This window comes from Kogia breviceps, chromosome 2 (assembly GCF_026419965.1).
Source record: "Kogia breviceps isolate mKogBre1 chromosome 2, mKogBre1 haplotype 1, whole genome shotgun sequence".
NCBI lineage: Eukaryota > Metazoa > Chordata > Mammalia > Artiodactyla > Physeteridae > Kogia > Kogia breviceps.
In genome coordinates this window covers 116,902,759-116,974,847 of record NC_081311.1, presented here as the reverse complement: position 1 = coordinate 116,974,847, position 72,089 = coordinate 116,902,759, and the positions used below count along the sequence as shown (strand labels likewise).

Sequence of the window (72,089 nt, the reverse complement as noted above, 5' to 3'; positions counted from 1 at the left end):
ATTTATCTTTGGCTGTGTTGGGTCTTTGTTGCCGCGTGGGCTTTCTGTAGTTGCTGTGAGCAGGGGCTACTCTTCGTTGCGGTGCATAGGCTTCTCATTGTGGTGGCTTCTCTTATTGCGGAGCACGGGCTCTAGGCATGTGGGCTTCAGTAGTTGTGGCACACGGGCTCAGTAGTTGTGGCACATGGGCTCAGTAGTTGTGCTGCCCGGCACATGGGATCTTCCCGGACCAGGGCACGAACCTGGGCCCCCTGCACTGGCAGGCAGATTCTTAACCCATGCACAACCAGGGAAGTCTGGGCCATGCACACTTGATTAGTTTTTATCCCTAGGTATAATTATATACTATGTTAACTAATATTAATTGGTTTCTTTTTTTAATTTGAAATACAGGACGACTATTTTTGGAAATAAATTTTTTAATATGTCACATACAAAACTCTCATTTTTAGATATTATTGTTTAATGCTTGATTTACCTAGATTTTCTAGTGACACTATAAGTGTAATTTTCAAGGGATTTATAATTAGACATGCCAAAAATATAACTCTTAAGATCCCATGCAACTTCAATAAAGAGTATTTAACCTAATTAGTTTCTGATAAATTCAAACATGTCAGTGCTTTCTCTTCATCGAGGCTTAAACTCACCCAACTCATGTTTTGCCCCTTCCTTCACTATACTGTTGAGAGAGTCCCATATGACATCAAGTAAAGGGGCAGCCCCTGTTCTAAGACATCTGAAGAGGGGCAGCCCCTATCCTGAGACATCTGTTCTCTGCTGACACCTTTTGAAACACCCATTCCCCATTCATTGGTGTTCTGGTTATTGCTTAAATGTTCCATGTTCCCTTTGTCCTTAATCATATGGTGCATGCTGCAAATCTGTGTGTACATTCCAACATGATAAATTTGGGATGCCTTTGGTCTCTCTGTCTCTCTCTCTAGTTCTTTCCCTCCCCCTGCACTTAACCTCACCCCACCCTTCCCTCAATTTCTGTACCTGCACAGGGACATGGAAAAGGATGTGCTATTCTCTGTGGCTGACCGTCATCAGACACTTTTATCTCCGGTACCCCACCCAGCCATCCACACTGATACCCTGAAACTTTTGTCTCATGGGGCAAATCTGTAAGGCCAGTGCCATCATGTACAATTGAGCAAGTTTTATTTCATAATCAATGTCTATAAATTTGTATTTAGGGAGCATTAATTTAATTGCATGAAATGATTTATGATCATGAAAATGACTATAAAATAATTTTTCAAATAAAATGTGATTTTTAAAAAAGTTTCTTATTATGAAGAACTAGCTTTTAAAGGACTATGTTCTGAAAGACTGGTAGTTAATTTTTGTTCAAATACTCAAAAATGTGATTACTGATATTTTATTTAGACTCACTAACAACATATAAACATTTATTTTACTTTTGGCTGTAAAGACAAGATCTTATAGATCAGAAGGGTATTAACATCCCCCTGCCAACCTTTTTTTGTAAAAGTGAATAATCTTTTCATTTGTAAATCACCATGTTAGGTGCTAATCAATTACTATGAGTATTAATAATCATGAGAACACTGTTAATAAATTGTAATAGTAAAAATAGCTGACCCCCTGTTCTTGAGCACTTAGATGGATATACACTGCTACATGCTTTCTATAGTTTACTTAATATTTGTTGCAAATTTATGGATTTGCTTGTATTATATGCAGCGAACAAACTCTGACATAGAAAAGTTAAGGAGTTTGCCAAAGGCACACACTTTGAGAAAGGCAGAACATGGATTTATCATCATAATAAGTCATTGTCTCTGCCCTGAGATTTTTCAGCTAATCAAGCACAGCCTCTGGAATAAGACTGGTTAGGTTCAAATCCCAACTCTGCTACTTCCTAATTGTGTGATCTCTAAGAAGTTACTTAACCTCTCCCTGCCTCAGTTTTACCTTCTTTAAAATGCAAGTAATAGTTTCAACTCCCAGGTTTGATTGAGGATTAAATTAGTTAACACATATGAAGTACTTACTGGTGCATAGTTAGCATTCAGTAAATGTTAGCTATTGAAAATCCAATTATATAACTGAACGTATAACTATATAATAATTACACAAATTACTATTATTAGCATATAATTACATTTATTGATATTGCTGCTAGTTCAACAATTTCATTATACCAGTTTCAGTCGTTTTCCCCATGTGATGAAATATTTACTGATACTTTCTCTTACAATTCATTTTAATTCTGTAAGATAGATGTTAATCATGGCACACATAGAAGTCACAACAGGGTCCAGCTGTATGCTAGGAACGTGAAGAATTTTTAAATAGAGCTTTACAGTTTACGATGCACTTTCACATCATTGCAGCCATTTACCTATATATTCCCACAAGAAAATGTTGCAGTAAAATGCTTCATGAATGTGTTCATTTAAAGCGAAAATATGCTTGAGACTTTGTGGCTTGAGAATTGCCTTTTATTTATTGGTCCAATAAAAAATATCATATTATCTACTTCATCTACTTTTTCTGCAAGGTACAATATTATTATGAATATATTCTGCATACATTTATGGATTTTATCTTTATCAAATTCAATTTAAATAGTAATTTAATCCAAGAAATCTGGTTCAAATGGGAAAAAATAACGTGATCTTTTTATATTTCTAAAAATCTGCTTTATTTTATTTAGAAATGGTATTGTGGCAATTTTTAAATCTATGCTATTTCTTTGAGACAATTCTGTCTAGGTTTTGGTACAGGTACTTTAAAGAATTTATTTTACTAAGATGTTTTCTTTGTTTACATCTCACTATTTCTAATAACTTCTTACTTCTTATGTCTAAATGATCCTTTTTTCTTACTGTCAAGTGCTGGTCCAGTTTCAACTTTGATGTTGTTTTAGTCGATGCAAATAGTCTTAACATTAAATAATCTGGATTAAGCTTCTCATTTCTGCTTAAGGAATAACTTAATATGATTAAAATACTAAGTCACTCTTTTGGTGGGGTGCTAATTACAATTGATACGTAAAATTTTGTTCTTATCTCTGCAGCTGCACTGAGCCCTCATTATATGATAGGAGTTTTAACGTGACAACATGAGATTCAGTCAAGTTTTGTCAAGGGTGGTCAGGACCTCATTAAGGGCGGAATTTCCGATTCAGATGCCAACAGGTGCTAGTCAGCAAACTTAAATTTGAGTGAAGTCTGTTTGTTACAAGACCAATAGGGGGTGAGGAAGATCTCAGGGATCAGGAGAATGAATACTAAATTGGAAGGACAGCTGCTATGAAGCCCACCTACTTGCTGCCAAGTAACAATGTGTGTTCACTGTTACCAGCTCTTAAGAATTTTTTTTCCTAGAAATTTAGATTTTTTTAAAACGTGAAATCTCTCAATTTTTAAATGTTTGTAATCAATTCAATATTTTTTGAGTTACTGTGGTTTACAAATGTGCCATTGTTGTGCCCATATCTGGCACAGAGGCATCTAGTAAGTAAATTTTGTTTGGAGGCAATCTCATTTATAAGGTAGAGTTACAGCATAGGGTCTAGCAAAACTTCCACGTGTTTGTAATTGGAAACCTCCTCTGCTTACAGGTTCTCCTCCCCTTACATCAAATAACACCAAATTATCTGAAGATTTCATACAGGAAAATAAATGTATTTCTAAAACTGTGTGTGTTTATGATTTCAAACTTATTTTCTTTTATGACTCCCTCTAAACACAATTTCCTAATGAGAACCAACATCCTTAAAGATTTTTCTTGCTATGTGTGTGTGTCTTCTTATCCATATTAAACATTTTATTTAGTTCAGAAAATAAGGCATCGATCCTTTTTACCGGCTTTTACCTCTTAACTATTTTCAGATGTATACCCAGATCAAAGATAAATTAAAAGACTTTAGGTTGAAAATGCAACATGCCAGACACATAATCAAGAACTTCACTCAGTCCTATGTCAGCCATAGTGAGAAGTCCTCAAACAACTAGACCACACGTTCAAAACTAGAGTTGTTCACAGCTCTTTCAACTAGTACACAAAAGTTTAGCTTGCAATTACCATACATAACATCCTAAGGATGGGTCCAATGACAAAGCCACAGGGCAGCCTGGGTGACTTTCAGATTACTATATTTTCTTTTAGACCTTACAGGCCCAGAGTCCTAAGTGAATTTGCTTGGGCAGTTTAGCTCATTTGTCTCCTACTCTTTTCCTATCAATTCTCCAGCTTTTGAAAACATCCTTTCACCCTTTCTGCACCTCCCTTTCCTGGCTTTCTTTCTGGTCTGGGTTTTGCTTAGGTTATTTCATCTCTACGTAGTAACAGAATTTTTTTCAAAGCCTAAACTCTCCCTTGTTTGAGAAAAGCTTTCAATATGTTGTTAGCTCACTGTTTTGTATACCATAAAAAAATGACTGATACTGTGGGAACATTCCAATCATTATTCCTGTTACCAGATTTTCCATAGTTATTCAATATCTTAAGCTTGAAATTATTCATTTTCCCTCGGCATACATTTTTTGGACTGAAGTAAAAAGATTTTACATAAATATTTACTTTGTCCATTAAATTAGCAGTCATTTATAAAGGAAATAAAGCCAATGAAAGCCTAGCTTTCCATTTCTCACAACACAACTAATATTTCAGATTTTCTTTCTCATTTTAGACAATTAATAGACTTGGATTCATCTAGCTGTTTCAAAGATATTCCTCACCATGACCTTACTTATATTCCCCAACTATTGTAGGCAGAACAAGAAACATCACCACCACTCTTCTGAAAGGAAACTGAGGAACGATGGATGAGAGGCACTGCATTAGAAGAAACCATGAATGTTGCCAGGTGAACGGGCAACCAGCCACATACATGCTCAAGGTATCTGAATGCTAAAACAACCTGGGAAAAATTGACAAATCCCACTGAATGGGGTGGCAGTAGCAACTTAATGGTGGTAATAGCTTCATGATGCTGAATTTGTTGTTAGTTACTAGGCCACAGAGATGATTCTCTACTAACTTCTCAGGTCTGTTTCATTATCTTTTAGAATTAGCATGCTCCCCCCTTTCCCTCTTAGATACTGTGGTTCACTCTTTCCAAAATGGAACAGCCATACTTTTACCTTACATTTCTTATTTTCTTTTTTGGATTAAGAGCTATGTCTATCATATTCAATTCAAAGTCCTCCATTTTCTACCAGATATGTAAAGACATTTGGCACCACCATATGTTCCCATTTCAGTTTGTTTGTTTGCTCATGTAACCGTTCATAAAAATTCCTGTAGACAATTATAAGACAGGAATGATTTGAGTCACAGGAATAAAAAATATGAGTAATACCCATTCCATAACTTTAAAAGTTACCAGTTCTAGGGATTCAGGCATGTCAGTAGTTGATTACAATACAAAGTTAGCCAATACTTGATTGCAATACAAAGTCAGCATCCTAAAAATATTAACCAGGTGCAATGGGAATAAAGGAAGGAGAATTATCTGTGCCTTGAAAAAAAAAATGACAAAGGTTTTACAAAGCAATGAATTCCCTTAGTATTTTCTAGGATGGGGGCTAGAAGCCTGAGAGAAAGACCTTTCTGACAAAGAGAACCACATGGCAAAAGAATATGTTTGAAAGAACATTCCCTACTTGGGTAATGATGAGAATGGACTAGGACATAAGGAAGTGAGGTGCAAGCTAAGGCTGGAATTTAATGTCATGCTAAGACATTTACACTTCCTCCTAAGGACAATGGGTAGCCTTTGGAGGCTACTAAAAGAGAGGAATGAACAATTTTGTGCTATGGAGTATAGGTAACTTGTGACAGCACAAAGGATAAAAGGAGAAAGCAACCAAAGATGTCACTTAGGAAGATGTTGTAAGTGGTCATAACAGTTCTTCACAGCTTGAATTACAAGGTCAATCAGTGTAATCATTCCCTTGCTTACAATCCCAACTCCTTGGCCTTTCTTGCTGTTTTATTGTACTCTCTGACAAATCATAACAATAGGTCAATACAACTCTCTCCCTGCTCTATGCCTGCCCATGGCTGGAGGAAAACACAAACCTGCAACTTATTCTTGCCTTAAATTCTAAACAAGATCCTTAATGTTGTCAGACACACATGCTATGCTTTTCTCATCTCACTCTCCTAATTTATTGCATCCTTCTCTCTACCCCAAACTCCAGCACTTCCCCCAAATCCTATGTCCAGGGGATTACCAGACTTCCCACTCCATTGAGAAAGTTGAAGCAGTGAGAAGAGAATTCTCACAAACTCCAAATAACACATCTACCCACCTACCAGCAACTGAAACCATCTAGCTCTGTTACTAATAATTTATGTGTGTGATATAGATTCATATGTAGAAAGATAGAGCAATCTGGGTATGGCAGGATCTAGACGGAGCTCATAGTTATAGATATAACTGGTGTTCCTAACTAAAGTCAACTCTTCCATCTGTATACTAGATCCAGTTCTTTCCCACTCCAACATATACCATCAGTTTTTTCCTACAAACATCATTTTATACCTCTCTACATAGTTCCATTATCCTATAAACATGCTGTTATTTTTTTTCCATCTTAATCTCTCTAAACCGTATTTCCCTTTTCTGTTATTAATCTAAACCTGTGCTCCTCTTTATAGGAAATTTCCTATAAGTGTTCAAACTTTCTCTCACCAGTTTCTCTATGCCCATCCTCTCTGAAGCCCATTAGAAACACCATAAACACTGCTTTGTCAAGGTCATGAATTATCTCCACATTGCCATTTGCATTGCCTAGCTCTCAGTTTCTAGCATGCTTGATCTGAAAGCACTTTCCCCACTCACCTTCCAGACACCCACTCCCTTGATTTTCCTCCAACTTCACTATTTCCTTCTTCCCAGAGTCTCCTACTAGTTTTTCTTCCTCTCTTCACCTTAATAATGCTTGGTGCCAAAGGACTTGCTCATAGAATTGATTCTCTTTTTGGCCTATACTCACTGCCTTGAAGACCTCATTCAGGCTCATGGCTTTAAATATCACCTGTAAGTGGATGTTCCTTCTAAAACAGTCCTTCTAAAATTGAGATTCTACACTTCAGAGATTTAATTCCAGTCTTCTGCACCTACAGACATTTATATAAATAAAAGTTGGAAGCAGTTTGACATGAATATAAACTCAAATGCCTATTAATGATCCAAATACGTACTAAGTAGCCCTTTTTAAACCAGATTTTCACATCAAAGCTGTTATCCTATGTTTTTCTCTCCTCCAGATTCTAGTCAAAAGGAGAGAGAGGTAGGAAAGATAAAGGGTTAACTTCCATGAAGAGAAAACAATTCCTTTCATATGATCTACTTTTTCTCCCTTCCCAAAAGACTTCTATAGGAAATGGAGTCAGAGTTCTACAGAAACTTAGAAAAAACCTTAGAAAAAAAACAACCATTCTCACAAGATACTCATCTGCTGACAATCAGGAAAAAAAAATAGAATTAATTGATTGGTTGAGAATTCTTTGGTGAAACATTTATAAAGCATGAGAAATTTGCATAGTTGCTATTTAAACAGGCTAGATAATAACACTTTCTAAGAAAATAAATGGGGAAGAAAAAGCCTTTTTAACCGTACGGCTGCATATATTTATATAATCTCCAAACTGCAAATCAACTATGAATTACTCATTATTTCAGTATCTATATATTCCAACAGATATTTGCTATTGCCAAGATGTCTTTTTCATACAGTTGAAGTTCAACTGTATTTGTATTTCATGAAGTTTTGCTGTCCACATTGATACCCATTGAAAAGTGATGACTATTTAGAAATTTTAAAGAATTTTTTTTCTAATTTGGCTGACCAAGTTAACAGATGTCTCATATAAGACTTTTTATACTAATTCTTCCTGATGTTAGCAACATTTCAAGATAAAGACAAAATTACCCTCTGCCACCTCTCAGCTTGACAGAGCTGCTAATCCCTTTTTACTCACTTTCTACATTTGAGGATTTTTAGATCTTCATAACCCACTCTGTTTCCTTGTTGGGAAATGCCTGATCTGTTGTCAATTTTAAGTAACTAAGTCATAAATTTTTAACTTGATCCACACTTTAATGGAGAAGAGTCAAACAGTTTGAAACTTAAGCTGCTGACCTTGATATTAAGTGTAATTTCCAATAAATTAACTCTGGGCATGTGTATGAAGAGAGAGAGGCTTCTCAATGATTTAGGTGTCGTACTCCCAGTCTGTAGATGGTAAGACATAATAAGGTCTTTTTGCCCCCTTTTTATTCCCATTTATTCCCACTTTCTGCTCGCCTTGTATTAATTTCACTAATACAACTAATCAAAACATTTATATAACAAAGTTACCATTTCCTTGGGGATATTTACCAACAGCTGACATCAAGGCCTCACAATAGGAAAGAGGTGAAAATTGTTTGCTAAAATGAAATATTAGGGCTATAAAACATTTTAATTATACACACTTAAGAATTCCTACTCAGAATTATCTGAAGGCTCCTGCCTCTCTTGAATCCAGGTCTGCTCAGCATTCATAGGATTCCTTCATTCCCTTAAGGTCATGTTTCAACAATAACAAACTAAAAGATAAGCTTTTAAATACTTGAACAACGAAGTTTTAATTTGGACATAGTGCCAAGTTACTAATTTCTCACCCTTATCCCCATTTAATTGACTGACAGAGCCTAAATGGACTAGTGGATCCAATCTCAATTAAACATTACTTGGGGTAGGAAAGTAATGCCCATGTTTTCAATACAGCAAGCCAATAATGTAGGAAATTATTCTGGCCTAATCCTGCAGTTTTCAACCATGGAACTCAAAGAGGACCCAGGCTTCCATACTAGAGAAATAATTAGCTTCTTGGAGGGTTGTCTATGATTGTTTCAGAAGTTTTGAACAAAACCAAACAAGATAAAACAAAATACAAACAAACACTAGATGATTAATAAATACAAGCAAACCCGTGAAGCAATGTCCCCAGAGTTAGGAAGGAAAGGTGTAAGCAAATCCTAGAAGAGGTGTTCCAGTGGATCTGGCCATGTCAAGGCGCTCTGTTAAGACATTCTCAGTACAGGTTCCTGTGAGATTCCACCCTGACCAGTGTGGGATTTTGCCCAGACTTAAACTTTGACTTCAATCATTTTGATAGAAACTTCTGGAGGGGGGAATTAAATTTACTAAGATTAGGAAAGATGAAGAAGCTGACCTGAAATTAAAGGGAGTGGAGCATAGTTGACAGCAGAGCCTCTGGAGTTGGACTGCTGGGTTAAGACTTCCAATTTTTCTGAAGATTAAATGAGATCTCGTGTATAAAGCATATATCACAGTGCTTGGCATGTACTACACCATCAATAAATATTATTAATATCATTATTATTGAGCCAAGACTAAACGAGTATTTGAGCTTTAATTCTATAACAATCAAATCTATCCTTTAACCATGAGCATAGAAATGTTAAATAAGACAGTTTTGACCTCAAAAAAAGACAAGAGTAAACACACAATTATTATGCAACAAGTTAATTGCTATGCTAGAGGTTAGCACAGAATCTTCTGGGAGCATAATGGTATAGGGGATTTTTTCCTGGAAAAAATAATTATGCCCCAAATACAGTATTACATTCTGTGAATAGACATAAAAAATGTGGCTCTGCCCCTTAAGGATATGGTAGAGTTTAGGTCAACTGAAGTCTCAACTCAGGCTTTGTAGTTTCAAGGTCACTGGTGTTTGCATAAAATGTGACTAAATCACATTCACCCCCTTTAGTTCTTCCAGTCTTCCTCCAATCATTGATTTCGTTGTTTCCCTTTAAATCCTACCAGTCTTAAAACAGTGTCCTATGGAGAAAAAAATTTTAAGAATCAGTAATTTAAATAAAAGTAGTTATATGAACTCCACATTTCTCAAAAGAATCTCCTTCATATACACATGAATTATAGTTAAAATGTGGCCCCAGTAGCATCTGGAAGGAAATTCCAGTGTGGCATATAATTTACTCTCAGGCTCTAAGATTATTTTCTCTATATTTCTGATATCTTTAATATATTAATGAAATTAAATTCTTATGAATGTGGAGTAGGTAAAAACACCTTGGTGTCTCTCAAAACTGCATATGATGAATAATGTGAAAAATACATCCCCTCAACACCTGCTGAGTTCCAACTATAAAGTAAAACTGGTAGTAGCAATTTTAGATTAGCATTCAACAATTACCTTACATTTATTAGTTCTTTTAAATGTTTTATTAGAATTGAAACAACCAATATTTGCTCATGTTTCATTAAATCCCATTTTCAATGTTCAGCTCAAACCTAGTGATAAAGGAGGGTCCTTTGAGCTTAGTGGTAATATCATCTAAGCCTGAAAATAACAGAAAAGACTTCAGAGTCAACATCTCTTTGGTCTAAGGTAACAAGAATACCTGAATAATTACTCAAAATTATAATACTAATAAAACATGAATAAAGAACCACTTATAGTTCATCTGGTATGAATTATTTTAAGCATGTCTAATAAAAGAAAGCTTTAAAAGAGCATTAGCAGAATTTATTTAATTGCAATGTGTGCAGGGCAGTGTTATATTATGTACCTGTGGCTTTTCAGAATCACACACAGTCTTGTGTTTAATGTGTATAATCAAACAAGAAAATAATAAAACTGGAAACTATTCTTCAATGGTAAATTTTTGCCCACTGAGCTGTCAATTGTGGATGGATTCATGATTGACCAGAATAATACACAATGGCACAGTGTAATTCTTTAGTGTGATGTTGTAAAATGGAGTATTGCTTCTGTTATTTTATCCAGTTTGCTTTTATATGACAGGGTTTATTGTGCGTTATGTTGTAGCTCATTCCTCTGTTCACAATGCCTACTGATGTGTAATTATGACTTGTCTGAACTGTAAGAAGGAGCAGAAAGTGAAAGGAAATCTGCAAGCACACTTGATTTATGAGTCCTGATACTATATTACAGTCCTAATCTGCCTGCTTAACTTAGCTTCGGGCTAACTTACTGTATAACACGCTTATGATTAGCACTGTAGCAAGTTGTGGAAGATTTACTCTGAAGGAGCTACTAGGCTTTTTTTTTTTAATGATTTAACCATTATTTCAGTTACAGGTAAGGCAATAAATTATTTCTTTTATAAAGACCTCATGTCAAGGAATAACCATTATGAAGGCATTTTTATGTGGTAACAAAGAGCAGTGTGGGGAATGTTTTTTCTGCGTTAAATATCTTAAAAGTTATTGGTTATGTTTTATGATAAAACCAGGCATATTCCTTTTCTTCTTGTTTTTTCATATACAGTAGCTTTTGCCTGGTGCTGTAATTGCACTATGAGAATATCTATTTTGATCCAGGGCATCTGATTATTTTTGCAAGAGTAGCCAAAAATAGAAATACTATGGATGAGCAAATGAAAGCAAACCCATAAAGTAACGACCTCAGTGTCAGCAAGGAAAGATGTAAGCAAATTTGCCTTTTTTAATCACCATTCGCAAAGACAGATACAGCTGGAGTTAAGCATCACAGTACCATTATTGAATCCTAGCATATTCAATTCACATGCTTTTAGTAAATTAAAGTTATAAATTACCCTTTGTTTCCTCAGCCAATCTAAATCACCAATAAGAAAAATACTCTTCTCCAAAGCTTATCTGTGAACAGGTTTTGTTAAATATCTAGCAGAAAAAAAAACTTGAAAAATCATCTGTAGCTCATACTTTGGTATGAAATAAACAGCTTTGATTGAGCATAAGGACATGCAAGCATCTCTGAGTCATTACAGAAATATCTTTAAACAATATCCATGAGATGGATATTCCAGAATTAAAAAAAAATCCTGCCATTTATATCATCTTATTTTTAATTGTCTTTTGTTCAGCTTGGATTCTATTTTCTTATTTTCTATTCCTCCTGAATATTGCTTCTATAATCAGCAGAACATGGGTTTTAAGATCCAATGAGCTGAAATATAAATTATTAACTGATTACTTCATGGTAAAAAACAAAGTTCCAAAAGAGTAGCATAGAATTGAACTCGTGGTGGACAACAGAAGGGCTGTGATTGTGAACACAAGTATCCTTAAGCTTATACAACTTTGGAAAAGTTAGTCAGAACAATGATCTTTTGTAATGAACAATACACCCTATTAAATTCTGGATTTTCAAGAAATGCTTTGCAATATTTTTGGTCATTCCATGCTGAATAATTAGTTCATTTTCTATTTTTTGGCACAAAATGTCAGCCTTATTTTGGACTTCTTGAGGTGAATTCATACTAAGAACCCTTCAAGTGCCATAATATCATTTAGTAAATTTGTGACTGAAGAGGGGGATTTTTCTCATTTGGGCGTCATTGCAGATAGCGTCTGCCAGAATGTGCAGATGATATTTACTGAACTAAAGGTCTAACTAGTGGGAGATAGCCCTAAATATGTACTTCCTCTACCAATTATCAAATTAAACTTGATTCTTAGCCATTTGAATGAATCATAGCTGGAAACCAAAACGGTTTAGATGCACTTTGAATTCAAGTCGACTTCTTTTAATTTGGTACTTGTGAACTGTTTCTTTAATGGTTTAACTATCAGTGGAAAATGAGAGATGGAGCTGCATTCGATTAGAATGAGCCCATAAACCATGTACTGTTCTCGCTACACCAAATATTTCAAGACTCGAATAGCTCACCCTCAGAATAGACAACAAATCTCCTCTATGCAACCATCCTAATCAGTAACAACATCATTCTCTTGAATGGATGGGTCTAAAAGAGTAGTTATCAATTATCTGATGATAAAAATCATGAACTAAAAATAAAAGTAAAATTACCCTGGGTAGGAACTGTTGGTTAGCATATTTTCAATGACAATCTCTCCTCTATTACATCCAAAGAAACTACACACAGTCTCCAGTGACCATATATTTAACTACAACTCAAAGCATACCTTATTAATTCACCTGAAATGGTGATATATTTATTTAAAACTCTGAAACATATATTTTACCACCTTTCACGAGCTAAGGTCTCTTACCAATTATAGTCTCTGTACTCAAGAGCTTGGGTCGATTCTTCAGTCTTCACTCAGGCAAACTTCCCATGGCCATCAGTGCTTAGCACGATCAGGTTGTCATAACACTGCTTAGGAGGCTGTCCTTGGTGAAAACTCATACAATGTGCACATTTGCAATAGTCCTTATACCAGTAGGCAAAAACAACTTCATGAAGTGAAAAATTTGATAGTTTACCCATTTTTCTTCCAGAGAATAATTAAAGTAACCTTAGTTTTCTTCTAGTCAGATTTCTCAACAGACAAATTTGAATTAACAAGAAGATAGCAAGGCATCTTTGGCTGATAATCACATTATACAGTAATAAATGAATCACCAACCTTAGAAAAGTCATCTTGCCCAGCTGCTTCATTAGCAAGCATTGCTATTTTCTCTCCAAAAGAGCCTTGGACCAGATCTCAGAAAATCTGGATTCAGTTCCTTTCTCCATTACATATTTCTGAATCTTTGACATGTCATTTCACATTTATTTATATTTTAATATGTATCAATAATTGCCTTAAACACAGGATTTAGTGAAAATTAAAAGCAAAAAAGTAGAAGAATTTTATAAACTGAGATCCATATATATATATATAAACATATCCATATATATTATATATGTAAATAAGTTATATATGTGTGTATTATCACCATCATCACCATGATCATCTTATTATCATCTCGTTGGACTTTCCATCTCAAATTGCTTCTCTTAAATGATGTTACTATCACAGCAGCCACTCAGTTTCCCAGACCCTAACCTAATCATCTCTGGTCACACCATGTACACAGTAATCTTACTTATAGGCTTCAGGACCTCTCACTAAACCCCTGAAGTGCAATTCCTCTCCAACATACCTAATTTTCTCTTACTCCTGTATGGAAACAAGCTATCATATCTGGAAGAGTTTCTTCTCCAACATTCTTACTCAACTCCTTTGGAGGGAAATTTAAAATCTATATCCTTTGAGAAATCTTTCACAATTAATAGAGATTTGTTATGCCATTTGCATCATCCCGTGCCACCTAATCAAGTCTAAGCCCTGTGTATAAACAACGATAGCAGTGCAGCTTGTGAATCCAATATTATTTTTGTTCCTTCCTACTGAATTTGTTATTTGATGAGCATTATAGTCATGCCTGCATTTTTGTTAACTCTCAAAGACTAAATAAAGAACTAAGACTAGCCATGCTCAGGGAGCATGTCATATTACAGTGGAACTGTGCCTTCCCAGTAGATGCTGGCTTTCCTTTTCCTGATAATCGCTCAATGGAAAACCACATTTACTAGAAATATTTAGATAATTTGTATTGACCATTTACTTGGGTTAACTTCTGCAAATTAAAAAAAAATTAATGAGTTCTTGACATCAGAAGCCTATAATTTAAGCAATAACTTGTACAGGTGAAAATCTTTATAAAACTATATTCAGTAGACTTTGAAATTTTATTTTTCAATGAACAATGAAAAGTAACATATTACAAACTGAAGGCTTAAATTTTAGCAACACAAAGTAAAACTCAGGCTATTTCAGGAAGATGAATAAAATAAAATAAGTTTAGTCATACAACATGAGCACTTACTGTACATAATGGAATACATATATTATTGTTTTATACAGAAGTAAAAGAATCATGGCCCTAAACTCGGGAAGAATATAACATTTATAGTGAAGCCTGTCTTTGTCATATGGTTTTTATTAAGGATGGTGATCATTACCATCAGTGTCTTTCTGAAAGTGATACTGTGCTAAGCACCTACCTTAGTGGCTTGCAACAAAATAGACATTCATATACCTGTCATTCTGTGGCTATTTCTATGCATCCAAGCATCTTACCTGTCTCCTGGACTCCGCTTGCTGTCAAAAAAAAAAAAAAAAAGGATATGCAATTACAATCTGAAAAGGAAAGAAAAAATACTTTTTAGCAGTGTTGTTGTTTTGTTTTAAACTGTTTATTCCCAAATAATTGTGTCTTCATGCTGGTTACCATCTTATGCCTGAACTGGAAGAAAAATCTTTGCTAGATGGGTGTGTGTGTTTTGTGTGTGTGTGTGTGTGTGTGTGTGATAAAAATTCTTTGAAGATAGGAGTTGGGTCCTATTCAGTTATAAATCAACGAGGCCAAACAAAGGCAGTGTACATAGTAGGCACATAAAATATTTTTATTGAATAAATGAAGTAATTTAATTAATCTTAAATTTTCTTTCTATTCTATATAATGCTGACTCTGTTCCACACTAACAGCATGAGAAATCAATGGCTGATAAAACTTTTTATCAGTTCCATATTAATGGTGCTAAATGCTTCATGGTTCCTCTATATATAGGACATGCTTCAAAGATAAAAATTACAAATGAATGTCTTATATATGCCCATTTTTATTTCTTTAAAGAAATTTGTGAATCAAAAACTCTTCAGAAAGGATTTAAAGTAAACTAGAAATCCATATACTTTAAAAAATAATATGCATACCCACTTATATTTATGGATAAAGGTGTGATGGCTATGTGAAAGCCCTAATTTAATTACACATCTTTTATCATATGTCTCAACATTATCTTTAACCAAAAAGGGCATGTTTCTCAATAGCATTTCTTTGGTTGATTGGTTTCAATAATAAGCATGCTGAAAGAATCTTTATCTGTTATGCCATCCAAAATCTTCCCAAAGTCTCCCTTGATCAAAATATAATGGTGCTTAAATATGTTAGGCAACATGTACTCTACCTATCTGCATTATGTCAAATGAACTGGATCATTCCAATATGGTGTTGCATGTGCATGGAAGCCTGTAGCATTTTATAACAGGTGTTGAGGAAATGTACTTGACAGAGATATTGACAGTAAGGTCATATGTAAGCATAAACACTGAAAATATCAAGAAAAGTATATAGCCATTAGTGGCACAAGAAAGAAGAAAAACAGTGTATAGGAGGAATCAGCAGTGGTCTCCCCCAGAACAAATACAACAACAACACACACACACACACACACACACATTTTTTAAAGACATTTATTTTACCTCACAATACTCATTCTCTCTTTCTCTCTCTCTTATTCATTCTCAAATACGGAGAAAGAGAGGGAGGTCTGAGACAGAGGGAGGTCATTACATGGCAAAAAATAAAACCTACAAAGACAAAGGATATATATGAAGCAACACAAAATAACAGTTCTCTTAATGTTGTCAGCATGCATTTAACCTCCATCAGAGTATTTAAAACATCTGATTGGTATTTTGGTTATTGGTATGTAAGTCTCCCTCACTAGATAATATATGTCCTCTAATTTATTTCTGAATTCTTTGTAACACCTAAAATAATGCTATTAAACGTATGTGTTCAATAAATATGTTTTCCACCTGAATCTACTAATTTAAGAATTTAATACTTAAATTTTAATTTAAGTATTAAATCTTAAATACTAAGATTTAATACTAATCTTAGTATTAAAATGTAATACTAAGTTTAGTCAGTCTACTGAAAAAAACCCCAATTGTCTAATGGTTTATTGATGATTTAGTAAGGAAAAGTTCAGAAGAAAGATCTTAAATGTGACATAATTTTTGTTGACAGGTAGCCTAGAATATAAATATGACAATTATATTAGTATAGAACTAGTTGTAAATTCTAGCATTTATGTCCTAAAACTTTTGTCTTTATGTAATATTTTAAATATATAGTCATAAAATGCAAATAAAAAGTTTGGAATTTTAAAAAAGTATATTAGATCTGTTAAGTGCAAATGAATTTTTAAATGTACTTACAAGGTATAACAACACAATGTCCCAAAATCATGATATCTATGTATACATAAAAGTCTTTTCAGTCATTTTAAATAAACTTCAGGAATGTTTTCCAATTCTCAGCGAGGCAAGCATTCCAATTTTCTGCAGTATTAGCAGGGGTAACTAATGATGCCTAATTTTTGCCTGTAGTATTTCCTTCAATCTGCTTGTGCACTTTCAGTTTCTCTGGCAGCAGAAGCATTTGTAAATTTTCTGGTCACTAAGCACTCAAGTACAATTGTAAGTGATCAGTTTGCAATTGGCCAGCAAGGAGAAAATATAGAAAAAAGAATGATTGCACATATTTATAAATAAATGTCCATAAAAATCTTGAAAGCTCTATGTGCACAAAATGTTTGTTCTGTCTACTACCTTATTTTATCTAAAAAAGCTAGATGTTTATTGGAGAAAATATATTTCTTTAGTTTAGAAAAATAAAATCACATATTTTGAAGGAGCTTTATTATATTCTATGTTTGAGAAACATCTTACTCTCAATGATTGCCCCATTTCCCATTTATATTTATTTATTTTTGATAAAAAGTGCTATTTAAATTACAGTAAAATACAAAATGGTATCTTCTCATTGCCTACCTTACAAGTCAAATATTTCAAATTATACACATTATAGATTAAAATGATCTTTCCAAACCTTGATATTTTTGTAATATATTTATCAACACAGCAGAGATGATATGAAAGTGCAGTTTTAATGAGAATACGTCCAACATTTAGAACTTCAAGAAATTAAATGTTTACAGAGAGAATATTTAGTAGAAGTAAAACTGTGCCATATTTTAAACTCAAGAAAAGCTGATACGGATTCATTTTAAACATCATAGTCACACCAAATTAAATCATTGCCCAGAACCTTCACAGTACCTTTTGGTTAGGCTGCACAGGGAAAGGTTCAATTCCACCGAGACAGCCTTGTCACAGGACAACTTTAGAGACATCATTCGTAGAAACAAGCTTCCCAGAGAGTGGCTGTCATCATTCCCTGCACTGCAGACCCAGTGCAGAAAAAAGTAGTAAAACATGCAGACTCAGGAACCTCAAAATGATGAAGGATCCCCTAAGATAGTCAAAGAGCTCGTGCTGTGAATGAATGAATGAGTGAATGAGAGATGTTGTTTCTGGATAATTCACAGATCAGCTTTTATCCAGACTCCTTAACACTTCAAAGATGACATTCCATGTGCATGCTTAGCTCATGTGTGTGTTTGTCACTTGCATTTGAATCTTGTTCAACTGATAAATCGTGAGGGTGCATTATTCAGCTGAGAGGATCTCTAAACACATAGGGCTTTGGTGAAACTGAGGTGCCAAATTAGCTTTAAAAATATCTTACATTATGGCTTAATTTTATGTTTTCATTGAAGCCCAGTCATGCTGGCTGCCATTCAATAGGCTACTTCAATAGAAATCTGATAGATGATGAATACAGGGATATTACAGATGAATGAAAACATGCCAACTAAAAGGAAACACGATGGTTATTTTTACCTAAGCAGAGTACAAATGTCCTTTTTAGCTTCCTATTACTAAAAGTCACACACCCTGATTCACAAACTCTTCTTTCCTATTTTCAGGATATTTTACATGATAATCTTAATGTGACAGAGACAAAACAGAGCCTCAGAGAGCAAACATCTTTGCCACTGCCTGCCAATTTCTGCCTTCTAGTAATAATCTTTGTGGTGCCTAGTTGTGAGCCCTGAAAGAAAATTGGAAAGGTTAATTTGATTAACATTAGAAAGACAAGGTCAATCCAGGGGGGAAAAAAAAAGGGAAAAAATGTATCTTGAAGGAAAGGGCCCAAAGATATAAAAAAAGAATGTGAGGAAAGAGAAAGGGGATTAAGATAGAAAAGCCATTGAGTCTCATCAGGAAGCACATGACATCATCAAAGTGGGATAATTTGCCAAGGACGATGTGCAGAGGTGTGGTTGGAGTGTAGGGAAACCACAAGGAATCAATATAAGAATGCAGTGCTAAGAGCCTCAGTGATGCTGTTTGCCCCTGGACCTGAGGGGAAGAAGAAGAGTTCAGAGTCCAGGACCTCAGGCTGCTTGGAGAAGGGGAGAAACTTCTGTCAGTGGATCAACCTTAGTGCTTATTCAAGGTGACCTTACAGGGAGGGAGCCAGAAAAGACAAAAATAACCTCACTCCCCTCCTGCCCACTGGTCTCCTGAGATGCCTTCTCATTGGTCCAACCCAACAAAGGCCAGAGAACAAGGGATTCACACCCATTAGCCTAGTAAGTTAAGAGCAGGCTGGAGTAAGGCTGAAGTGGACAAATATCTCATGGGGCTAAAGCTTGTTTGTTTGTTTATTTGTTTTTGTAAGAGGGATGAAAGGTGGAGGGAGAATGGGGGCATTGTCATCCTGTGAGACATTGTGAGGAACTAAATGAAGAGACTTTTTAGGATCTATCACTGTCAGGTGTATGACTCTTCCCTTTGTTATCTACTGCTGCCTAACAAATTACCTCAAAACACAGCAGCTTAAAACAGCAGATGTTTAACTTTTTTCTCTTTCACTCTTTTTTTAATTGAAGTATAGTTGCTGTAAAATATTATATAAGTTAACAGGGGTACAATGTAGTGATGCACAATTTTTAAAGGTTATACTCCATTTATAGTTATTATAAAATACTGACTATATTCCATGTGTTGTACAGTATATCCTTGTAGCATATTTTATACCTAATATTTTATACCTTTTAATCTGCTACCCCTATACTGCCCCTCCCCCCTTCCCTTTCCTCACTGGTACCACAAGTTTGTTTTCAATATCTGTGAGTCGGCTTCTTTTTTGTTATATTCATTAGTTTGTTGTATTTTTTAGATTATACATGTAAGTGATATCATACAGTATTTTCCTTTTTCTCTCTAACTTATTTCACTTAGCATAATGCCCTCCAAGTCCATCCATGTTGCTGCAAATGCCAAAGTTTCATTCTTTTTTTATGGCTGAGTAGTATTCTGTTGTATATATATATATATATATATATATATATATATATATATATATATATATATATATCACATCTTCTTTATCCATGACTCTGTTGATGGACACTTAGGTTGCTTCCATATCTTGGCTATTGTAAATAATGTAACAGTAGATGTTTATTATCTTACGGTTTCTATGGTCACAAATCTTGCTTGGCTTATCTGGATGCCTCTGCTCAGTGTCTCTCAAAAGGCTGCACTGAAGCATGGGCATGTGCTTCAGTCACCCCAAGACTTGACAAGGTTGGGGGGCATCTTCTGTCTAGCTCACTCAGGTGGCTGTGGGCAGCCCTCTGAAGATCCATTTCTAAGGTGACTCACGTAGCCATTCATGGGACTTAGGTTCTTGCTGGCCGTTGGCTGGAGACATCAATTTTTGATGTATGGAAGTTTCTAGAGGGCTACTCACAACAGAGCAGCAGCTGATGTCTCTCAGAGCAAGAGCTAAGAGAAACGGACAGAGGAAGACAGCAAGAAACAGACAGATCAGGTCTTTTTGTAAGCTAATTTCATAGGTGACATTCCATTAGTTTTTTATGGAATTTGTTTTATTGAGCTAATTGTAGTCACGTGCAGTTGTAAGAAATTATATAGAAAGATCCCATGGGCCCTTTGTCCAGTTTCCCCTAGTGGTAACATCTTACAAAACTACAGTAAAATATCACATCCTGGATTTTGACATTGACATAATCCATAAATCTTACTCAGATTTCTCCAGTTTCACTTGTATTTTGTTGCATATGTAGTTAATTCCAGACAATTTTATCACATGTGTACGTTTATGTAACCACCACCATAGCAAGATACTGAACAGTTTCATCGACATAATTATTTCTCATTTTGCTATTTTATAATCATACCCACTTCTTTCTCCCCATTCTACTCTGCCCCTAACCCCTGGCACCCACTAATCTGTTCTCCATTTCTGTAATTGTGTCATTTCAAAATAATTATATAAATGGAACATTCAGTATGCAGCCTTTTGGGCCTGACTTTTTTTTCACTCAATAAAATTCTCTGGAGATTCGTCAAGCAGTATGTGTCAATAGTTTGTTCCTGTTTCTTGCTGACTTGTATTCCAGAGAAGGTGTGTAACTGTTTGTTTAATCATCAACTTGTTGAAGGACATGTAGGCTAATGTCAGTTTTTTACTATTATGAATAAAGCAGCTACAAACGTTTGTGTACATGTTTTTGTGTGATAATAAGTTCTTATTTCTCTGGGATGAATGCCTAGTGGTGCAATTGCTGGTTAATTGCATGCTTAGTCTTATAAGAAATATCCCAACATTTTTGCAATATTCTTTTTGTTAGAAGTGAGTTGCTAGGTCTACCCACACTCAGAGGGAATTTATAACAAACATGCATGCACAGCAGGAGGCAAGGATCAGTGGGGGTCATTTTAGAGGTTGCCTAATACCTATCCTTGCTACCTCTTCAAGGTGTTTGAAGTTGTGTCTCTGTTTCTCTCAGATATGAAACCTTTTTATAAAATAGCCTTAAGGTGAAACCAAGCAGACCCAGATCGATTCAGGTTTGTGAAAATGCTTTGGTGAATTCTCCAGTTTTTCTGAATTTGATATTTCAGCTTACTCTTCTGCCTTTTGATTAGCAAAAGACTTAAGTTGGGTCTATTTAAATATGGGATAGGCCTGTGCCTGGCTAAAAAGATCACACACATTAAATTGCTAGAAAGCTTCAAGATGAGAGCTGGGCTTTGGGCAGAGACAAACTTACTTCCCTTTCTTAATCTGACTCCTCTTCCAACCTACACCAAGTCTTTCTGTCCAGGTTAGCAATTTGAATCACACCATCGCTCTGCAGCTGCCATCTGCCCCAGGCAGCATCTTCTGTCCCACCCTGGTCATCCTGGAGAGGACTTGAAACAGCGATTCCACACTTGTCTCCCACACCAATTTCTCTGATGATTTGGAGAACTTAAGTGCATAAGCACGGAGTGACAGTAAGGGCTTATTTGTGCCTAATTCTGAATAAGGAATAAGGAAGATTCTGAATAAGGAAGATTAGTAAAAATTGAGTCAAACTGTTGTCACTCATAATGTGTACAACATAAATATTAATCTAAATATCACAATCAAAAATGTCCAAACAATATTATGCAATTGAGCCCAACATCTTAATAATATTCTTAACTTTTTAAAAGAGATACATTAAGAATAAATTTAGAAACAAATATTAACTTTAAATGTGAACATTCTATTCCAAACGAAGATGTGACTGGAAATAGTTATTTCTGTCTGTTAATTTCTCTCTTGCTTAACATCACTATTGGTAAGTTCTCTTCAACCCTCATCATTCCCCAGTCTATTCCTCACAGTGAAGGTCCACTGCTAAATCTTCCATAGAATGTATCCTACAGCACATCCTATTCATTGATCTAATCCATCTTACTTTTATCACACTCTGCTTTTTTATTTTTATTTTATATTGGAGTATAGTTGATTAACAATGTTGTGCTAGTTTCAGGTATCACACCTTGCCTTTGACTCCTGTTTCTCTGCTGATTAGCCTCAAAGTCACCTTATATTCAGACCATGGCCTCAGACATCAATGTAGTAAAAAATAGTGGAGTGGACATAACTTGAAATAAGGCAGGGCAGGTAATCACAGCAAGTCCTGGGAAGCATGAAAAAAGTCAGACAGATACAATCCCATTTACAGTTCAGACATCATGATTTTTATTTTCTCTAATCTACCATTCTTTTATGCTGCTGGGTCTTTATATACATGTTTCCTTCTGCTTAAATATTCTTCTGCCCATGTTCACTTTGTTAATTCTTTTCTGGTCACTGTTCAAACATCCTTTCATGAGAAACCATTCCTTGATCATCCAGACCAGGTTAGATACCTGGACATACACTTCCATAGCTCTTTGTCATGGCCGTTTGCAACATAAATCATCATTCTGAGCTCATGTCTAATGCCAGCTTCCCCACTAGCTTGTAAACCCTGGGGGGATAGGTAAAATATTGTTTTATTTACTACTGTATCTCTACATTCAGCACAGTTACTGAAACATATTGAGTATTCAATAAATAAATTTTAGGTGGTTAATCATGTCTGAGTTATTCAGTGATAAAAGCCAATTAATTTCTCATAAAATCGGCAAAATTCCAAGCAAGAACTCTGTCAGGATGAGTAGATCTAAGAATGAGTAACAGGAATCCAGTCACAAGCACTAAGATTCAAAAACATGTCTCTAAACACTAAGAAAATTGCACCAGGGAGAGAAAGATCTCTGTCACAGAGGGACCATGGCACTGGGTACCCCTGTGCAATGTACAAGGGTACATTGTGTGTGTCAAGTTCATAAAAAATGGAATGTAAGACATGAACTTAATTTCAAATAGTCTTAAGCCTAGTTACAGGAACTGCATATTCCAAACAAAAATAAGATTTGTTTGATGCTGAGACATCATATTTTTTTCCACCTATGAACCAGATTTATTCCAGAGACCAAGCCAGATTTGTGACTGAAGTTGAGAGGTTAGTGAGACAACTCTGGGGATTGAAAGATTTTGTGCAAAGGCATCTAAGCTCACCACGATCTTTCCTATTATAATCAATCATTCTTCAAGTCCCTCTTATTGCACTAAGAGATAACTAAAGAATAGCTTCTTGGAGAATCTCAAAACTTATCCTCCCTTGGGATTCAATGTCTACAATTCACTTTTCACTATATCTCCAAAATTTTTCAGTTATGTGTGCATCATACATAAACTCTAATGCTTTCTTTTTCATCTGAGAGGATAAATGTTCATCACAGTTTTTTTTTTTTTAGCTTGTCAATCTCTCAGATAGGTGTATACAACCACCCATACATGAGACTGTGATGCTAGATGAATTATACGAAGGATAGCTTGCTGGAGATGTTAAAGATAATGTGAAACAAATACTATTTTCCTATCTTTTGGGAGAAGGGTGCCCATTATAACTGGCACGAAGCATCTAAGCACTCCATGGAAGCCTCATTGACATTCCCCAACTAAACTACTTTAACTTCAAAGTTTTCTTATTGTTAGAATCAACTACATTACCTTGATAAATTTCATTTCCTTTTCCAAAGCATCTTAAGTTAAAAGAACAAAAAGAGGAAGTGAATTTCTACCGGACTAGACCAATAGAGACTAGATAGAAGTTCAATAAAACCATTATAGTTTTTGTAATAAGATTAAATCAGCTCTTGATTGAAGTACACAAGGCACTTTTTGCCAAATTATATTAGGCCCTTGACAATTGCCACCATTTTAAGGGAAAGGTTATTATTGAAGGCTATTTTCCCATACTGCAAACGCTACACTTTGATGAACCCTAAGTGCTGCAAAATATCTCAATGGACGTCTTTGAGAAATGAGTAGCTTTTCTGATGGTAGGATAGTTGGTTATCAATTTTCCTGTAAGTTTTATACATGGTTGTTAATTTTCCAAACTGCAACACTGATAAATTAACCCTATTCTAGCTACAATAATTTCCTAAATATCAGGCCCCTTTCCCTCAGAGTCCTCCATTAGCTGGGCATTACTCTGTTTTTCAAGCATTGTATCTATGTTCTATGGAATCTAGATTTTTCCCCTAAATAAGAAAAATTTAATATTTGTTACTATTTATTTAATAATAAATCTTCTTATATATGGAACATATATATTTTATCTACTAGTGTCTGTTCTTATTTCTTAAATAGAATCAACATCCTTTAAAATTGTGAACCATTACATTCACATCATCTGATATATGATAAGTAAAAAATAAAATCCAGGTTCATTGAAAACTTCATGTATATCAATAGCATTATGACTTTAATGAGGTATTATTATATTTTTTAAAAACATTAGTTTTATTTCTGGGGAAAAATAATACTAAGTTATTTGTATTGAATAGTTACTTCACTTTTTATTACCTGTTAATTACAATTTGCATATAGAATCAAACTTTTCAATGACAAAAATGTTGTCTAATTTTAAAAGGAAAGATTTTGAAAAATTGGCTATCATAAAAATTTTATTTTTGGTCAAATGTAAATTTTCTCTATGTATCAATACCTCAAGATATTAATTAATCAATTAATATTAATTAATTGAACTGAAAACATATGCTGGTATGAATGACTTTTAAAGCAATACTATATTTTTAATGTTTCAGTTATTTTAATTAGTGTTCTCTGTTAGAAATTTAGGGCACCGATTTGTGAGGATAATCTTCATTTGTAAGAGAGAACACTGAACGCAGATAATCATGGAGCTGGGAACAGCTATGATTGTTGGCATACTTTGAGAGTCCAGAGCTTTCTGATGAATATTGCACTGCTCTGTAACCTGGTAATTTTTTTCACTGTGTCAAAATTCTCATCTTGGTGGCTGGGCTTATGTAGCTCCTTCTTGAAGTAGGCATCAATGCAATGTTTGGGTATTTCCATTTCGATTTTGGTGGAGGGGGAAATGACACATTTCTTTTGTGTTCAGCATAGAGAAACTAAATTGAGGACCAGAGATCCAATTACAAGTAGCAAGCTGCTTCAGGAAAGCCACATTTTTGCCTCTGCGGTGACCAGTAGAGTTGATCTGTAAATGACACTGTCTCTAAGTTTTCTCACATGGTAACAAAAGGGTTTTCTTCAGTGGCTCAACAGCTTTTCAGTCACCTCTTCAGTAGGATAATAACTAGATATATTGCCAAGTTTGAACACTTGCGTGCCACCATTCTTGTTACCAGCAACTGGCTTGTGACAGTAGCAAGAACCATCTCCTTTTGCCTCTCAATGTTGGATTTAACTGCCGAACTTTTCCTCTTGCACATGGCTTTCCTTGGATGGGGAATACCTGAAGATTCCTCTGACTAAGACAGAGTTTCAACTGTAGTGGGTTTTCCTTTCTCGGGCATTTTTGCCCTGTGGTTATCCTTCTTAACCTTGCCACTGACAACACCCTTCCTTTGCCTTTTCCTCCTTAATGTCTAGGTTTTCAGCTTTATTTTACTACCATCTTGCATGACAGGAGAGCACAATACAATTTTTTTTTTTTTTTTTTTTTTTTGTGTGTGTGTGTGTGTGTTACGCGGGCCTCTCACTGTTGTGGCCTCTCCCGTTGCGGGGCACAGGCTCCGGACGCTCAGGCTCAGTGGCCATGGCTCACGGGCCCAGCCGCTCCGCGGCACGTGGGATCTTCCCGTACCGGGGCACGAACCCGTATCCCCTGCATCGGCAGGCGGATTCTCAACCACTGCGCCACCAGGGAAGCCCCACAATACAATTTTTGAGAGTCTTTTTCATCTTACAGTTCTAAATAATTAGAATTTTAAATAATAATATTGATACAATGGTTTCCATCTAGTTTTATTTTTCTTAGTAAAAAATAGACGTTAAAAATATTTCATTTGGTGAAATCTTGACTCTTAGATCCATTCACTTTATATTATGTTGCTGCTACGCAATCAATCTCACATTTCCCCATATGGTTATACCTATACATATTACAAAATCCAATGTAAGGAAAGGAAATAGTGAAAAACAGGGGGGGTGGTGGGAGAGTCTAAAAACTAGAACCAGAGATTTTTCATCACCTTTAGTTAATGCTAATGCATTTCTTACAATTCAAATCATTAAAATTCCTAACAATGTTTTCTGAAACCAACAGTTGTGAGCGTACTGTCAGCACTGCAAGCAAACATTCAATGTGAGTTTCTATTTTAATAGAAATCTTGATATGCTCTTTATCATATACATGCTACATAAAATAAATGGGATTTTCTAGAGTTCCTTTTTTCTCTCTATAATAAACAGGAGTACCAATGAATGATGGAGTTGAATACCCTGCTATTTATTTCTATGTTGCAGAAAACATAGAAAGGGCATCAAAAATAACTAGTGTTTATAGTACTTGGAAAGTTTGTGATGGAATTACACATTGTAAAATTAGCTAATTGACAAAGTTGTTATAACACTGAGTTTGCATTTTATATTTTTTAAGTACAAACACAAAAATGAAACTACATGTATGAGATAGTCATGCAACTGATATTTGTACCTGCTATTTAATATAAATGAATGTCTTTTTTCTCCACATGTGGTATTTTTAATGCTCTTTACTAGTATATATTCATAAGGTTTCAGGTACAGAACTATATAATTAGTATTTTAGCTAACTGCAAAATATTACACAGGTACTTTATTAATCATTTTAAGCAAACCGAGGATAAGACATTTGTCATTCATTGTTGTATTGATATGTATACTAAACCTTCACACACATATGTGAATAAATAACTGCTTTTCAGAGAATTAAAGTAAACATTAAAAAATTCTTAACACCAAAAATATAAAAAATAAAGGTATTTATCTTATGATTCAGAAGATTCTACTAAATTTCAACTCTAGGCATATACATGATATCATGGGAAAGGCATTTCAAAAAATTCTTGTAATCAACTCATTTATATGGTATTTGCTTCTTTCTTGAGACTCTAGGATTCAAAAATTATTCCAGTTTTAATTTAGTTTAAGAGTCATGAGGGAAAGGGCAGTCATTTTTATTTTGGATTCCCAGTTCTGTAAACTTTACCTCTAATGCAATCCAAAATATCCTCAAAGATGTCATCTGGTTCATTTATTGATAAGGCTTGTAAGGTACAGAGGCCTATAACCCATAGATCCTGAAGAAAGACAACATGGCACAATGAAAAGAGCTGGGACCTTTAAGCAGAGGTGCAAATCTTTGCCCTGACACTTATTAGGCATGTGAATTTGTGCAGGTTAGTCAACCATAAAGGTGCCAAATCAGCCTCATCCCTGACCCATTTTGTTCCGGATGGTAATACAGAATGATAGAATGTGTATAAATGTCTCCACTTAGTGCTAAGCTCATTGTTGTCAAGCCCAAGTCTTATTCATTTTTCCATAAGCCATATATCTTACTCAAGGGATGTGTGGATATTATAGAAAAGATGAAGTGGAATTCACCAGTTGTAAAAGGAGATCACTGTAGAAAAATGACAATGAAGAGAGGTCAGTAGATAACACCTAGACTACTTCATGAAGAGCAAACAACTCAGAAGTATGGGCTAGTGGGGCTAGCTTTATAGTCTCCCTGGGCCAAATGAATCACACCCTAGTGAGATAGAGTTCTCCTGGGAAACATTTTTAGTGACACATCATGCTCCACCTTAAATTTATTCTGTTAAAAAAGAAATCTCACATCTAACACATCTAGTTTAAGCTTTGAGTCTGCAGCATATATTTTAAACGGAGAAAACCAAAGTCCTTACACAGTTTTCATCATTAAAAAGGGACATCTTCAGTAAAATTACAATAACGATAGAAGTAGCCTTATCTGTTCTCTGCCAGGTAATCACCAATAATGTTCTAAAAGCAATCTCTTAACGGTAGTTCTAATCCTTGCTGACTTACATGGCAAATAGTTCTTTGAATGGAATTACAGTTTGGGGAATAGAGGCAGAATGAAGGAAAAAAATCTGCTCTAATATAGTTATACAGACCTGACACCTCAGAAACAGTGGCTGACTGTGGCAAAAGTTTGACTCAAGAGTATTGCTATGTGCTTTCTTTTTTCCAAATGCTGCAAATAAGGCAAACGGCTTTCATACAGCAGAGCCAAAAATACAGAGTAAAATACAGCAGAGACAAAAAATTTATATTAAGTTCTTCATTCCTTTCGTTGGGAAGTTGAAGCAGTAGTCAAATATGATGACTTGTAAAAATACGTCCTAGGATTTGTTCATCTTCTTATATGTGAGCTTAGTCCAGAAGTTAAGTCTAATCACAATTAAATTGGCATAGACTTTCTATCTTGAAAATAATCTAGCAAGATGAAAGCAATAAAAATACACACTGGTTTTGCAGTTGGATTCTGCCCATGATAGATTTCTAAGACAGAGTTATATATTTAAGCCATTAATAACATGAACTATCAATAAGAAAGTCACTGTATTGAACTCAAAGCATTATCATATTTGGCAGAAATGTTTTCTTAAATCTTAGGTGCATTATTTTTCAGGTCATTTGGTCCCTTTTAGAAAACTACAATTTATCACCACCATGTTTAACAATCGAATTAATTGTCACATATCTAAATAATGTACATATTTTAGGCATCATGCTGTCATTTTGATAAAGTCATTTTACTTGGGAAAAGAGTTACTATTTTTCATTCATCACAGTTTGCTTCCGAGGGTCATTTCAATTTCTTTTAATTGTAGTTAAGTGTTTCTGCCCCTTTCCCCTCGGTGTTTGTTAGTTGCTTTTAATGTGATTTCAGAATTGTAAATGGCTCAACATATTCGTAAGTGAATTTTTGAGGGTTTTTTTTTTTTTTTTCCCATCTAGATCAGTGAAGTAAACAGGGTGAAAGTAGAGAGTGGCATTTCTTCCTAACAGGTTTTCATTAAAGGAGGTAGTGAGTTAATGCAAATTTTTCCTGAGAGCATAGTTTACAGAATATGCATTTCATCAATACTGTTAACTTATTTGTGCTTCAACTAATGTTTTCTTAAGATCCATGTAGGTTTTTCCAGCATGATGCTTTTACTGCTATTATTTGCACTGCTATTATTTGCACTGCTATTATTTGCACTGCTATTAGGATCAGGGAAAGCTAGCTAAAGATTTCCATTACCATTTTATGGGTGGTAAACTCAAATGTTAACAGGGGCTAGGAAGGTATGTAAGGTGCAAAAATGGCTCACTGTCAAAGAATAAGAAATAATAGGGACTGAGAGAAGAAGTCTCATCCAAAGGGATCAGCTGTTACTCAGTCTTGACCTGTAAGAGTCACCCATCAGGTCGACCAGAATATGTCTCTGGGCCAACTTCAGTCTGCAGGCTATCAATCTGTAACCATTGTTTTAGAGATCAATTTGTTGAGGGTTAAATAACATAAACCAAACTAGGCTGGTGTTTGTGGGGAGGTCAAAGCTTAGGAAGATGAACTCTTGCATCAATGGCTGGCTTCATGGGTGCACAATCTGGGTCATTGGAGGAAGCCCCACATTTAGAGGGCCCACGCTTGGTTCAATGGTCTGCTGTGTGGTCTTGAAACTCTTATTACTTTTGAAAAAGGGGCACCCCAGATTCATTTAAAACAGGGTGCAGTAGATTACATGGTTGGTCCTGATCTTGTTCAAGGAAATATTTGAAGCACTTTTCTCCTGAATGAGTGACTATACCTCTCTGCAAACTACATTAACTACTGGGGAGTGTTAGAAATGGAGGGATTACTATGCTATTGTCAATCTGCTCAGCTTATTTCTTTCGTGGATTTGAATATACTGGTTGCCTTCTCCCCATTAATCTCTGTATTCTGTGTTACTTACCTGCAAAAAGTAGGCAAGTCGTCTGATTCATCACAGAAAGAGACTAAGGTTGAAAATCAGTAGTTCTAGCTTTAAAATTACTTGATTGGGTAAAAGATTTAAGGATTTCCCAATAATAGACCAGTGGCTTCCTTTCTTTCTTTGAATTAAATATAAAAAATTAAGAAGATTTTAAAAATATTTTAACCACCAATGATATTGACAAACATGGTTTTCCCCCCTCTAAGTTGTTTCTTATTTGTATGTGGAATATATTATCACTTAAATTTGTCATTAGAATTGGCCATTACTAGTGATTTACACCTAATATCTGATTTTAGAGTCAGTCATCTCTCTGAAACAGAGTCAAGTACAGCACAGACTTCTCTGGCATTCACTAAAAAGCCATCTAACCTTTTTGTAGATCCCTGGACACCTGTAATCCACCAATTTCCAGCTCATAGAAAAAAAAAAAGATATGAGCATTTAACTTTGAATCTTGGGAGCAGAACTCTTAGCTGGATTAATTTATTTTTCTTACCCATCAATGTTTTAAATTTATATCCACTTTCCTGTTATATTTGATGCCAACCCACATTCCTCTGTTGTGGTGCAGGTATGACTAAGTACTGTCTCATTCCACTGAATCGAGATTCATTTGTCTTGGGTTCTACAGGCTGGCTGCATACATGACAGCACACAGTGACAGTAATTTGCACTGATCTGCCTCCACTGCTAGTCCTGCTGCTACAAATAGCAATTGATTATTATGCTGTAGTGTTATTGACTGTCACTATGAACACAAGATTTATTTCATTTTTAAAATAACTTGCTGCAGATTTGTTTAGTATAAAAGCAAAACGGGGATATATTCATTTCTAAGAAATATTCGCAGTCACAAATGTAACTTTAAATCCTGGTCATGAAACATTTACTTTAAATCATAGTAAACAAAAACTTTATTGTGGTGTTTATTTTAGTGTAATGTAAATAAATAATTTCCAAAAGCCATAAGAAAATCAGTATAAAACTGAAATATTTTTCCTATCTCCAAATTCAGAAGAGATACACACAGAAAATGACTAGATACCTTTTCATCTTTTATTTTTTTCCTTATTGGTAAATGCTTTCTCTGTTCAAAACAAAGTTGGAATCCTATTTCATACACATTTATTTCTTGACCTATCTGCTATTCTGAAGGTCTCAGTTCTTCCAGGACCCTATAGTATCTCACCCTTTTTACTCTTCTCTCCCCACAAACTGACCAGAAGAGTTTCTGTGTTTAGAACTACAATTATGCAGATTTGTGGAGTTAATATTTTTTTAGTGCATTGGTGACCAATATATCTTAATTTGTAAATGTGTGCCTTCCTAAACTGCACATTAAACTTTCTCTATTCTTTAAAGCACATTATTAGGTAGCAAAACTGATTTATTTTATTATGCTGTGCCATCATGAATCTTACGTCTTGACTACACCCGCAAGTATACTATTTCTGTCTGAAACTAAAAATTTGAGTAGTATGTAACACAAAGTTTAGAAAACAAAAATATAAAGAGAACTACAGAAAACCTCAAAGACCTAACCATCTAGTGCCTCTCTGCTCTCTGAAGGATACTCTGGGGCAAATACAGTTCATGATTGAATGGACCTGTGAGAACTTCAACATTCTTGAGTGGATCAACCAATGGATGGGTTCTTATAGTTTGGGATAATAGAAGAGTGTTAGAGATCCTGTCTTGCCATTTAATTTGAATTCCTTTGGTACTTTTTCCCCAAGTATTTTATTTTATTAAAAAATAAATAGAAATCTTTTTATCCGATCAGAGGTAACTGGAAAGAAATGCTTAAATTCAATATCTTTTTGAAAGGTAATCTATTCCCAGGTCTGAACTATACTGTTACTGGGGTGGCTCAGCTATATGTGGTTAGAAAGTGATTTCACCTTCTATTTTGAGATTCCCCACCATCCATAAATCTGCCAAATGCAATTTTTTTTTTTTTTTTTGCGGTATGCGGGCCTCTCACTGTTGTGGCCTCTCCCGTTGCGGAGCACAGGCTCCGGACGCACAGGCCCAGCGGCCATGGCTCACGGGCTCAGTCGCTCCGCGGCATGTGGGATCTTCCCGGACCAGGGCACGAACCCGTGTCTCCTGCATCGGCAGGCGGACTCTCAACCACTGCGCCACCAGGGAAGCCCCCAAATGCAATTTTAAAGGCATATTTGTGCTAAAATTGCTGTTATCGCTAGATAATTTAACTTTTCTCTGTACTAACAAAGGAAGAAAAGTACGTAGAGGAATTACAGAACAGAAGCAGGGATAGTCAATCCTATGCTTTGTTTTAGATTTGGTTTAGATTTTAACATTTGTCCGCATTAGACAGTACTCAAAACCTGTTTATGGGACTTCCCTGGTGGTGCAGTGGTTAAGAATCCGCCTGCCATCGCAGGGGATACGGGTTCGAGCCCTGGTCCGGAAGATCCCACATGCCACTGAGCAACTAAGCTCGTGCACCACAACTACTGAGCCTGTGCTCTGGAGCCCACGAGCCACAACTACTAAAGCCAGCACGCCTAGAGCCCGTGCTCTGCAACAAGAGGAACCACAGCAATGAGAAGCCCACGCACTGCAACAAAGAGTAGCCCCTGGTAGCCTCAACTAGAGAAAGCCTGCGTGCAGCAACGAAGACCCAATGCAGCCAAAAATAAAATAAATAAATAATTAAACAAACAAAAAGAAATATCTTCTTAAAATAAAACCTGTTTAGAAGTACATAGATGTAAACCATAAATGGGTAGTACGAATTGTGTATTTTGGGTAAACTAAGGCTGTCAGATATTAGTAAAGGGAATTTCCACCAATATTTTAATAATTAGAACTCTCGTTGGTTGAAGGAAAGTGGACAGCTTTTCCAAGGCAGCCACTGAGGCAATGGAAGTCTAGAATAGTTATCTTTCAAAAGTTATATATATATATATGTATATGTGTATGTGTGTATATATATATGTATATGTGTGTGTATATATATACATATATATATATTCACGTGTGAAAAGCAAATGACAGTTATTATTCATTTCACAGCCATAACATAATTCAAATTAATGCCAAACAGCTATGTATTTATCAATTAGCATTATTTTCCCATCCCTCTCTGACTCCCTGTATTGTTGTAATTCCATCAAATAGTCATTTGCTTTTTTATGATAATAATCCCTTCACATTCTTTCCTTTCATCTGTACCCTTGTGTGCTATTTGTTGTTCTGCTAAATCCCTCTTATAGAGGCCTATGTGTTCCAAGAGCTTGATGAATAATTGGAAATGTTTTATCCCTGAGCTTCAAAAAAGTGCTAGAAATAATTATAAGCAAACATCTTCTGTAGTGTCCTGTATCAATCCAATCCCTGCTTTATGCTGTTTGTACTTTAGATAGAGAAGGAAACGGCAAGATCTTGGTTACCAGCTCTTGCAGCATAAAGGGGACAGATGTTTCAGTTTCCATCTTTTTTTCTTCTGCCTTCTCTGTACTTTCTGGCAGCTTGGGCTGTTCACTACAATACGTTCCACAGTTAGTCAAGCCTGTAATTTCACAAGGTACAGTTAATTATTGATCAATCAAAATGAAATTCATAATCCTTTTGGCAACTTGTGCTGTACTTGAACTTCTCTCATGCCCATAAAATAGCTTAATGGTCTACAGTATAATGAATATGAAGGATATGAACTAATGTTCAAAGAAGCAGACAAATCCTACCTTTCTTGCTTGTGCCAATTCAGGATTATTCTTCACCACGTACTACATACTGCTAAGTTTTCTTCAACAAATCAGCTAAAGATTCAAGCCTTCCCCCATCCCCATCCTGACCCCAGGTGGAGAACTTTCATATCTTCTCCAAGAATTTGATTCCATTTAAGATATTTACTTAATGTTTGAATGTATATTTTCTATTCTTTAGTTTTTTCTACATAAACCAATTTAGTCAGATAATAAGGTAGATCTCATGAGCAATACAGTTGTTTTCAGTACCACAACGTACTGTTTTCTCTGAACAGGCAGTTTACCTACATTAAAAATGAGGTACTGGGCTTCCCTGGTGGCGCAGTGGTTGAGAGTCCGCCTGCCGATGCAGGGGACACGGGTTCGTGCCCCGGTCCGGGAAGATCCCACATGCCGCTGAGCGGCTGGACCCGTGAGCCATGGCCGCTGAGCCTGGGCGTCCGGAGCCTGTGCTCCACAATGGGAGAGGCCACAACAGTGAGAGGCCCGCAAAACAAACAAACAAACAAAAATGAGGTACTTCATGTGTCAAAGCATAATGACTCCCCTCCTCCTAGTGAAAATACAGATTAAAGGGGGAAAAAATCCCCAAACCCTAATAGCTTACATATGATGTATATGCAGAAGGATATTACAGCTGATTTCTAGCCACCTATTCATTCAAAACTTATTGAGCGCCTCCTATGTGCAAAAGGTCTTGCTCTGAGGGATACACAGAGAGTAAGATGGAGACTGGCCTATGAGAGTCTGGGAACTAAGCATTGTCATAGTACTTAATGGCAAAGTCTTCAGTGGAAGGATTTTGGTTCCGGGGAGTAGAGGAGCTGAGGAGAAAAATATAATTTTTTAGTACATGGGTAACAAAGCTCATGCATTTCCTATCAGAATGGTATCTTCCTCTAAGAAATACATTCATGCTACAACCCAGACAACCTTCTGTCCATCTGGGCACTGTGTGCTTAGTGCCCCACCAACCACTGTGTTTGCAGTACTGGCTTACTACCTACCAAGATGAATGAGTCATGCTTCCTTTCTACAGTATGATGTGAGGCTGGGTCAGTGAATTAAGATGACTGCTGTACCCACAGCTGATAGGTTCCTTTAACTTACCAACTTTGTTTCCATCTGGGTAGCTCAGTTCTAGGGCTATCTCTTGTTTCCCATGAGATTTCAGTGTGCAGTTTTGCCTTGTTACAAACACTATTAAGCAAACAGAAACCCAAAAGATTTAAGAGAACCTGAGTTACATTCTAATCCTCATAGACAAGAGAGGCTAGTCCAGATATTCACTAAAGTAACCACACTTCTAGGTGAAAGTGTGTAGAGCCATAGAAAGATGTAAAGACATAATGCTTCAAATAGAAAGACCGTTTGTGTTTGGGGGAATCAGGGAAGGTTTTCATATTTCATGGCCAGTTGAGCTGGACTTCCTAGGACAGGTCGTTTTCATCCAATGCAGATTGACTGGGGATAAGCAGTTGGTAAGCAAGATGGAAGGAACTCTTGAACAAAGGTCAGTGACAGGAAATATAGCCACATTATTTAGTGTTTATTTGCTTTGATTGTATGTCTACCAGGCAACGCCAACCTGTTCTTAAGGTTGTTGATTCACTTGATAAGTACACAAATTAAGTGAGTTTGAGACCGAACATTTCCAAGTGGAAAAACATTTCACTTTCAAAGTGTTTCTCAGTTATTTTCTACAAGGTGCCATATCCTCTCCACTCAGAACTGGATCCTTCATGTCCTGTTCCTGCCTCTGCTTCCCATGGACCTATGAGGGTGTTGCTGCCCCAGAGACACCCACTGAGATGTTGAGGGGGAAAGCACAGCCTCTCTCTTCACCACACAACCTAAATGAAGAGCAGGCTCTCCCCTGGAATCGTCACAGAACAACAGAAGTTAATTTGCCAGCCTTCCGAACTTTTCTCCTGGTTTGAAGATAACAATAGGGGAGAACAGCAGGATATCACTGCTTCCTTTGTGGTTGCCCTCACAGCTGTACCTTACATACATCCTTGGGGATCTTTACATGGCATGAGTTTGCCCAGATCCCAGTCTTTCTCAAGGTCACAAAACAGCCCAGCACCTCAACCAGGAGACTTCTAGTGTATCTTAACCTTGCCATCTGGACCAGCTTCCAGAGACCCGATTGCCTCTCCAACAGTCTAGGACAAAACTTCAGTTTGATCTCAGCCTAGAATGCCTGAAATGCTCCTAGAGATACTCTTTATCTGCTGACAGAGGCATTTGCTCCCAGTGAGAAAATCAGGTTTTAATGTCAATGTCCAACCTGAAACAGATTTACTATGAGCTAAGGAAACCTAAGATTTTAAGGCATCTTTCAAGACTTCCTATGTGATTTTATGCTTGTGGTTTCGTATCTTTTTTTCTTAAAGAATCCCCCCTCACAAATGGTATGAGTTTCAGGCACCACAAAACCTAGATCTGACTGTCCTTCCAATACTAGAGTTTTAGAGTTTTTCATCTGAAGTTACATCACCCGTGAGACCTTCCCAGTCCCAGGCTAGAGCAAGCTCCCAACTCTCACCCAACCCTTTTCCATGTCCCACAGCCATCCTGTGGTGAGACTCTTTTCTCATATCCTTTCTACTGTAGAGTTGGCCCTCCATATCTGTGGATGCAGAACCTACAGACATGGAGGTCCAACTGTACTACATCTTTTTATATAAAGGACTTGAGCATCCATGGATTTTGGTCCCCATGGAGGATCCTTAACCAATCCCCTGCAGATACCAGGGACAACTGTACTGTTTTCAGTTTGTCGTTACCTACAGGATGTCATCAACAAGAACATAGACACAGACACACTGACACACCATACACACATCTCCAGGATCTCGTTGATGTATAGCAAACTGTTTAAATGCACAGAGAAAATGTTCTTTGGAAATAAATATTTATTGTTTTGGCAAGGTTTGTGAAAAGGGAAGTAACCTGATCAGAACAAAGTTTTAGCAAAATTAACCACAGCATACATCATGGCAGGAGGGCAGATCAAGACCATATGCCCCATTTTTTTTTTCAGCCCAGATCCCTATGGGCCCTTAAGAACAAGTTTCCATGACTTGGGGTCACTGAAACTCTTTACATGATATAGGAGCAGCATCTTCACTGATGACTTCAGCCCTAGGCTGTAGAAGGATGACTGCTCTGAATCTGAGTTCAGATTCTGGAAAATAAAAGCTGAACTTGGGGAACTTCTTCCCTCTCATGAATTGCAGTGGACATCTTTCCCCCAAGATTCCACACCTTGATGAACTGAAAAGCAGAACACAGACTCTTTTCCTAATGTGTACTACTTAGATTTTCAATGGACTCATCAAAGCTCCTAGGGCTGTTCTGAAAGTGTCTGGGTCTCTCTGTTCCCAAATCCCTAGTGAAACTGGCCTCCAAGAGGCATTTGAAGTCTGCATACCATGGAGATCTGCCTTCAGTTAGAAGTACCCGGTGTTGTGGAAAGACCTTGAGCTCTAGACTTGACACATCTGCCTTTGACTGAGGGTGACTAAACTCTTGGCCTCTGTCTCCTCATCTCCAACCCATCTCACAGCATTGTCAGGGATATTAACTGAAATGTTATACCTAAAACACTTGATACTCAGTAAATACTCACTAAATGGTGGCTACTTCTATTAAGTTCTAAAACAGTTTGGGAAAGGTCATGCTTGAGAATCTTTGCTTTAGTTCAACTGTATTATAATTTTCTTGCTTGGGGTTCCCTGATTATAAATGTGAAAAAGTTTAAATGAGTATGTATGTGAAAATTACTGTGTTACAAACTGATTTTTACCTGATATCATACCATATCATTTCTTTCTAAATGTAGAAAACGTCTCTACTCTATATAATATATTGACCAGGCTCTGGAAAAAGCTCTTCAGGAATAATTAATTTTAAAATCTGTATTAAATATATTTGTGCACATGCTTATAAAAATCACAATTCAAAACATTAAATATGTATATAAATATATACTTTCTCTCTCTTCAGAGGCAACCACACACTTTAACCATTTCATAAGGGCGAAGGAGTCATCACAGAAGATAGCAAAATGTACAGAGCTACGTTTTCAGCATCTTAATACTTCCTGACATTGAGAACATTATACGGAAATGTAAGTAGAAATGACAGTCTGATACTTATAACTTTAGAAATGAGATACAGAAAATACAATTATTATCAGAGAACAGGATGGTATTTTGGGGGAGGAATTGCATTCCCTTCCAACTCGTCCCACATAAAACTTGTCATTTCACAATGAAAACTTGTTGCTCTAATACAGGGGTCTACAGACTTTTTCTGCAAAGGACCAGATAGCAAATGTTTAGGTTTTGCTGGCCAGATGGTCTCTACTACACAACAAGCTGCCAGATTTGGCTCAGGGTCTTTAGTTTGCCAAGCACTTTTTAAAAATAACATATGACAAAAGGAAGAACACAAAACAAGGATAAAAGAACCTGCAGGAGGAGATGATAAAGTTACAGAGAGAGAGGTATTGCAAAAAAAGAGGACAGTGGTAGTACAGAATGGAGTTCATGCTCTTTATCCATTCATTCCTATCACTCTATGGCAGAAGACTTCCATCTCAGGGTATAACGCTGGGTATATTGATGCCAGGTAACTTGCTTTATTAGGAATCGCAGCAACTGACCTCTGAGAAAATTCCATGTTTCAGAGGAGAGATAAATAAGCATTTTATCCCAGCCTCTTTCCCAGTCAGCATAATGACACCACCACAAACTCCATGAACCTAGCATAAAGAGACACATTTGCTGCTTAATGCTACTTAGTTTGTGTTATTTAAATCTGGAGCCTGAGCTTTGTGAATTCGTGATGGAACAACTTTGGCAAATAGAAAAATAAACTTTGCTTCAGTGGAAGCTTAGTCTGGAGGCCCAGTGGACATTTCACAGCAGTAAAATCCATGCAAAATGAATTTGGGCAAGAATAGTGTGTCTAAGATATCAATTTGCCCCAAAAATATATTTATAGGCTATTATTACATCTAGGGGAAAAAAGCACTAGATTGAAAGTGTAAAATTTCACTGATAAAAATGATCCATTCTCAAATGTCAACCAACATTAACAGGGAGAATTTGACACTTTTAAATAAAAAATGATGCGTAAATTACACAAGAAATCTATGGAGACACCTTCAGTTCTTATTTTCTCCTCTATCCTGCTCTAAAACATACAATAAATCTTTTTCAATTGGTGAGGTTTAATCTGTGTGTATAAGGAGACTTAGAGGCAGTGCCTTTTCTTCCTGGGCACCTGTGTGCAGGGCTTTTATCAGATATTGATTTTGAAAGTGATATCACACCAGAAGGTACATTGATATGGTGTCGGGTAAAAGAAAACGGCCAAGAATATTTGCAGTCTAATCAAACCTCTGTCCAAGCCCCACACTATGATGAAATCCAATCAATAGAGACGATTAAATGACACATACGGAGTCACCAATATTAAATACACTCCATTTCCTGTACAAGAGCTTGATGACACAAAGTGGACAAGATAAAACTTGACTCTGCAGGTTTATTTACAGGATCTGTGCTATATATAAATGTGATTATGAAAATTTGACTCAGTCACTATTTGCCTTACAAATTAAGGTGCCAACTGGGCATCTACAAACCACCTGTGATGGATAGACGATGAAGGGGAGCAAATCATAGAGGGTATGATTTGACAATAATCATTTGGAGGAGACCAGTATTTATTTTAACATCTGGTATTTGGTTTTATGATGGAAGACACACAGGAGACAAGGAAATAATAAGACTAACAATAAAAATAGGTATGATTTATTGAGAGTTTGCTATGAGCCAGCCAATGTGCTAATTGCGTTACAATTATTATTTCATCTACAAATATCATCTCACTAGATTTTCAGGGTTGAGGAAACTAAGATTAAGATGCATTCAGTGGTATAGTAGTGGGAGAGATGAAAATTGCACTCATCATTGCCTGACTCCAAAAGGCAGGCTCTCCAACAGCATGACCCAAATCCATTGCTAGTTGTGACTATGATCTTGGAAAACCTATCTATGTCTGTTTCACTGTAGTCTTCTTCTTCTGTAAAGTGAGAGGCTTGAACTAACTAACCTACAGCATCTCTCTTGATCTAAATGTCTAAGAATTGGTGGTTGCACCATGCCTGACTGCTAGGTATTTATAAATTGTGAATAATATCACCTCATCAAAATTGCTCATTTATTGTTAAGAAAAGGTATGTTTTCAAGGGTCTCAAATTTTTTGCTCCTTATTTTAAGAGGGATGACACACTAAGAAAATAAGAAAAAATATTTGGAGACAAGGCTTAGTTCACTGGATTCAGTAGTATTTTTGAACTTTCTGCCAGGGGAACCCTTTAGTGGCTTGGTATGGTGCAGATTATGGGAGAAGCTGGCTAGTTCCAACTACCAAGTACTTCTCCTTAGACTCAGGCAGTGGGCCTCAGCATTTTTTCTCATCAGATTATCTCACTTTTGAAAAACAAAATCATTGTGCTCTCAATTTAATAAAGCTCTGAAAAGTAAATTAAATATACACACTTCATCATTTTAAAATATTTTACAAAACACATATATGGCTTACCATGTGCCAGATACAATTTGAAATGCTTTATAAATATTAATGTATTTCTTGCTCATAACAACCCATGGGGTAGGTACTGTTACATTATCCCCATTTTTTTCTTTTTTTTTTTTTTGGCTGCATCACGAGGCTTGTAAGATCTTAGTTCCCCCACCAGGGATTAAACCCCACCAGACATTGAACCTGGGCCCTCGGCAGTGAAATCTCAGAGTCCTAACTACTGAACCTCCAGGGAATTCCCAACATTATCCCCATTTTGCAGATGCAGAAACTAAGACAGGGAGAAGTCAGTAGCCCATCTAAAGGCATCCAGGTGAATGGACATACAGAACCAGGATTTGAACTGAGGCATCTGGCTCTAGAGAACTGGCCCATAGCCACTAAGCTCAGCTGTTCCTGCTGTGCTTGGGAAGAAGTTTTATAACGGAGGTAAACATTTTTAAAGATGTTTACAAGAAGTAAAATAAAAAGCCTTTTATGCTATTGAAAGGTATGGTAGGAAGGCAATAAACCTATAGAAAGTATTTCCCTTGAAGAAGATCAGACTAAATTCACTCTGGAGAAAGGACAGGAACAGATATAGCCACAAATTCAATTCACACAAATCCTCAGACAGCTGGCAGGCAATTATGAATTTTGACTACTTTTACCACTACTGACATTTTGGACACATAAGCGAGTATTAGGAAGTATTTCACCAGAATTCAAAATATCAGGCAAAACTTCTGGACAGTGGCTTCTTTAAGAAAAATCTAATTCGGTGATCATTCTCAGAGTAATATATTTTTTATGTTTTTAAGAGCAAGAATAAGAATGAAAAATATCTGCTTGCTTAACTTAGTAACCTGATTCTATCAATAGTTAATTCCTGCCCTTTGCCTAAGAGGCATCATGGCCACCAGCCTCACCTATGTCATAGTTACTTTTTTGTCTGCCCTTTTTTTGGTCTCTTTTCCCCCTGGAAGGTAATCTCACTGATTTCCTTTGTCTAGTTATGCAAAATAGCAAATGTCAAAGCTTGGAAACTGGTAATTTGGCAATTTTAGACAATCACCTCATAACCACGTTTTAGTACACCTTTGAAGCAGGAGAAGTTCAAAGGCTTTGAAAAGACAACTCTTGCTTTGCCTGTTACTATGAGTCATTTGAAGTAATTGGTCTTGTCTGATGTATGTTTTGAACTGAGGAAGTAGAGCTTTATTACCACAATCAGATACAGGTTTTTAGCCGAGGAAGTGGAGTTTTCCTCACAGATGTAGATGCATGCTTGATAAGGCTGAAAACAGACAGATGTGCCTCTATGCACAAGGGAAGAGGTGTGGAGAAGGAACCAAATAAAACAGTTGAGAAAATTCCATGAAGCTACGGTAAAGTGCTTTTGGAAGCCATCCCAGTTAGGAAATTTCTCACAAGCAAGCAACTCATAATTTAGACGCAGGCTTTAGACTTTAATTTTGATACCTACCCAAACCTACCTATTATCCTCATTATGTTAAAAGTGGGTCAGTGATTTGCAGATAAGTAAACTGGGTAAAGGAAAATCATCTTCTTAAAAGAATATTAACTAATCTTTTTACTTCTCTTTTACAAATATGGCTCCTAAAGTCAGCTTTGCTTCATTAGGTTTTTTTATAGTGAAGACTGATGTTTCAGAAGCTATCTCATGAAAAATAAATGGCAAAATGTTCAACTGCAGAGAATATAACCATTTATGTTAATTTCTTTTGGCACCTTCCTTCAATAACATTTATTAATGGTTTTCCATGTGTGTATATGTGTGTAAATAAAGGAAGAAGACCAAAAATGAAATAAAACAAAACAAAAAAACTGAAGCAAATATACATACACAAACATTTCAAACAGAAAGAAAAGAAAGTTTAGTTATCTTTTTAAATATTCCTCATAAAACACATTAGATCAACAAATATATATTGAATGCTTATAGTGGGTCAGAAACTGGGCCAGAAAATAGAATACATAGATTATCACAATCCCTTTCTCAAGGAGTTTACAATCTAGCAGGCAAAAGGACAAAATGGCATGTATAATAATAAACAGAAGTCATCAAAGGGAAGCGTGCACAGGAGACAGCAGACTATGGCTTCCTGAAAAAAGTTAGTTAACTACTTGGATCTTAATGAAGTCAGTGCTGCGGCATGGACTTTCCAGGAAAAGGAAATAGTCTATGCTAAGGTACAGAAACATGAAAGGGTATAATCTATATCCAAACCACCCACACTTAGTGTAGCTGGAATTTGGGAGAGAATCTTTGAGAGGATAGAGACTTCCCTGGTGGTGCAGTGGTTAAGAATCCGTCTGCCAATGCAGGGGACACGGGTTTGAGCCCTGGTCTGGGAAGATCCCACATGCCACGGAGCCTGTGCACAACAACTACTGAGCCTGTGCTCTAGAGCCCGCGAGCCACAACTACTGAGCCCATGTGCCACAACTACTGCAGCCCACATGCCTAGAGCCCAAGCTCTGCAACAAGAGAAGCCACGGCAATGAGAAGCCCGTGCACCGCAAGGGCTAGAGAAAGCAACTAGAGAAAGCCTGCGCAGCAACGAAGAGCCAAAGCAACCAAAAACAAATAAATAAATTTATTTTTTTTAAAAAAGAGGATGGGGCTTCCCTGGTGGCGCAGTGGTTGAGAATCCACCTGCCGATTCAGGGGATGCGTGTTCGTGCCCCGGTCCGGGAAGATCCCACATGCCGCAGAGCGGCTGGGCACTGTGAGCCATGGCCGCTGAGCCTGCGCGTCCGGAGCCTGTGCTCCGCAACGGGAGAGGCCACAACAGTGAGAGGCCCGCATACCGCAAAAAAAAAAAAAAAAAAAAAAAAGAGGATGAAGAGTGAAAGGGGAGGGAAAATTGATAAGAAAGGAGATGGACACATGGACACACTGGAATCACAGAGGAGAATAAGGTGACATCTTAGGACAAGTGAGAGACAGCAGAATTTGAGCAAGATGAATAGGAATGGTCACAGAATTGAGGAGACACACTAGAGTGATTTTTCAATCATTCAGTGATAGAATAGAAAGTAAAATGTATGGAAGAGAAGAAGAAGAGGAAAGAGTCCTAGAAGACGCCCCCCCTTTCAGAAACATTTGTCATTTTGTTTATGTACATTCATTAAGTCCTTATTTGGTTAAGATCTGCCCACTTCTCCCCAGATTGACAGCTCTTCAATTTATCTCCTGGTTCATCAAACTCTCTGACAACTCAGTATTAGTTGAGCAACTGATTAAAAATATAAACGATAAAATTCTAAATTTATTGAGATAGTGCAAATTATTTTGAGCTACTTCTTTGACATTGAGTTCTAGCATTTCACTTATAAAAAATAAATATTTTGGGCTTCCCTGGTGGCGCAGTGGTTGAGAATCCGCCTGCCGATGCAGGGAACACGGGTTCGTGCCCCGGTCCGGGAAGATCCCACGTGCCGCGGAGCGGCTGGGCCCGTCAGCCATGGCCGCTGAGCCTGCGCGTCTGGAGCCTGTGCTTCGCAGCGGGAGAGGCCACAACAGTGAGAGGCCCGCATATCACAAAAAAAAAAAATAAAAAAAATAAAAAAAATAAATAAATATTTGGCAGAAAGTCAATACTTTAACATGCTATTTGTCATTCACACTTTAATAGGAATAAAGAGTATCCTAATTGGTCTTAAGATGGAGAAAGAGGAGAATTGAAGAGAGCTATCAAGAAAGAAGAGCAGAGATTGCCTTATAAAGGAGGTGGATGCAAAAGAGATAAGGGAAAATTTTGTGAAGGGCCAGTTAGAGCTGAAGGGAGGACAGTAAGGAACTATGAAAGGGCATAGTATTCAGGGAGTCACAAAAAAGTCAATGCTACTGACACAGGTACTTCCTCTTCCTGTTAATGGTCTTCTTATTTATTAACCAACTTTGGTAACATTTGTTTTAAATTAAGGCAACATTTATATACAATGAAATGTGCACACTTAAGTGTATAATTCAATGATTTTTAACTAATATATACAACCCTGTACCCAATGCAGAGAACACTTCCATCATACCAGACATTTCCTTCATGCTGCCCTACAATCATTCTCAGGACTCATAGGCAGCTACTGCTCTGATTTCAATCAATACATACAACTTTTACCTTGTATGTGAAATGTTTACAAATTGTATCATATGGCATGTACTCTATTGTGTCTGGATTCTTTTATTCAACCAAATGTTTTGCTGTTTGTGTTGTTGCTTAATTCTTCAGTGTTATTCATTATACAGTGCCATATTCTATTATAAATACTAAGTAGAATTCCATCATATGAATATATCAGAATTTATCCTTTTTTCTCTTAAGGATATTTGGGTTTTAGCAGTTTGGGGCTACTATGAATTGCTATAAACATTTCGGCACACTGCTGTTTGTGAACATATGCTTCATTTCTCTTGTAAATACTTCAGAGTGGAATTTCTGGGAAGTGGGTTGATGGAGTATGTTTAACTTTGTAAGAAACAGCCAAACAGTTTTCCAAAGGGGTGTACTGCTTTGTACCCCCACCGGTAACATATGAAAGTTATAGTTCCTCCAAATCATCACATTTAGTATTATCAGTCTTTAATTTAGTTCTTCAAATGAGCATGAAGTGGTTTTTATTTAACCCAAGTGGAGAATGGTTCAGTGGGCTTTTGGCTTGCCATATCTTTTGATAACTGGCTGTTCAATTATCTAGCCTGTTTATATTGGCTAGTTAACATTTTATTAATGATTTTTAGAAATTATTTATGTATTCTGGGTGTAAATCCTCTGTCAGATATTTGGATTATGAATATTTTCTCTAGCCTGTGACTTGCATTTTTATTTTCATAATGGTATCTTTTGATAGACACTTTTTTAAAAATCACTTCGGTGAAATTCATTTTAAAATTTAATCTTCTTTATGTCTATTGCTTTTTGTTTCCTTGTCAAGAGATATTCACATAACCCAAGGTCATAAAGGTATTCTCACTTTTTTTTTTTAAGATTATTGCTTTAAAAAAAAAAGATTATTGCTTTAGATTTTACTTTCAGGTATATGATCCATTTCTAATATTTGTGCATATTGGGAAGTAGACATGGTAAATTTCATTCCATGTGTTTATACAGTTGCTATAGACCATTTGTTGAAAAAGAATTTCCTTTATGAAATCAGATTAGTGATTGCCTGATGGTGGGAGTAGGAGCAGGGATTGACAGCAGACTTTTGGGGATGATAGAAATATGCTAAAATGATGGTGGTGATGGTTGCCCAACCATAAAAAAAAAAAAAATTCTCTCTCCATTGAATTGCCTTCACACCTTTGTCTAAAATCAATTGACATTTATGTGTAGATTTATTTCTAGACTGTCTAGTCTGTTCAGCTGAGTTGTGACTCTATTCTTATGCAAATTCCACCCAATCTTGATTAGGTTGGCCTTAAAATAATTATTAAAATCAGATAATATGAAATTTGCAATTTTGTTCTTCAAGATTGTTTCTTCACAATTTTCAAGATTGTTTCAACTAATCTAGATACATCATTTGTATTTCCATACAACATTTAGAATCATCTTATTAATTTCTACAAAATAGCCCACTGTGATTTTAATTTGCATTGAAGTGAATCTACAAATTATTGGAGGAAAAGTGACATCTTAACAACAATGAGTTTTTCAATCCAGTAACACAATATATCTCTCCTTATTTTATATCCTTTTAAATTTATCTCAGCAACATTTTGGAGATTTTGATGTACAGGTTTTACTTGTCTTTGGTTAATTTTATTCCAAAGTTTTAAATAATTATTCATACAAATTATATTTTATTTATTAATTAATAAAATCAGTTTTAGTGAATTGTATTCTTGAACTTGCTAAAATCACTTATTATTTTTAGTAAAATTTTGTAGACTCCTTAGTCTACACTATACTCTATACAATCACATAATCTGCAAAGAAACAGTTTTATTCTTCCCTTCCAGTCATCACACTTTCTATTATTTTCTTGCCTTACTACACTTGTTCTGACCTCTAATAAAACATTGATAGAAGTAGTTAAAGTAAGATTGTTTTTTTTTTTTTTTTTTTTTTTTTTGCGGTATGCGGGCCTCTCACTGCTGTGGCCTCTCCCGTTGCGGAGCACAGGCTGCGGACGCGCAGGCTCAGCAGCCATGGCTCACGGGCCCAGCCGCTCCGCGGCATGTGGGATCCCCCCGGACCGGGGCACGAACCCGTGTCTCCTGCATCGGCAGGCGGACTCTCAACCACTGCGCCACCAGGGAAACCCAGTAAGATTGTTTTATTGTTCCTAATCTTAGTAGAAAATATTCAATATTTTACCAATAAAAATGATGTTGATTTTTATATGCATGCTCTTTATCAGATTGAAGATGTTTCTTTCTATTCCTAGTGTCCTATACTTTTTTTTTTTCCTTCATGAATGAGTATTGAATTAGATCAAAGTCTATTTCTGCATCTGTTGAAAGGGCCATATGTTTTTATTTTTATTTTTGCTGTTAATATGGTGAAATGACTTGATTGACTTTTGGCTATTAAACCAACCTTGCATTTCTGTGATAAAGTCCACTTGCTCCTGATGGATATATAGATATAGATATACATCTATAGCAGTATTATACACAATAACCAAAAGGTGGAAACAACCTGTATGTTCTTGGACGGATGTGATACAGATGTGATACATAAAAAAATATGTCACATACATACAATGGAATATTATTCAGCCTCAGAAAGGAATGAAATTCAGATACATGGTACAACATGGGTGAACCTTGAAAATAGTATGCTAAGTTAAATAAACCAGACACAAAAGGAAAAATATTATATAACTCCACTTATATGAGGTACTTAGAATAGTCAAATTGATAAAGACAGAGAGCAGAAGAGTGGTTCCAGGGGTTGGGAGAAGAGGGTAATGCAGAGTTATTCTTTAATGGTACAGAGTTTTACTTTGAATGATAAAAAAAATTTCTGGAGATGCATAGTAGTAATTGTTGCACAACAGTGTAAATGTACAAAATGCTACATTTGTAGCATATTTGTACTACGCAAATAAGTTGTACACTTGAAAATGGTTAAATTTTTTATTGCATATACTTTTCTACAAGAAAAAATAAATACTAAAAATAATAAAATATTTGAAAATGATATAGTAATAAAACATTTTTAAAGATGGTAGCATTCCTGATGGAATGACTTAATGAATGACTGTGATAACAGATCCCTTACTAAATCTCTACCTCCTTCTGACCTGCAGAGTCTGTGTAGGGTGGTAACTACAGCATCTGCCAGCTGGTGAAACCTGCTGGAGAAAATCTCACGAGGAGACACACTGATTCTTTGACAAGTGTATTCATATTAGCTAGTCCCTAAGTCCGTCTTGATCATCTTTTTATTTCATCTTTCTTTGCCATTTTCCAGAACCTATGCTCAAATTTTACCACTTTCTCTAAATTTCAGACCCCATGCCTGCCTTCCTCATTGTCAGAAGAGAACTTTTCTTCTCATTTATTGAGGAAGTAGAGAGTTTCTGTTAAGAGATTTTTCTAATTCCCTCTCTTATCTTTCACAATTCAGTTACTCCTTTGCCTGACTTAGTCTTCAGTCTCAAAGAAAATGTTATCTCTCTTCCTTTACAAAAATAGCTGTTATTTCTATTGCACTTACTATATGCTTGGGATGCATACAGGCACAACACATGACCCCAGCCACCTGTGGTGGGTCCTAATATTACCCCAATTTTACAGATGTGGAAACTGAGGCACAGAGAGCTTCAGCAATATGCCCATGGCTACAACTAGGAAATGCTGGAGATAAGATACACATTCAGTTAGGATGCTCTTAATTGCCTCTTTTATAATGAGTCTATTACATCTTCCTTTAGGAAACTCATTCAATTCAATATGTCTTTCAATTTAGATGTATACATTCTCTTTTCCATTACATTATATTCACACATTACAAACAAGTTTTCATTCCCCCCTATATTTTGGGTGTACACACACACACACAAACACACATACACACACACACACACACACACACACACACACACACACACACAATTCCAGCCTCCTTTCAAAGCTATCACCTCCCCTCTCATCTTACTTTTTCCTGTTAGAAGAGTTGTTTATAATTCACTTCGTAAATAGGTTTTAACCACTGGCTACAAACCAACTTCTTGTTCCAAGTCTACCCCAAGACCAACTGAACAAAGGTCACTATTGTCCTAATGGTACAATCAATGGGGATCTGTTTTCACTATTCATTCTGCTGATCTCTTTACCACTATTACCTACTTTTATTTAATTAGAGTATAATTTCTTTATAACTTTGTGTTAGTATCTGCCATACAATGAAGTGAATCAGCTACATTTATACCTATATCCCTTCCCTCTAGGACTTCCTTCACACCCCCCATCCCATCCATCTAGGTCTTCACAGAGCACCAAGCTGAGATTCCTGTGCTTTATAGCATGTTCGCACTAGCTATCTATTTTACTCATGATAGTGTATATATGTCAATCCTAATCTCCCAATTCGTCCCACACTCCCCTTCCCCTGCTGTGTCCACATGTCCATTCTTTACATCTACATCTCTATTTCTGCCCTGCAAATAGGTTCATCTGGACCATTTCTTTAGATTCCCCATATATGTGTTAATATACAACATTTGTTTTTCTCTTTCTGGCTTACTTCACTCTGTATGACAAATTCTAGGTCCATCCAAATCTCTACAAATGACCCTTTTTATGGCTGAGTAATATTCCATTGTATATATTTACCACATCTTCTTTATCCATTAATCTGTCATTGAACATTTAGGTTGCTTCCATGTCCTGGCTATTGTAACTAGTGCTGCAATGAACACTGGGATACATGTGTCCTTTTGAATTATGGTTTTCTCAGGGTATATGTCCAGTAGTGGGATTGCTGGGCCATATTGTAGTTCTATTTTTAGTTTTCTAAGGAAGCTCCATACTGTTCTTCATAGTGGTTGTATCAATTTATATTCCCACCAGCAGAAGCAGGAAAAACTGCAAATCTTCAGCCTGTAGAACGAAAATCACATTTACAGAAAGATAGACAAAATGAAAAGGCAGAGGATTATGTACCAGATGAAAGAAAAAGATAAAACCCCAGAAAAACAACTAAATGAAGTGGAGATAGGCAACCTTCCAGAAAAACAATTCAGAATAATGATAGTGAAGATAATCCAGGACCTTGGAAAAAGAATGGAGGCAAAGATCGAGAAGATGCAAGAAATGTTTAACAAAGACCTAGAAGAATTAAAGACAAACACCTAGAAGAATTAAAGAACAAACAAACAGAGATGAACAATACAAAAACTGAAATGAAAAATACACTAGAAGGAATCAATACTGAAGCAGAAGAACGGTTAAGTGACCCAGAAGACAGAATGGTGGAATTCACTGCTGCAGAACAGAATAAAGAAAAAAGAATGAAAAGAAGTGAAGACAGCCTAAGAGACCACTGGGACAACATTAAATGCACCAACATTCACATTATAGGGGTCCCAGAAGGAGAGGAGAGACAGAAAGGACCCAAGAAAATATTTGAAGTGATTATAGTCAAAAACTTCCCTAACATGGGAAAGGAAATAGCCACCCAAGTCCAGGAAGTGCAGAGAGTCCCAGGCAGGATAAACCCAAAGAGAAACATGCTGAGAAACACAGTAATCAAATTGACAAAAATTAAAAACAAAGAAAAATTATTAAAAGCAAGAAGGGAAAAATGTCAAATAACATATAAGGGAACTCCCATAAGGTTAACAGCTGATTTCTTAGCAGAAACTCTACAAGCCAGAAGGGAGTGGCACCATATACATAAAGTGTTGAAAGGGAAGCACCTACAACCAAGATTACTCTACCCAGCAAGGATCTCATTCAGATTTGATGGAGAAATCTAAAGCTTTACAGACAAGCAAAAGCTCAGAGCATTCAGCACCACCAAACCAGCTCTACAACAAATGCTAAAGGAACTTCTCTAAGTGGGAAACACAAGAGAAGAAGAGAACCTACAAAAACAAGCCCAAAACAATTAAGAAAATGGTAAAAGGAACATACATATTGATAATCACCTTAAATGTGAATGGATTAAATGCTCCAACCAAAAGACACAGGCTCGCTCAATGGATACAAAAACAAGACATATATATATATGCTGTCTACAAGAGACCCACTTCAGACCTTGGGAGACATACAGACTGAAAGTGAGGGGATGAAAAAAGATATCCCATGAAAATGGAAATCAAAAGAAAGCTGGAGTAGCAATACTCATATCAGATAAAGTAGACTTTAAAATAAAGAATGTTACAAGAGACAAGGAAGGTCATTATATAATGATCAAGGGATCAATCTAAGAAGAAGATATAACAATTATAAATATATATGCACCCAACATAGGAGCACCTCAATACATAAGGCAAATGCTAACAGCTATAAAAGAGGAAATCGACAGTAATGCAATAATAGTGGGGGACCCTAACACCTCACTTATACCAATGGACAGATCATCCAGACAGAAAATTAATAAGGAAACACATGTTTTAAATGCCACAATTGACCAGATAGATTTAATTGATCTTTATAGGACATTCCATCTGAAAACAGCAGATTACACTTTCTTCTCAAGTGCACATGGAACATTCTCCAGGATAGATCACATCTTGGGTCACAAATCAAGCCTCAGTAAATTTAAGAAAATTGAAATCATATCAAGCATCTTTTATGACCGCAATGCTATGAGATTAGAAATCAATTACAGGGAAAAAAACGTAAAAACAATAAACACATGGAGGCTAAACAATACGTTACTAAATAACCAAGAGATCACTGAAAAAATCAAAGAGGAAATCAAAATGTACCGAAAGACAAATGACCATGAAAACATGATGATCTGAAACCTATGGGATGAAGCAAAAGCAGTTCTAAGAAGGAAGTTTATAACAACACAATCCTACCTCAAGAAAAAAGAAAAATCTCAAATAACAATCTAACCTTACACCTAAAGGAAATAGAGAAAGAAGAATAAACAAAACTCAAAGTTAGTAGAAGGAAAGAAATCATAAAGAGCAGAGCAGAAATAAATGAAATAGAAGCAAAGAAAACAATAGCAAAGATCAATAAAACTAAAAGCTTCTTCTTTGAGAAGATAAACAAAATTGATAAACCTTTAGCCAGACTCATCAAGAAAAAGAGGGAGAAGACTCAAATCAATAAAATTAGAAATGAAAAAGGAGATGTAACAAATGACACTGCAGAAATACAAAAGATTATTAGAGATTACTACAAGCAACTCTATGCCAATAAAATGGACAACCTAGAAGAAATGGACAAATTCTTAGAAATGCACAACCTGCCAATACTGAACCAGGAAGAAATAGAAAGTATGAACAGACCAATCACAAGCACTGAAATTGAAACTGTGATTTTAAATTTTCCAACAAACAAAAGTCCAGGACCAGATGGCTTCACAGGTGAATTCTATCAAACATTTAGAGAAGAGCTAAAACCCATCCCTCTCAAACTCTTCCAAAAAATTGCAGAGGAAAGAACACTCCCAAATTCATTTTATGAGGCCACCGTCACCCTGATACCAAAACCAGAAAGAGATACTACAAAAAAAACAAAATTACAGACCAATATCACTGAAGAATATAGATGCAAAAATCCTCAACAAAATATGAGCAAACAGAATCCAACAGTGCATTAAAAGGATCACACACCATGATCAAGTGAGATTTATCCCAGGGATGCAAGGATTCTTAAATATACTCAAATCAATCAATGTGATACACCATATTAACAAACTGAAGAATAAAAACCATATGATCATCTCAATAGATGCAGAAAAATCTTTTGACAAAATTCAACACCAATTTATGATAAGAACTCTCCAGAAAATGTGCATAGAGGGAAACTACCTCAACACAATAAAGGCCATAAAGGACAAACCCACAGCAAACATCATTCTCAATGGTGAAAAACTGAAAGCATTTCCTCTCAGATCAGGAAAAAGACAAGGATGTCCACTTTTGCTACTAGTATTCAACATAGTTTTAGAAGTCCTAGCCATTGCATAAAAGGAATACAAATTGGAAAAGAAGAAGTAAAACTGTCACTCTTTGCAGATGACATGATACTATACGTAGATAATCCTAAAGATGCCACCAGAAAACTACTAGAGCTAACTAATGAATTTGGTAAAGTTGCAGGATACAAAATTAGTGCACAGAAATCCCTTGCATTCCTATACACTAACAATAAAAGATCAGAAAGAAAAATTAAGGAAATAATCCCATTCACCACTGCAACATAAAGAATAAAATACCTAGTTATAAATCCACCTAAGGAGGTAAAAGACCTGTAGTCAGAAAACTATAAGACACTGATGAAGGAAATCAAAGATGACACAGACAGATGGAGAGATATACCATTTTCTTGGATTGGAAGAATCAGTATTGTGAAAATGACTATACTACCCAAAGCAATCTACAGATTCATTGAAATCCCTATCAAATTACAATGGCATTTTTTACAGAACTAGAACAAAAAAAATCTTAAAATTTGTATGGAGACACAAAAGACCCTGAATAGTCAAAGCAATCTTGAGGGAAAAAAATGGATCAGGAAGAATCAGACTCTCTGGCTTCAGACTATACTACAAAGCTACAGTCATCAAAACAATATGGTACTGGCACAAAAATGGAAATATAGATCAATGGACAGGATAGAAAGCCCAGAGATAAACCCACTCACCTATGGTCAACTAATCTAGGACAAAGGAGGCAAAAAAACACAATGGAGAAAAGACACTCTCTTCAACAAGTGGTGCTGGGAAAACTGGACAGCTACATGTACAAGAATGAAATTAGAACAGTCCCTAACACCATACACAAACATAAACTCAAAATGGATTAAAGACCTAAATGTAAGACCAGACACTATAAAACTCTTAGAGGAAAACATAGGAAGAACACTCTTTGACATAAATCACAGCAAAATCTGTTTTGACCCACCTCCTAGAGTAATGGAAATAAAACCAAAAATAAACAAATGGGACCTAATGAAACTTAAAATCTTTTGCACAGCAAAGGAAACTATAAACAAGATGAAAAGACAGCCCTCAGAGTGGTAAAAAATATTTGCAAACGAATCAATGGACAAAGGATTAAACTCCAAAATATATAAACAGCTCATGCAGCTCAATATGAAAAAAAACAACAACCCAAACAAAAAATAGGAAGAAGACCTAAATAGACATCTCTCCAAAGAAAGCATACAGATGGCCAAGATGCACATGAAAAGCTGCTCAACATTACTAATTATTAGAGAAATGCAAATCAAAACTACAGTGAGGTATCACCTCACACCAGTTAGAATGGGCATCATCAGAAAATCTACAAACAACAAATGATGGAGAGGGTGTGAAGGAAAGGGAACCCTCTTGCGCTGTTGGTGTGAATGTAAATTGATACAGCCACTATGGAGAACAGTATGGAGGTTCCTTAAAGAGCTAAAAATAGAATTACCTAATGACCCAGCAATCCCACTACTGGGCATATACCCAGAGAAAACCATAATTCAAAAAGACACATGCATCCCAATGTTCATTGCAGCACTGTTTACAATAGCCAGGTCATGGAAACAACCTAAATGCCCATTGACAGATGAATGGATGAAGAAAATGAGGTACATATACACAATGGAATATTACTCAGCCATAAAAAGGAACCAAATTGGGTCATTTGTAGAGACGTGGACCTAGAGACTGTCATTCAGAGTGCAGTAAGTTTGAAAGAGAAAAACAAATATCATATATTAACACATATATGTGGAATCTAGAAAAATGGTACAGATAAACCAGTTTGCAAGGCAGAAATAGACACAGATGTAGAGAAAAAATGTACAGACACCAAGGGGGGATAGCGGGGGGGTGGGATGAATTGGGAGTTTGGGATTGACCTATGTACACTAATATGTATAAAATAGATAACTAATAAGAATCTGCTGTATAAAAATAAATAAATAAAATAAAAATCTAAAAAAAAAAAATTGTGTATATTCCCAACAACAGTGCAAGAGGGTTCCCTTTTCTCCACACCCTCTCCAGCACTTTTTGTCTGTAGATTTTTAAAAAAAAAATTTTTTGTGGTGCACGGGCCTCTCACTGTTGTGGCCTCTCCCATCGCGGAGCACAGGCTCTGGACGCGCAGGCTCAGCGGCCATGGCTCATGGGCCTAGCCGCTCCATGGCATGTGGGATCTTCCCAGACCAGGGCACAAACCTGTGTCCCCTGCATCAGCAGGCAGACTCTCAACCACTGCACCACCAGGGAAGCCGTCTGTAGATTTTTTGATAGCATTCCTTCTGATGGCCTAGTTTTATTGCCCCTCTTTCTTTTCTTAAATATTGATGTTCTCAAGAATCCTGATTTCTTATTCTCTTTCTTTCAAGTAGCTCTCCCAATATCTGCAACTTCATTAACCTTTGAACACTTCATTAATACATACATATTAGAAAGGTGGTGTTTACCTTCTTGCCCACTTGCAAAGGGATGGATGAAACAAATTTTGGTAGACTACCTCTAAGACTAAACTTAATCCCTGCTCTAATCTGGCAATTTTAGATACAATTAGCCCTTATTTGTTCATTAGTATGTTCCAGGCACTGTTCTAAGGGCTACGTAGGTTTTAATTCATTTCCTTCTCAAAATTATCACATGAGGTAGATACTATTATTATCCCTACGTGAGAGGTGAGAAATCTGAGACACAGAGAAGTTAAGTGAGTCACCCAAGGATTCCCACCTGGTAAATAGTAGAGCCAGGGTTCAAAATAAAACAGTGTAGTTCCAGAACCATTCTCTTACCAACCATGCCTCATAATGTTTTAACCACTGAATAATGTTATTGGCAGGACCATGGCACTAAACAACTCCTGGGCCTCTTTCCCATGGATCCTGCAGAGTCCCTGACCAACAGAAAGGAGATCTCTCTTTTTTATCCACTCTCACACAGATGAGAGAGGGACAATGACATTCTGAACTAAATCTTGTAATCTCAAATGTCATAAAACTATTGCTTATCCACTGTCATATAGATAAGAGAAAAGCAATGGCATTCTAAATAAGCAATGGATTTGGAGTAAGGTAAGAAAATAAAACTCATAATCTGCCCCCATCCTCTCAGACATCATAACATGGAGCTGTAAGATACATTTTCATTTCCTAGAGTACAGACTAGATGGAGAGATGCATTCAACAACCAGATAGATTCTGTTTTAATGTAAATCATATCATATCACTCCTCTGTATCTTACCCTTCAATGGCTTTCTACTACATTTTGAATAAATATTAAGTGTATTAATGTACACATACATTTCAGCATCACCAGACTCCCACCAGTTTCTCCAATCTCTGTGTTCACCTCTTTCCCTAGTTTACTATGTTCCTTTCACTAGTCTCTGTTTTCTCTGCCTGGGACACTCATCTTCCCATTCTTGGCAAAGCCAGCTCCTTTTTATCCTTCAGATCTCAGCTTAAATGTTATTTCCTTAAAGAAGCCTTCCTTGGTCACTGAATACAATTAGGTTGCCCTCCACTTCCAATTACTGTCTAGCATCTCACTTTTACTTCCTATCATGATCCAAAATTGATCAATTAATTGCTAATAATTAAATTTTAAATGATTAATTCTTTGCCTACCCTACTAGTATGTAATCTCCTAATTTCAACACTACATTAATGATTAGCACAAAGCACAGAATAAAGCAGAAGCTAAGATATTTATTATACTAAGAAATACAAAGTGACATATTTCATGGAATTTCCCCCCCCAAATTCCTTTGTCTGCAAACTCATATAAGCCTTATCTTCCCAGGTATATTTACTTGAAAGAGCATGCACTTTAGAGTTGGACAGAAGTGGATTCATATCTACCTCTGTTACTTACAAACTGCATGATCTTTGGCATCATTGTAATTTTGAAATTTTCCCTCATTCGATAAGGAAAAAAATAATATTTACCTCATGGAGTTGGTGTGATTTTTCAGTGTAATAGTAAAATGACTAGTTCTATTCCTGGCACTTAGTCAACAGGTAATAAATGTTTGTTTTCTCTCTTCAGTCCCTTCCTACCCCCAGTGACACTCCCTTGCAAGCCCATGGATCACCCCAAACATATGAGAAAATAAGTCAACAAAAGCAATCTTTTTCAAGTTTCAAATATCTAAACCACATTCAGCCTTGTCTTTAAAATCCCAGAAAATTTAGTGAGGAGGAGAAGGATTATACAGAGGCAGAAGAGGAGAAGCAGGAAGCACAGGAGGAAAAGGTGAAGGAAAAATTGAGGAAGAAAAAATTAAAGTATTTCCCTCTTAAGAGGGTACTGACAGAGCATTCCAGTCTTGGCCGCATATTCACTGAAGACACACACAGAACATGGAAGCAGCTCTGAAAATGGGAAAGCATTTTTTTTTTAACATCTTTATTGGAGTATAATTGCTTTACAATGGTGTGTTAGTTTCTGCTTTATAACAAAGTGAATCAGCTATACATATACATATATCCCCATAATTCCTCCCTCTTGCATCTCCCTCCCACCCTCCCTATCCCACCCCTCTAGGTGGTCAGAGAGCACAGAGCTGATCTTAGCTTTTTAAGGAGATTTCTTGTTGACTCCATTGACACAATACCTCCTGCCAGGCCCTCTGTGCCTCAACATTTTTCAGAAATGAGCAGCTCTGTTCCAACAGTTTTGGCCAATGTGACCATTTCACAGATGCTATATGTTGAGGGAACATCTAGTCCCTTACTTTTTTCTTCCTTTGAGTTGATAGTAATCATGGATAGTTAAAGGCAAAACAACTCAATACTTAGAATTTTACAACTTGGTTACATTCCAGCATTTGTTTACTTATTAAAACAACTTATTGGCAGTTTGGGAGGAAGATTTTTTCCTATAGAAAAAGAATCTGAGGTATTTCTGGAGGCATATTTCAGATTCTCAAGGAGGACTTAGTAGGAAATAGTTTTTGCTACAATGTTTGACATGAGTCCAGACTATTCCTGGAACTCTCTTTATATAGAGACAACATACACAGACATCTTCAGAGGTTACCAGTAGGTTTAAAATGAATCTTAAATGTTCCCACTTAAGGAGGGCAGGGCTTCTAGTCTTAGGTGGGGACATCAGCCATTTTATCATATTTCTCCTCAGTGTCTCCAGTCTGTCTGCATTGGTATGTTTATAACAGAAGTAGCCTTGTGTGTCCTAAAAGATGAGACCTTTGGGTAATAATTGCCAGGTCATGGGGTGGATCCAGGATAGATGGCATTGCAGGTAAAAATAAGGATTCAGGTGCAAAATGAGATCACATAATATCTTGCTTTTTTTTTTTTTTTTTTTTTTTTGAGGTATGTGGGCCTCTCACTGTTGTGGCCTCTCCCGTTGCGGAGCACAGGCTCAGTGGCCATGGCTCACGGGCCCAGCAGCTCCGCGGAATGTGGGATCTTCCTGAACCGGGGCACGAACCTGTGTCCCCTGCATCGGCAGGAGGACTCTCAACCACTGTGCCACCAGGGAAGCCCAATATCTTGCTTTTAAATGACCTTTAGCTCACCTACAAACATAATGGTTTGCAAAATAAGTAAAAACTGTTACCAAGTTGCTCAGCAATGCTATCTTAAAATATCTCTAAGAGGGATAGTTTTAAACTGGAAGAGTTTTTAACAATCATCCTATGAGTTCAAATCAGATTTGATGAGGAGCAATGCAGAAAAGTCCTGAATCTTCAGAAATGTGCATCTGTTCTTAAGTTTAGGAATCATCGATCTGAAGTGCAGCTGAATGGGATAGATTCAGCAGCACTTTGAAGAATTTGAGTTTGTCAGTCAAAGTCAGATTTCACACATGGGGACTCACCTTATCCAGCAGGGCTTTTAGCACTGGTTCTTCCTGCAGTCCCTCTGTCAGGCACCCTGTATGACCTACTAAGACAGTCTCCTTCTGGCGGCTTTGCTTCATCTGTGCCTGTGAGGAACCCTGCAACATCATCTGGCTTCTCCTCAACCTCACTTTGACTTTAAGAAGACTGGCTGTAGTACATTTTCAGAACTGGTCCCAAAGCCCAAATCATGGAAAGATGGGATGATTTACTCCATCTTATTAAAAACTTAGACAATACATCGTTTTTCTTTTTTACTGTGGGAAAATGTGTAACAAAACTGTTCATGTGCTAGTGGTTTAATAGGAAGCCCAATGGATGCCTTTTACTCTTAAGTGTGGGTCTGGCATGTTCATAGGTTTGTGTTAATTCTCTTAACCGAGGGCTCTAGAATCCTGTGGCTTGACTATCATGATGTTGAAGAACAAAGAAAGCCCTAGTAGAAACGCCAGATTCCTATTTGCACAGGAATTTGGTGGGGAACTCATGGCCTATTTCTTTTTTTATTTTTTTTGGCTGTGTTGGGTCTTCGTGTCTGTGTTGGGTCTTCGTGTCTGTGTGAGGACTTTTTCCAGTTGCGGCGAGCGGGGGCCACTCTTTATCGCGGTGTGCAGGCCTCTCACTGTCGCGGCCTCTCCCGTTGCAGAGCACAGGCTCCAGATGCGCAGGCTCAGTAGTTGTGGCTCACGGACTTAGTTGCTCTGCGGCACGTGGGATCTTCCCAGACCAGGGCTCAAACCCGTGTCCCCTAACATTGGCAGGAAGATTCCCAACCACTGCGCCACCAGGGAAGCCCCATCATGGCCTATTTCCTTTCTACCTAGCCATGGCCCTCATGAATCCTGCTACTGCTGACCAAATCAGGTGTGTTCATAAGGCCTTCCCTTTTAATTTGAACCCCTACTGGTTTTCTTTCTTTCTTTCTTTCTGTGGAGGGGAGCCTTATTTCCCCCCACACACACACACTTTAGTTGGACTCAAGCTTGAGTCCAAACAAGACTACTCTGAGCAGATTCCACTGCTCTGTTACTCAGCTGGACGGGTCCCCTTGTGATGGCATTCCCCAGGACCCACTGGCTGGGATCCATAGCATTCCACCATTAGAACTGCTGACAAAGGTTTTTTTTGTTTGTTTTGTTTTGTTTTTAATACATTTTAATCTAATGCTTAAGGAAGGGAGGGATGTTTACTTGTATGAAACTTAGTTTATGGTGGGCTTATGTAAGATTCCCAGGACATTCAGAAAGCATGGGATCTAATGCTCTACATTCTCTGAAGGTAAAACAAAACAAAACAATAGACTTATTTCCCTTTTGTGTCTTCCTTTCTAACTCCCCCCCCCACCCTTTGGGAAAACATCACTCTTTCCAAATGGAAGCCTCTCTTCAGAAAAGGAGAAATCAAGTGACTAACATTCTTTCTTTTACAAGAGAAATAAAAATAACACACAAAGAAAGAACATTAAGTGATTTCCTTTCCAGTGATCTTTGACATGTTTTTATGAACCTACCTCCAGACTTCCCTACTCCCAAGACACAGCTTCTCACATCAGAGTTGCATTAAGAATAATAAAATTAATTAATTAGTGAATAAAAATGAGTCAGAAATTATACATTGTTAAGTTTTCTTTAAAATGTAGAACATTTTACATCCTTCTAAAAAAGAATGGCTTTCTGTTTTATCTAGCACAGATGCTATTTACAATAGGACAGAGTGAGATAACACAGATAAAATGGGACTTAACCAATTGGTGGACCTATTAAGAAGAAGAATATTAATATCATTTTCTTATCATCATCACCAAAAACTATAGCAAGTGACATTTATTGAGCCTGTTCCATATGCCTGACATCCTACCAACTTGTTTACACAAATAAAAAATTTAATAATTTAATCTTTAAAATAATTCTTTGATATAATTTAAGGGTTGGAAACTTATCTATAAGGGGCCAGATATTGAATATTTTAGGCTTTGCAGTCACATACGGTCTCTTAGATAGTCTTCATTGCTTTTGTTGTTTTGTTTTGTTTTTACAACTCATCACAAATATAAACACCATCTTTACCTCCTTGTCTACTCCAAAATAGGCCACATATCAGATTTGACCTGTGGGCTATAGTTTGCTGACCCCTGATTTTATCAAAATAAAACTTGTATCAGTTCCATTTACAGAGAAGGAAATTTAGACTTGGAGAAATTAAGTAAATCTGCCAAAGTTATATACTCAATAAGTGGCAGAGGAGTTGAGTTAACCCTGTAGACACTGGTAAGAGTAAACTACAGTTAAATCTGAGAATCCATATAAACAGGAGATAAATACAGAGCATTTCTAATAAACCCTAAATAGTTAACTATAATTAGAAATGTCACCAGTGTCAGCTAGCTTAGAAATACCTTATTGGATATACCAATAGATATATGCTATTTCCACCTATAATACTGGCACACATACTGTTAAATGGAGACTATTTCATGGTCACAAGCTAATAGAAAAATTTTACTTTATTTTCCTTTTAGGACACTATGATATATCTTCCAGCCTTAACTAACATAATTCTGATTTTAATTTTTCCTATTCCTCATCATCTCCCTTCCTTACATCAGAGACAACTGAAGTAAATAGATATTCAAAGTTTTAAAAGTACAACTTAGCTTTGCTGAAAATGAGAGAACAAAACTTGAATGTCAATCATTCTAAATTTCTACTGATTATCCAAATTGTAATATAAAGAAAAATATAATGAAGCATCTACTAAATGTAAGTTTTTTCAATAAAATTTGATAAATCAATTTTGTGATTTGAATATTAGTCATTTTGAATTAAAGCAATATAAATCAGTGTATTTGAGGTTAAAAATTACTAATAGTGTATATGTATATGTGGTGCTTACTGGCACTAAGGCAGCTTTCCCCCTCAGAATTAAAATTACATTGACTATTGAAGAATTGACCCAAAATCTCTACTGTAACTTTGAAACACTCACTGTTCATTACTGGGTATTTTATTGAAAAATTTTTTCTAGATAATAATGTTAACTCCAAACATAATAGCAGGGATCAGCTGCAAAATCTGAGGAATTTAAATGATAGACATATCTAAAATAAGGGGATAAAGAATATGTCCAACAATTAAAGATCCTTTTTTTAATATGTTTTTAAAACCGATTCAATTGACCAGTAAAACTGATGGAGTAACATATATTTTTAAATTCCCTAATTATATAATTTTCCCACTAGACTGAAACAACTCCTTTTACTCTCTTGGGTGTATAATATATGCTTTTAAAAACTTCCTGCCTGTATATTTATCTAATATCCAGGGTGCTATCAATAAACAATACACATTATTTACTTAAAAATATTTTTTTAAATTTAATAAAAATAAAAAATAAAACTAAGCAAAAGGAAACTTGCAAGCGTGTATACACAAACTGGCTGCAACCAACGAAACACAGGAAACTAGACACACCATAGAAAGAGAAAGAATTCCAGATTTCCATCACAGTTCATTTATCTATGTGTAACACTGCAGTGTATTGTCAAGCACAGGAGGGCCTGGGGTGCTTAGAAGAACAGATGGCAGCTGGGTTAGGCCAGACAGGAGAGAAAAGAAGGTGGGGCCACCCAGGAAGTGCTGGTAAATTATGCAGCTTGCTCTTCTCGCCTTCAGATGAAAAAAAAAAAAAAAAAAAAGATACTGAGGAAGGTTTGTGCCAATGGCCAGCACTTCAGACAGTTCTCCCCATGTACATGATGCAAAGTACAGAAAGCCAGGAGAACAGTCGAGGTGTGTCTCATGGGACATGAGGAGATTGGTAATGCAGCAGTACAGCATCCACCCTGGGACAAGCAGTGTCCTTGAAATCAAAACAAAACCCAGTTAAGTCTGCAGATGCAGTTTTTCCTTCAAGAACCTAGTGCTATTTGAAGGATAGGTGAGATACAGGATTCTTCGGTATGAACAGACACACAGCCGTGGAGAGCAGCTGTTCTTGCTTCTTACCATGGAGTGATCAAGAAAAAATAAATAGACTTCCAGAGAAGCAAGAGGAACAGAGCTGAGACTCATGAATGCAAGACCTGTGAAACTCTGGGAAATGGTAACGAGAGAGATTATGGAATCACCTACAGGATTATCTTTGAAAGCTACAAATCATTATATAAGCATTATCAAAACCTGGCTATTTTATCTGTGGAAGAAAATGAATGTGAGGAAATGTCAGATCAAAGACTAATAATATGCCAAAGTAATTACCTTCACTCCTTGCACCAAACAGCAAAATAATGTCTATTTCCTGTATACCCTGCTTGTGTCATTTCTGTTTTGTGTATGAGCACACTCTGCTTGTATCAGTTCAATTTTCTTAAGCATATTGCCCAACTTTTGAACAGCATTTAGAAAATACTTTTACAGTGCCGAAGTCAGTGTTCTGCACACAGTAAAGAGGCATCCACACACAAGAAAGGGAAGGTCATCAAGTTTGAGTTCATAGTTCCTGCACCCACAGATGTGACACCTGTTATATAGCTCTACCCATCCATCCCCAGTTGCTATTGAGCGGTAAAGTAGTGTGGAGGGAAAAGGTGGAAGCAGAAACAGTTGCAGTCACAAGGAGTAACAGAGGAAAAAGATCAAAGGTTGGGAGGGGGAAGGAGGGGGAGAGAGGACAACGGGAAGAGTTTCAGGAAGTGAAAATAATTTGCCAATGGCTGAAGGGCTCGGGAGTGGGGAGGGCCAGAGGAGGCAGAAAAAGGTGAGGCTGCTGAGCCCACCCTGGAGGCTCTTCTAATCCAGGTGAGGCATTGGGTTTGGACTTTCTCCTAGGAAAATGGAGAGCCATCGAAGGGTTTTAAGCAAGGAAATCCTAGATCAGAGATGAATTCAGAAATGCTCTCTTTGGGTGCAGTGGGAACAGAAGTTGGAGAGAAGATAGTCTTGAGGTCCAGAGGTCCGTTTGGAGGCTTTTGCAGAATCTAGAACAGAGATGATGGTAAATGGCAACAAGATAAAAGAATGGAGTAAAATGAACTGGGGCTAGGAGATTGGAGTGGATGTGGGGAAAAAAAGAGAAAAAAAGAGAAAGGGCGATGGCCACATTTGTGGTTTCAAATAGAGACTACAGAAATTCATGTAGGTTTGGGGAAAAGAAAAATTGTATATCTTCTGAACTGTAGTTTCTGCTTTGGATCTGTCTGAAGTAACGGCTACCAGGATCCTCCATCTCCCCTCAACCCTTCCATTAATTATTAGAGGATTCTGCATAGAGATTGGTTATTTGTATTAAAATTGAAGTGTGCAAAATACAAAATACCCTAAATTATCACAATCAGTAACTGTAATTGGTATCAATTACGACCCCGAATTCTTCCTTCCTTAAAATTAATCTTTGTCTTTCAGAAAATATTTCTGAAGCAATATGCAAATCATTACCATCTTATAAGCCTGTAAAATATTGAAGTATTTACTAGAGCATTTTATTTTAAAATCATGCCTTCTACTAAGTGATTCCTTTCTTTATCTGATATTTTGTGTTAATCAAATAATATATACATTTACACGTACAACATGCAGATACAGATATAGGTAAAATTCATAGCTTTCCAAAATTGCAAATTCAATATTTTTGTACCAGTTCCAAACTTTTTATTCACTTTAGAAGCTTTCCTGCAAGACATAAAATCCATTGTGCAATAGTTTTGTTTTACCAGACTGCAGGAGTGCAAAAGTATACGCTCTCTCCTTCAAAAATGGAATCATCATTCACAGATGTAGATGTGTACTTGTGATGCCAAGATGAGACAGATGTGGTTCTATTCACTCAGGGACAGGTGCTGCGGAAAACGAGATAAAACATTTGTAGAAAGTGTAAGCAACTGCATCGCTGTTGCTAAATAAATAAACTCTCTGCCAAAAAACTTTATTTGCTTATTTCTCCTTACTTCTTCTGAATGTTTATTTTAAGATCTGGTAGAGCTAAACTCTATTCAGTTTTTACTTTCCCGTATTGGTCAAAAATATATGGCATGTAATATGTGTTTCAATATGTTCCCTAAGAATGAATTGCGCAGACAGCCCCACATGCTGTTTTATGCGAATATTAATTAATATCAAGCAAGCTTACCCCCGACATGCACACCCACGATCTGACACATTTAACTTCTGACAAGATCATGTTCACGGTCCTTATAAAAGAAATCAGGTTAAAATGAGGGCCATGAAAGCACTAGAAGTTTTGGAAGGAAAAAACATCTTCAGGGCTCCCTGGTGGCGCAGTGGTTGAGAGTCCACCTGCCTATGCAGGGGACACGGGTTCGTGCCCCGATCCGGGAAGATCCCACATGCCGCGGAGTGGCTGGGCCCGTGAGCCATGGCCGCTGAGCCTGCGCGTCCGGAGCGTTTGCTCCGCAACGAGAGAAGCCACAACAGTGAGACGCCCGCGTATTGCAAAAAAAAAAAAAAAAAAAAAAAAAAAAAAAAACCTTTATATTATTTTTCTGAGAAACATTTTTGTGAAGCTGCAGACGGAACACAGTACGGGGAGTAGAAATCTGCAGCTGCTGGTCTAGGGCAAGGATTTTAAATATTCGTATTAATTCTGACTCCAAAAGAAGGATCGGGTGGGAATCAGCAGCTGGGAGAGGAAAAGCGAGTGGAAAAGATGATTTTGATTTTAAATGTATTTAATCATAATGCAAAGTGGAGAACGAAGGAGAGAGATCTGCAGCTGGGCCAAGGAAGGCGGAGGGCTAAGTTGGAATATTGTCTTCCTTTTAAACACGTAGCTTTGGGTTTACTGGGACCCAGGGGGACCAGGAAACTTGTGAATACCCAGAAAGATTCCACAGCTTGAAGGGGTTGTAAATAGAAAACTTTGCCTGCCCATGTTGACACTTTTTCAAAATGACAATAAGGCTAGTTAGTAACTATAATGAGATTCCTCCCAAGATTGAAAAAGCAGCAGAAAACACAGGAAAGTGTTGGCTGGCCTTAGGGTGCTCCAATAAAAACAAACATTCTGATTATCAGATAGTTATCTCACATATAAAAGATTTGTATTATCATTCTTTAAGAATAGGAAACCAAAAATACACTGACCATTGAAATTAGAGTGAATATAATGCACTTTTTTGGTTGGTGATTTTGAAGACAACTTTGGCGCTCTCAGAAGCTCAGAGAATTATGTCAGGAGTATAGTTAGGGCTTGGTCAATGTTTGTGGAATGAAAATAAAAATTAATTAATAAACAATTATTAACCCATATTTGAGATATGGAAGGGCTAAAACTGAGCCTGTTGTAATCTCTGAAAGTTATTTTGTTTATTGGCTTCATATTTTCTTATTTGTCTTATAAAACACAGTGTCAAGGAAACACAATTGAACTTATTTTTTTTTTTGGTATTGTGAGAAATGTGAGCTCAAAGTGTGAATCTGCCACGGCACATTGATGGTATTTAAGATACTATTTAAGAAGCCCAAAATATATATGTAAGTGTATGGTGATAATGCCCATAATGGGAGAAAATGTTCAAGGGAATAACCTCAGCTAAGGAATAATTTTATTTTAATATTAAAATATAAGTATAAAATGAATTTCTTACTGCCAAACTGAGGGAATCTTCATTTTGCTTAGGGCTTTTCACTATTTTGAGATTTTTTATTTTTAAACAAGAAGAGATTTATTTTTAGTCTCAGTCCTATTTCCATAATGAAAAGCCCCTGGATACAATACATAGCTTGTCAATAACAGGTCATGTCTCATTTCTTGCCAAATTAAAACCTTAATTCAGGACAATGTTAAAAAACGGTTTAGACACACACAGAATTATCAACATTTAGAAATAGGTGGTAGCAGTGGTGGTGACTAAGTTGCAGAGTGGGAGGAGCTTTGCACAAGAAACTCTCTTTAATTTTTTTTAAGTCAATTCCACTCATCCGGTGGGGGCTTTATCCATGCTTTTCAAAGCTTGACCAATGAATCCAGCTTAATATAAATATTTCCCTTTGTAGGATAAATAGTCAAAGCCTTAACTGGTCAAAATCCAAGTAAGAGATTTTACTCTGTCTGAATGCCAGACAGCATACAAAAAACAATTATCAAGGACATAAAATTCATCTTTATATCCATCACGAGGCACTGAGTAGCAATGGATATCAATTGTTCAATGTCATTCTGTGTATTCTTAGTAGCTCTCTAATTCTAAATATGCTATTTTATTTTATTTTTGACAATTTCTGTCAATATAAGCCCTGAAAGTAGGTTGTATTTTTCCCTTTTAGTGAAGCTAGAAGAAACAAGTATATAAAAAATACTGTTACTTCCTTACATTTATATTTTGTACAACCCAGCATTGATTTGCTCCTTATTTAAGCAACATTTTCTTGATAAATTAAAAAAGCAGCAATAGCCATTACTGCAGGCTATATACAGCCTCTAATATCACTTAAGCATATTACAGAATATAATATCTGGTACTTAACGACTAACTTGCATATGAAAGCTCACATAATGTCTCATAAAATCCTTAAAATGGCTTCAGTTTAAGAGTCTCTTTAAAAAAAAAAACACCTTCAGGGAATATTGTAAATGAAGTAGCACTCCAGCCTTGGAAAAAAATTCACACACTTGCAGAAATTTTTAATATAAATTGAACACATTAAAAATTAATTTTGCATGACCATTTCGCATTGCGGTGCCAATGCATAGTTAAGATAAGGCCTTAACTCTTCTTTGTTTAAAGTAACATGGAAGCTCTTTGCTTTCATCTGTACATAATTATTATTTTCATTAATCAGAAAATGGACCCCCATTTTCCTATTCTGACAGCCTCAGCTGGAGTTGATGGAAACCCTACCTGAGTCATCAGGGTAACTTAACCATAAACTTCTAGGAAACTCATTAAAGAAAGGTGTGAGCTGACAATTAACCAAGGCAGTTTCCATCATCCTTCCCTTTTTTAAACTGAGGGGCTTTGGAGAAAAAGCTTACTCATCAGAAAAGTAGCTTTGCCCTGAGATGTAAACCTGAACTGGCTTTGTCTATCACTCTTCTCTTCCCTGACCCGTGATTTGCTTTTTCTCACTTGGTTTCAACTGAATCAGTTGTCTCCTTGAAGATGTGTGTGCTTTAGCACTAGCTTTAAAGAAGTAACACAATGTACATTTTCTGTTAAGATATTTATTCTCTGAAATAAAAAAGGGGAAAAATAATAACCAAATGCCCCTTTTTTGTATATGTGCAGATTTTTTTTATTAGTCTCATGACCACAATTTTACAACAAAAAATTCCCAAGGAGGGCATCAGTTGCAACAAGACATTGACGAATGTCTTTCTCCGCAGAGAGCTGACGTTGCGTAGACCTGACATGCTGTAGTTTTCTGTGGTTCTGACATGAGCGGCCAGTGCACGATGCCAGTGGGAGCTTGGAGGAAGTCACGGGGGGTGATTCATAGATTACATCTCAAGTGATCAATTTTTAAAAGGTGGGGAAGGACCTGACCTAAGAAAGTGACCTAGACCTTGGGTCAAAGGTGCTATATAAATCTAGCAAACGAACAAAGAAATAAACCCAGAGCACATTTTCCTTAAAGAAGCTTGCATCCTGTTCTTTCATTGTTCAAATCAGATATTTTACTATGCAAATCTGAAAAGCTGAAAATAAAATGAGAAACCTCAGGCTTAGTTCAGAATCTATGGCTTAATTTACTGAGAAGGGGATAGAAAGTTTTGGGTCAGGGGGACAAGTTTTACAAGAGTATTTTCTCAGCTTTCTAAGGCTTCCAGAAGACCTTGTGAAATACTACAAAATCTATTCCCTAGTTCTCTCCTAATTCTTGCACTCCATGTTAATACAATTTACATAAGCTACAACAATAAGACAGACTCCGACATGCACTGCTGACAGCCAAAACAAGTATGATTGTGGTGTTGTCCTATCTTAAAAAAATCATTCAAACTGTAGTGAAGCCAATCTGTCTGGAAGAATTGGAAAGAACTGTCCAACTGCTTGCCGACATATACACACCTTCAAACGTCCTCACCTAACACAGTCATTATGTTACCCATCAAGCATCAGGTACTATGGATTTGCTTCCAGAAACCTTACTTTGCATTGAAATGTTTCCAGTTAGACAGATTTCAACCATCAGTTTACAGCAAAGCAAGAAGCAACCCCCTATACTGTAACTACATTCATGTGAGTACAGTATGCTTTCTCTTTTCTTTTTTCCTTTTTATGGGAAGGGTATGACCAGGGTAAAGACTGTTTATAGTCCTGGGTAGACCCAGAGTAGTGCAAGATCCCCAAATGTACCAAAGTTAGATATGTGCAAAGGCAAGCAAAAGAATCCATAGGGAAGCAACCTCTGTGGTTTTAGCAATTCTCAAAAACAGCCATGTGAAATTAGTTTTTCTCTCATTCTCTTTCTTCATCTCTCTCTCTTTCTATTTCATACACACACACACACACACACACACACACACACACACACACACTCACTCACACACACAGAGTCAATAGCAATCCATGAAGTCCAAGCTGGATCCAGGTGGTATTATTACACAAAGGGTAAAAGGTGTTATCACAATTCAAGTATACTATGGCCTAATTATATAGTTAATTATTTTAAATTTTCATAAAGTATAATAATAACCAATAGACATTTAGAATACTGAATGATGTTGAATCTTGTAAAGATTCTCAGTTCTAGGATAATATGAGGCAGGTAGGATTTTTGCATTTATGTGTTCTCTGGAAGGAAGAATGTTGATCCCACCAGACAGGGTAGTAAGCTCTGATTTCCCTTCCAAGTCTTACCTGCCTTTGATGACAAATTAATTTATATGTGACACACTCCCATGTACACACATACTTAGGTATACATCTATATGGATATGGGCAATACTTCAAAACAGTCTGGCACCTGCCAAAAACACAGGGATGATTTTGAGGACCAGTCTGGAGTGCTTTCCCCACCCCAAGGGGCCTGCTAAGGAAGAAGAAAATTGAGTTATCTCTCTTCTTACTCCAGTAAACCACAGTAAAAGACTATGTATAGTTATTAACAGGATCAACATTCTGTTTCCCTTCTCGCCTTCCTCCTTTAAGGTCATTATAGATAAAGGAAAGCAAAATAAATCAACCCTTCTCTTTAATTATTTAATGGAATATAAGAAGCTCCTTGAAGAGAAGTATTAGAATAAGTGGGTTGAGGTGGGATAGGATTCATGACTTAGGTAACTGTTTCTACTCATTTGAGTTGTGTCATGCTCCATACTTTACAGGACCATGCAGGAAATTTAATCATAGAGATAAACCAGGAAGCAGCGATAGTACCTCCACACAACATAAAACATTCATATATTATAAATAAATGATATATGATATAAATATGATTGCTTAATAACTAACGGCTTACACTCGGACTTAGTCTATGACCTGTGTAAAAGATTTCTGGCATTTAATGCAAAACACAAACAAGAGTATTCCCTTGCTTTAAAGCTGAAAAAGTATATGCTAACTAAGCAGAAACATCAAAATGAAGTTCAGACAAAAGTCAAAAGAATGTCATTTTACCTCAGATTTTACTTGGTTTAAAAAAGTACAGCTGTACCTATAAAGATAGACATTCAAGTTCTCCAAAACAGAGGAAGACAGGGAGAAAAGAATGCTTACAGGAAAGACAAAAATACCTTGCATAAATACATATATAGTTAATGCATACACCCCACCCCCCATACACACACACACACACACACACACACACACACACACACACACACACACACTTCAGTGGTTCTCTAACTTTGAAGCTCTGTTAGCTAACTGCCAGGGACAAATCAGTGGCAAATTTGTTCCAAAAAAGGGAAAAAAGAATTATACTAGTTTGATAAAAGATTGATGGAATATTGCTTAACTTTAATCTTAAATATATTATTCACTTTGGAAATAGTGTCACCAACATTACTATGCCATAAATATTAAGACTTTGTCATTCTATCACTTACATCTACTTATGAATTTATTTTTTCAGCTCTTCAGAATTACAGAAGATAAACCTTTATGAAAACAACTTTTCACATTTTTATATCATGGTAGCATTTGAACCACCAACTTAATTCAATGATATTAACAACCTTAAATAGAATATCTATTTTTTTCTTATTCAAAGCCTTTAAGAGTCTCTATGTGCCAAAAAAGAGAACCCCAAACATCTAAACTGAAGGAAAGCATTAATGCATTCATCCTAAATGAGACCAGCCCAAATGAGGACTCATCAAGGACCCACCTCACCTGAAGACCTGTCCTCAATGGTTGTTTATACATAGTTAAAATAGAAATGTCTTCCATAAGTGAATTATGAACCCTCCCAAAATATGCCATCCACTTGAATTTCAAAATTTGCAATCTGAAAGAACAATGATTACTTGATTAATCTCTCACCTTGACTGTCTTTCTTTTTCTTTGTCTTTAAATGAATTTGACAAGTTCCATTCAAACAGGAATTCCAAAAATGTGCTTTTGACATCACTGAAAATCAGGATTTCCCACAGTTTGAACAATTGCCCACACACTGTGATTTGTAGGGTAAAAGGAATGGTAAACTATACCACTTCTGATCAAAAGGACAGAGACTGTGCTTTATTTTAGACTGGGAGGCTATGGAGAATGCATCTTCATTTCTTCTCATTGCAAGCACTCACTGAAAGAAACATTTCTGGTTGAATTGCTTGGTGAAAAATAGCATCAAAACAAATATCTGCCTTCCTCTATGTCCTTATGAGATTTGGCGGTTGGGAGAGGGGTAAAACAATAGTAGCAAAAGTAGATTCATAGTACTTATAATAAGTAAGAAAACCTCTGTAAGAGTGTCTTCTTATTTCCAACAATTGTTTTATTCCCTTCCCTCCTTCCTTTTGCTAAGTGCAATGTATTCATCAGCTTCAATTAGTGGCTCTCAACCTTGGCTACATATTACAATTACCTGGAGAATTAAAAACAAATAAAATAGGGCTAAGTAGGGTGGGGCTTAGGTCTGGGTAGTTTTAAAAGGGCCTCAGGTTGTTCAAATGTTCAGCCAGGGAGTAGAACAGCTGTATTAAACCAATGGATTCCAGACTTTGCTGATAACCAGAAATACCTGGGAACTTTGTAAAACTATGGTTCCCTGTTCTTATCTATGAAATGGAATTGGAATTTTCAAAGTATCTCAGTTTGTGTTTATTAGCAGCTCCTCTATTATTTTGATGAATCACCACCTTTGGGAATTATTGACTACACGTTATAATTCAACCAAAAAAAAAAGTAGTTGTGATCAAATCTATCCGTTTATATTGCTTCAGAATGACATATCATTTGATCTACACTTCATGGTGAAATTGTCTATGTTCTTACAAATGCATTCAGTAAGCATGGTGTTTCAATCATGTGCTGAACCTCTAACACAGGCTTCATGAGTCCTTTTTTGAGGACCTTTCTGTACCCTCTCCACACTGAGTTGGTTGCTCTCTTCTGTCTGT

At 36.5% G+C, this 72,089-nt stretch overlaps 1 pseudogene; it reads right to left on the bottom strand.

Moving 5' to 3' along the window:
* Window positions 1-25,058: 25,058 nt before the first annotated feature.
* On the bottom strand, window positions 25,059-58,651 carry LOC131750380 (large ribosomal subunit protein eL6-like; annotated as a pseudogene).
* Window positions 58,652-72,089: the final 13,438 nt, after the last annotated feature.